The 54122-nt window shown below is 33.5% G+C and overlaps 4 protein-coding genes, 2 long non-coding RNA genes and 4 pseudogenes across 9 annotated transcripts; 4 read left to right on the top strand and 6 right to left on the bottom strand.

Moving 5' to 3' along the window:
* Positions 1 to 10295: 10295 nt before the first annotated feature.
* On the bottom strand, positions 10296 to 11043 carry LOC147930024 (receptor-like serine/threonine-protein kinase SD1-7; annotated as a pseudogene).
* Positions 11044 to 12842: 1799 nt separating this feature from the next.
* Positions 12843 to 14129, bottom strand: LOC104738529 (receptor-like serine/threonine-protein kinase SD1-8 pseudogene; annotated as a pseudogene).
* Positions 14130 to 16216: 2087 nt separating this feature from the next.
* LOC104737640 (conserved oligomeric Golgi complex subunit 4) lies at positions 16217 to 20510 on the bottom strand. Its single transcript, XM_087481872.1, has 2 exons — positions 17264 to 20510; positions 16217 to 16961 (listed from the first exon to the last, which is right to left on the bottom strand). The coding sequence occupies exons 1-2, from the start codon at positions 18860 to 18862 to the stop codon at positions 16332 to 16334; spliced, it is 2229 nt and encodes a 742-aa protein (XP_087337998.1). The 5' UTR covers positions 18863 to 20510; the 3' UTR covers positions 16217 to 16331.
* Positions 18931 to 20459, bottom strand: LOC109125201 (pentatricopeptide repeat-containing protein At4g01400, mitochondrial pseudogene; annotated as a pseudogene). The gene has a single exon (XR_015578318.1). The product of XR_015578318.1 is annotated as a pentatricopeptide repeat-containing protein At4g01400, mitochondrial pseudogene (transcript).
* A 947-nt stretch (positions 20511 to 21457) lies between the features above and the next one.
* LOC104737639 (NDR1/HIN1-like protein 1) lies at positions 21458 to 22683 on the top strand. The gene has a single exon (XM_010457858.3). The coding sequence runs from the start codon at positions 21780 to 21782 to the stop codon at positions 22464 to 22466; it is 687 nt and encodes a 228-aa protein (XP_010456160.1). The 5' UTR covers positions 21458 to 21779; the 3' UTR covers positions 22467 to 22683.
* A 2002-nt stretch (positions 22684 to 24685) lies between these two features.
* Positions 24686 to 27297, bottom strand: LOC104737637 (calcineurin B-like protein 5; annotated as a pseudogene). Its single transcript, XR_015577601.1, has 8 exons — positions 27167 to 27297; positions 26895 to 26977; positions 26721 to 26780; positions 26511 to 26617; positions 26352 to 26404; positions 26134 to 26214; positions 25938 to 26050; positions 24686 to 24855 (listed from the first exon to the last, which is right to left on the bottom strand). The product of XR_015577601.1 is annotated as a calcineurin B-like protein 5 (transcript).
* Positions 27298 to 33202: 5905 nt separating this feature from the next.
* On the bottom strand, positions 33203 to 35220 carry LOC104737635 (uncharacterized). Of its 2 annotated transcripts, none has more exons than XR_015578473.1 (4): positions 34937 to 35220; positions 34643 to 34699; positions 34465 to 34541; positions 33203 to 33484 (listed from the first exon to the last, which is right to left on the bottom strand). It is a non-coding gene; the product is annotated as an uncharacterized LOC104737635 (long non-coding RNA). The 2 variants fall into 2 exon arrangements; XR_015578474.1 differs by having other exon boundaries at positions 34643 to 34682; positions 34937 to 35183.
* Positions 33924 to 34404, top strand: LOC109128479 (uncharacterized). The gene is made up of 2 exons (XR_002034901.2): positions 33924 to 34097; positions 34167 to 34404. It is a non-coding gene; the product is annotated as an uncharacterized LOC109128479 (long non-coding RNA).
* A 1079-nt stretch (positions 35221 to 36299) lies between the features above and the next one.
* Positions 36300 to 39218, top strand: LOC104737636 (WAT1-related protein At4g01430-like). Its single transcript, XM_010457856.3, has 6 exons — positions 36300 to 36697; positions 37372 to 37434; positions 37617 to 37733; positions 37855 to 38275; positions 38448 to 38599; positions 38712 to 39218. The coding sequence occupies exons 1-6, from the start codon at positions 36513 to 36515 to the stop codon at positions 38875 to 38877; spliced, it is 1104 nt and encodes a 367-aa protein (XP_010456158.1). The 5' UTR covers positions 36300 to 36512; the 3' UTR covers positions 38878 to 39218.
* Positions 39219 to 41296: 2078 nt separating this feature from the next.
* Positions 41297 to 43509, top strand: LOC104737634 (WAT1-related protein At4g01440-like). The gene is made up of 6 exons (XM_010457854.2): positions 41297 to 41701; positions 41883 to 41945; positions 42348 to 42464; positions 42550 to 42946; positions 43025 to 43176; positions 43255 to 43509. Exons 1-6 carry the CDS (start codon positions 41517 to 41519, stop codon positions 43427 to 43429), a joined length of 1089 nt encoding a protein of 362 aa, XP_010456156.2. The 5' UTR covers positions 41297 to 41516; the 3' UTR covers positions 43430 to 43509.
* The last annotated feature ends 10613 nt before the right edge of the window (positions 43510 to 54122 follow it).

Here is a 54122-nt window from a genome sequence, read left to right as displayed (position 1 = left end):
CAATGCATAAGATAATTGTAATCATATTATATTAAAAAAAACTTTGTTAATCCTAAAAAAGATTGTAAATACACTCATCTATATAAGCAAAGAGATGATGACATATTTTTCACCAAACAAAATAATTTCGACTAGCTTTGTTTTTCTTGGTAAATTTTTTTTCTTTATTTTTTTATTAACCTTTTGTTTGACATATCATTGTTTTTGAACAAGTCTTGAAGGCAATTTGTTTATTGTCTAATCAAAGCAGCTATATAATAAGATTCCTAGATATTACCACGTGTTTTCGTCGTCGTTTCTTAGAATTTTGTTTTGTTTCTCAATTTCATAATGCATACTACGCAATCTTTGACTTTGAAGTGTTGACAAAGTTTCTTATGTATAATAACTAAGGTTTTTGGGATTAACAAATTTCTCACGGTTTTATTATTATTTCTGTTTATTTGCAGGACATGTAGCATTAAAAAAAAAATGATGAATACACAAATGCATTTTGTTAAAAAATATTGCTTTCAACTTTGTCCTATTTGTCAAACATTTTTAATGGTCTATTGGTCAAACATTTTTCATGGGAAGACAAATTTTCCTTATTTTTTAAAACCAAAATATACTCATACTTTCTACTTTTTCAATTTGGAATAGGTAAGATTATCTTCCCAAGGAAGGAAAGTGTGGGAGGTTGGACGCAAAGTTATCTCTCCATGGGAAGAAGGCGGAGAGAATGTTCTTTCTATGGTGAAGGAGGTTGGACGCAAGGTTCTCGGCATAAGGGAAGAAGGCAGAACCAAGATTCTCTCTATTAGTCATACACTATTGTGATGTAATTTATTTTTTATTCAAAATATTGAGCCAACAATTTTAGTGATTAAAGAAACTATGCAAAAGTGAAAGTAAAGAAACATATAATAGTTGACTTAATTTGTTCATATAGACATTTCTAGCTGATGGTAAACAATATATTTGTAACATACAATATACATAGGTGTAAAAAATACATTTTTAATGGTAACATACATAAAAGATTTGCATATGGATATAAATCAGTGTATTATAGCAAAAAAATATTTTTATAAATAATGTACAATAACTTTTAATCTATTTTTTTTTTAAATTATTTTATTTACAAAACTATAAATTCGTACATCGGGCGGGTCCTTATCTAGTAATTTAATAAGAGCTTGTTAAGATTTTAAGACATTATTAGACATTCAGTACATTTACTATTCCCAATTAAAGAATTAGTACGTTTAACTTTATATATTTTAGATACGGTGAAAGATAAGATAAAAGGAGGTGAGTGACTGAAAGAAAGAAAGGTGGATGAATAAGAGATAGAGTGGAAAGGTGGGGTCAGCATCAACTTTTTATTTTCTCTCTTTTCTTCTTCCATCTACATATCTTTTACTTTTTTTTTTCATTTGTCTATTACACTAGATTTTCACCCGCGGTGTACGTGCGGTTTTCATTTGTCAGTTACATTAATTTATAATCTTTTAGTAAATTATAAATTAATGTATTTTAAATAATAATGTTTAATTTATTTAGTTTTCAAATTCTCAATTAATTAATTTTATCTAATTAATTTATAATTTTGTTTAGAATGTTTTTTCTTCTTCCTACGTTTTATACAGTTTATAACCTAATTACATTCAATTTGTTATTAGATAGAATATAAAATGTTAAAACACTTAGTTTTGTTTTCTATAATTAAACAGAGGTATATGCCTATATGGTATGTTAGTGTATATTTTTATGTGTATACAATTTTTTTTTTTTGGAATATTAAGAATGTGTTGTAGTATGTGTAATATTTTGTAGTTCATATACTAAATAATTTATAAGTTAATTTTCCAAACTATGACTACAAATCTGTAGTATATGAAATTAACTGATAGTTTTAGTGTTGGTTCTATAGTCCAAACCCGCCATGCTAGGCGGATCACGCAACATGTTCAAATATTTTTAATCCGTAAAAACTCATCATACGAAACTCGCGAAAGTAAAATATAGTATGTGAGACTAAAAGTCACTTTTTATCAAATCAGTTTTTCAAATTTTTAAATAACAATACTTTTTCACTTACCTCTTTATAAAATAAGGAAATAAAATCTGTATACATTTACAATTATGTTCATTACCTTTTAAAACACTTAGTTTCTATAAAAAAAAAAGAATTTGTTAGAAATGCCCTTTTTGGCATACCCCTTTTAAAAAATGTACCTTTTTGAACATTTTTGTTTTTGCCCTCTTTTACACAATTATCTTATGTTAAATTAATTTTTAGAGTTTGTTTTTTTAGGTTTGGGTTCCCAATTTACATTTAGGGTATATTTTTTAAGGGATAGGGTTTAGTATTTGGGATCAACACCCCCAAACTTACTTTAAAACTTAGTCTTCATTCCAACATCAACAACGGTGGAATAGAGGGAACCATAGCAAATAAGAAAGAAACCTCATTCCACTAGAGAATTCAAATAAGAAGCCTCTCCTAAGGCTTAAAAACAAAAGAGAAAAGGGTATTTGAGAAGAGATAAAGATAAAGGGTAGAGCTAGGACAATTTGGGATTAGAATGATAGGATAAATAATTTGGGTACCTTTGGGTAGACAAAGTTTTGTTCTTGTATGTGTCTAAGTGTTCTTACCTTTAGCCTTCTTCTAAAGCTCAATCCATTTTTATGAGAGAACCCTGATATTGATAAGCCAAACTCTAAAGAGAGACCATCATTGTCTCTAAGCCTTTATTACCAAGCCAAATGAGTTTAAAGCATTGCATAAGTTGATTCATGTTCTTGTTTAATGAATGTTAAAGGAAATGGTTGATTTGAATGCATGTGGATATCTAAGGCTTAAATCAGTAAAGGTTGTGATAGGCTTGTCTAAAAATCTTTAAGTATAGCTCATTCAACTTGCATCATAGTACTAGTAACTTGGACATTGATTCTAGCTAGTTTATTGTCAAGCTTTAGGAGCTAAGATCCCACTTTTAAACCTCACTTCTCTAATTATGTCTTGTTTATTTGCTTGAGGGCAAGCAAAGACTAAGTTTGGGGGTGTTAATGTTCATATATTTCACCTTATTTTACCTTATTATATTCACATCTTTTGCATGATTTACTATCTAGTTTGGCCATCATTGAGTAGCTTTAGGACTGTTTATGCATTAGAGTAGATTTGCATTGCATTTGCATAGTTTCTTGCATAAATAGGTGATCTTGGATCCTAAGGAGCATGGAAGGATGTTCAGAAGGATTTGAGCTATCAAGTGAAGAAGATCAAGGAGTTAGAGCAGAAGGAACCAAGTCCGGAAGTCCACTCGACCACAACACTCGACCAGACACTCGACCGTGTGCGGAAAGGGACTCGATCGGCTGGAAGAAACAGAAGAAGAGGTAACTGGACCAAGCACTCGACCGAGCACCTGGTCGAGTTGACCGAGCCGCCATCCCTATTTTGTCTTCTAGCTATTTTAGGGCTTCCTCCCCCTCTCTCCTATATAAAGCCTTATACCTCATGGCCGCAAAGAGAACAACTTTTTAGAGAAATAATATCTAGACCTAGTATTTACCCTTTTGAGAATTATCTACTTTTTGTTTTTCTTTTCCTTAGATCATTAGCCACTTTTGTATTGTCTCAAGAAATCTTTGATACTTGTTGGTTCCATAACTTTCTAAGTATTGAGAATTTGAGTTTGATTTCTTCTTCAATATTATAGATCTTGATCTCATCTTTCTAATCATGCAAGTTTCATTGATTTATGGGTTTATGATTTTGTTCATCATGTTTAGTGATTGTGAGTAGTGTGTAAAGATCTTAAGGATGGATTAGGCTGGATAAGGGTTATGGTTGTTTAGATTGGTCAAGCTTGATTGTTTTATATGTCTCTTCTAGATTAGATATGCTCTATGATGTTCTTATATTGAGAGGGTAAGGATAGATCTTAAGCTTCTTAGCATCACACCAATGTCTAAGTTGTTAGATAAGGCTAATGCTAGAGATTATCATGAAGCATGCTAAGAGATTAGATGTTTAAAGTGATTTTTGACATTGATGATTTGGTTGTTTAATGCCTGCTTTTATATGTAATAGCTAGTGAGAACTAGGTCTGAGAGTATCTAAGCTTGATTGTTATTGTTATGAGAATGGATTAACAAGTATTAGAAGATCATTGTCTAGAGATAGCTCATTGTTGATTGAGGTTTGTTGACCATTTTAGATAAACTTAGCTTGAGTCCATCCCATGAATCCATCCTTAGGACCTTTCTTTGTCTATTGATTTCCCTGTTTAAATCATGTTAATCGCTTGCTGTTTGATTTGCTTTCGTTTTGCTCTGTTTTAATTATTGACTCTGTTTCTGTTCTTCGTATTTGTCCACTCGACCCAGTACTCGATCGAGCATCCGATCGAATGCTTGCTCGAGCTCGTTCCAGAGTTTCCTGTTTATGTTCTGCAACTTTCTGTTTCATTACATGTTTCATTACCTGTTTCATTCCTGTTGCATTCATTTCATTTCTGTTTGATCTTGTTTCATTACTTGTCTTGCATTAGTTTAGTTCATGTTCTTGTTTAGTATCATTACTGCTTTGTTTTCACTGTTTACATTGCATTTAGTATCTTGTCTTAGTAGCTTTACATTCTGCATTTCATATTTGTCATTAGGTTGTTAGAAACAAATCAACTTGATATTTGGCTTAACTTGAATGCATTGATCATGTCTTGACTGCTTACATATCACACTCTTTATGGATTGACATCTTTTATGCTACAACTACATAAGGGTATTGAAACACCTTGCATACATCATAATCATCCATACTTATGTATGTTTGTTTGATTGCATATACCTGTTCATTCATAAGTAAACCTTGAAAAAGACATGTTTCAATCAGTGAGTCGCGTGTATATATATCTAGAGAGATCATATAAACTTGGAAGTTATGGAAGCAGATAAACTTGGAAGAGATACCATTTATGGCAACTCTACAAAATATCTTTGTGATAGAATTGATGAGAATAAGAACACAAAGGTGTTTAGGAGGAATTAATATTAGACTCTCATAATTTCAATGAGACAATCTGCATTCTCTTATATAGAGATTTAATTTCCTATTCTAAGATATATATAAATGTAAATAATACATTAGATAAATATAAACATTCCTAAACTAGAAATATTTTAGATCTTCATGTATTCCATATTCTTGGACAATCATAATTGTCGATCTTTCGGTTTGATCTCCGGTTCTCACCCAATACCCCCCCCCCCCGGCAAGCTCATATGTGGTAACACGTGTGAGATTGGACAAATCTTCAAAATAACGGCTTTATACCCGGCCGTTGGATCATCATCGACGTTTAAACCCAGTCGTAGGGTTCAATGCGGCTACAATACCCAGCCGTTAGGTCATCGACGTTTATACCCAGTCGTAGGGTCATCAACATCGTTTATACTCGGCCGTAGAGTCATCTTCGTGGCGTTTATACTTGGCCATAGAGTCATCTTTGTGGCATTTATACTCAGCCATAGAGTCAATTCCTTGGGTTATGTTTGATTAAGAAATAAACCATAATTAGGATAAACTTGGTGAAACATCATGGGACAGTTGCATTTTGTATACCTTTATTTGGCCTTGAATGCAATGGTAGACCCCATACTCGATATTTGAGAAACATAACCACTAAGGGTACTGAAATTACAGTTGACTCCCTTACGACCAAACAAAAAACACAAGCCCAAATGACAGATGTAACCCGGAGGAAGTCTGGAATAGATTTATTTAAGGTCGATTACAAATTAACGTCAACTAGAAGACATAACAATTGGTATACTCCTTAATTATAGTTTAAATTTTAATTAAAAATTATATAAAAACAATTTGATAAACCTATTGACCAAATAATAACCACATAGACTTCCTGCATTGGAATAAAATAAATTTCCTATAAACGAGTCAAATTAAGGGAAGAAAGGCTGATTAGGTTAAAATTATATGATTTAGAGTTTTGCTTATGTGGACTTCTCTGTGGACTATTTGTGGTTGACTTTGTTATGCCATCAACTATTAATATTATATTAATACCTATAATTTAACCAAACCGATAGCTGAACCTAACCGAATGTGTACTGATTCCTTGATTTTCACCTAACCGGATAATTTAACCATATATATACTTCTCTCTGTAAGTCAACCCTAATTTTTATGTGATCTCTCTCTCTCAAAAATTTCAATATTGTTGCTCTAGAAAATTCAGCCACATATACCCACAAAATATTTCGTGGCTTACAAAGATAAATATGAAAACCCTAGATTCTCTTTTATTTTATTTGCCTTTCTCTCAAATATATCTTGGCTCTCCAAAAAATAAAAAATAAAATAAAGTATATCTAAAAACAGATGTGTCTCAACTCCAATCTATCATCTTTTTCTCTTTATTTTTTCATTGAAGAAGTTCTGCAAATCTGACTCTACGAATCTCCCTCCAGCTTTGTCCTTCATTCATATTCAAATCTAATCCCAAAGGTTTTGTTTTCATATCTACCTACCTAATCTAGGTTTTTAGTTTTATGTTGGTTAAATTTGGGTTCTATATGAGTTTTCTTATTTGGATATGAGAATTGTTATTGGGTAGTCTGTTGGAAAAGTTTAGTTCTTTCTTTTTTGAGTTTGATTTTAACTTTTATTTGGATTTTTATGATTTAATTGCTTAAAGTCAGTTTTTTTATCAAAGCTTGTTCTTGTCTTTAATTTTACAGGCGGAAGAGAAGATTAAACAGTAGGTGGTGGAGGCCGAGGTGGAAGCGATGGAGTGGCAATGGAGAAGAATGAAGAAGAGACGAAGAAGAAGCTGATTTTGTGTGCATAGTCGTTAGGATAGGTGATAGGTGATAAATACGGTTTAGTTTCCCAGGAAGAAGTCTTCTTGATAAGTCTTCCTGATAAGACTTCAGCATAATCATTAAAAATATTAAATTGATTTGATTGATTTGCAGTTTAAAGTACGGTTTAGTTTCCGAGGAAGAAGTCTTCCTGATAAGTCTTCAGCATAGTCATTAAAAATATTAAATTGATTTGATTGATTTGCAGTTTAAAGTACGGTTTAGTTTCCGAGGAAGAAGTCTTCTTGATAAGTCTTCAGCATAATCATTACAAATATTAAACCAACCAATAATCGGTTCAGTTTCCCGTGCAGAAGTCTGCCAGAGAAGTCGTCGGCATAATAATTACAAGGTTTAAATTGATTTAATTGATTTGACGTTAGTTGGTAAAGAAGTCTGCAAGAGAAGTCGGTTTCTTTATATTTTTCTGGCACTGTTTCAAATAAACCGGAATTGGTTTTCTAAAACCGGGATTATTATAATTATTATAATTTTACTCAACTTAAAAACCACGATAACAACTATAATTATCTCTAATTCCGTCTTGCTCATATTCTTGTCATCAATCTATTCCTCTTACCTCTTCCACTTATCTCATCCGCTTATCAATAATGATTGATTTTCCCATTTCTTTTAGTGTTAAACTTAAATCTCCATCTTTCGGATTGTCTCAATTGCAGAGGTGACAATTTCCCTTTGATAATAACCAGAGAGTACATAGAAGAAACATGTTTTGGGGGTCAGAGCAGAGACAACTTAATTACAGTTTTTAGTTTTTATTCTTCAGTCTCTTAGTTTCCTTGTACTTAATTACAATTTTTAGTTTTTAGTTCCTTGTACTTAATGCTATGTAAAAGTAGTGCTTAGCCACTTGCTAAACGTATTTAATGAAAGTATATTGACTATTATTGTTCAGGTCGGTCAACAGTGCCTTACCCTATCTTCACCTTCTTCCCACAAAATGTGTTAAAAAGTTTCTTTCTTTTTCACTTTTCCAAATACAAACAAATCCAAACAAACCAACCAATAATCGCTTCTTGTAGAGTTGAAAAATAGATAAGAACGCATAAAGAAAAGAAAAAAAATGACAATTAAAGACTTTTTCAATTATACAAACTTCACACAGAAGTCCAACACGTTGACTTCCAAAATAAGTCTAAGTTAATGACCTAATTGCCTAAGAAAATCAAAAACTTGATTTCTCCATATGTATAATATATAATCATGTTAAAAAAATATAGAAGCAAGTACATAACATATATCAAAGAATACAACAAGAAAATCTTAAAAATTATTCACCAATTTGCAATGAATTGATTTTCAAATTATGACGACTTCATGTTGATGTCAACATTCTAGACATAAATTAGCCTCTATGAAGATACTTCCTTTGAAGTCTATTTTGTGTGGTCTATTTTTGCAATTACAATTTAATAAAGTAGACACCGTATGAAGTCTACTAGGATAGTTGACTTCTTTTGTTGTCTTCCTCTGTTAATTTTTTTATCAGTTTTGCAATTAAAAGCATATAAAAGAGTAGACTTCTTGGAAAGTTTCAACAAGTTAACTTCGATTACAGTCTACTCTGGTTATTTTGCAATTGACCAAATCATTGACTTTGTAGTAGACTTCTATCTAACAAGTAGACTTCATTTATCTGTCAACAAGAAAAAGTTAACTTCGTTGTGGTTAGTTTTGCAATTGACCAAGTTTGACTTTCGCCAATTTGACTACGTTCGAAGTCTCCACCAATGTTGACTTCGTTTGCAGTCTGCCGTGGTCATTTTTGGGGTTGACCAACATTATAATTTTTTAACTAGTAGACTTCTTTTGTAGTCAACTAATTAATTTTATATCAATAATATTACGGTCAATGCTTTTATATTTTGGTCAACTTTAAAAATAACCACTATAGAAGTCTACTATTTTCTTATCCTGCAAAGACTTCATCTGACAGTCTTAACTAAAAAGTCAAGAATTTGGTCAATTGCAAAAATACACCTTAGTAGACTGCAAACGAAGTATCCGTTAGAAATATTATAATGCAGTCTAAACCATATTTTTTTATTTTCAAATGAAATTAAGGAGACTGAAAATTTAGTCTACTGGCTCGAAATTCGATAAATTTTAAATTGCAAAACTGATCACATAATAGACTTTACATGATATTATGACGGTTGGACTAACAAATGAAGTCTAATTTCGACAAAAACACAAGAAAAATCACAAAATCTACCGGAAAATAACCTTACGGTGGTTGTTCGCAATGTCAAACACCGAGGACGTCGTCTTAAGTCACCACGGAAGAAACCCAGCGCCAATTTAATCACGATCCAAGAATCATGACATATAACAAGATAAATGCACTTGCAAATTTTTTTGGATTAAAATGGAGAGGAGATGGGAGAAAATGAAGTTCTTATAGCATTGGGTGTTATTTAGCGTACAAATTCAGGTTGTTGAAGTTTTAAGAGCTTCAAATTTGGTTGTTCATGGTTGTTGGAAAATTGATGGTGGTGGCACAACCGTAAATAAAAGAAGAAGATGATGATATGAATGTAATAAACATTTTTGCAAGAAATTCAAATAAATCAGAAATAATGGCAATTTTGTGAATACAATGAATAGACACGGATTTAATAGGTAGAAAGTGGCAAATGTTGGAGAGAGAAAAAGAGGGGTCTAACATTGCAATTGACTCAAGTTATGGGTCTAATTTTGCAAGTCTCCCAAACATCATCACCAGTAGTGTTTTTTTTTTCAATAAAAATCAGAAGAAGCTTGCATAAGAAACAAGCGACAAGAGGTCAAAGAAATTCGAATTTTTTTTTTTAAGAAGAAACAATGGAAATAGATAGATAGAACATCATAGAAGCGAAAGCAAACAAAACTCTAATCTATAGGGATAAAAATCCACAAGATCGACCATTCTGATACCATGATAGAATTGATGAGAATAAGAACACAAAGGTGTTTAGAAAGAATTAATATTAGACACTCATAATTTCAATGATACAATCCCCATTGTCTTATATAGTGATTTAGTTTCCTATTCTAAGATATATATAAATGTAAATAATACATTAGATAAATATAAACATTCATAAACTATATATATTCTAGATCTTATGTATTCCATATTCTTGGACAATCATAACCGTCGATCTCTCGGTTTAATTTCCGGTTCTAAATCTCCCAATACGTTGGCTATTATTGGGAGATAATTTGTACAACCAAGAGTAACTATATTAATTATGTCATTATTAAGTTGATTCCGCAACAAGAAAAAAAAAACAATTCGTCCAATAATATTACAAGTCACAGTCGGATTTAAACGCTGACAAACAAGCATATATCACATAGTCGATCCTAAGAAAAAGCAAACCATAATAAAGAAGACGCTATAAGATGATTATTCATCACCGCGCACTCATCCGTGACATAGTGGCATAGTTCACGCTGGATTGTCCGCCTAAAGAAGATGAAGGGGGCTCACCGCGGAGGATCCTACCATAGAAGTAGTCGGGAACTTTTGGTTTGGGGATTTCGGTTTGTGGGCTTTGGAGCATCAATACGACGGACTTTGTGCTCGGTCTGTCGTCTACAAGTGGTTGAACACACAGGAGACCAACCTGTATCGATCTCAGAACCTCTTCTTCCACTAGGGATGAATCCAGGTAATTAATTATAGTCCACGAGACCAAGAGAGTTCCCTTCGTTCCAATATCTCCATGCCTGTTACAAAAATTTTTTAAGCATTTTATCATAAGTTTGTAACTCGTTTCTGAATATCATTAAATATATATATATATATATATATATATATATTAATGTTTGTTACCTTATCCATAAGACTGTCTCCCTTGTGGGTATTGCAATAATCCAGGTTTCTTTCCCCTGTTACAATCTCGAGTAAGGTGACCCCAAAGCTGAAGATATCTGATTTTTCAGAGAAATTCATACGCAATGCATATTCTTCTGACATTTATCCCTTGTGTAAATAGGGAAAGAAAATTACTTTAGTCTAGTTATTTTTCACAAGTTAATAAATTCGATGTTCTTTTAGTTGCTTACATACCGAGTTCCCACAGCTTTTTCCGTTCGAGGTTCTCTACCGTCACTATTTAGTATTTTGGCCATTCCAAAATCAGAGATTTTTGGGATCATGTTTTGACCAAGTAAAATGGTACTTGGTTTCAAATCGCTGTGTATTACAGGAGGGTTTGTGTAATTGTAAAGATACAACAACCCCTCCGCAATACCCTTGATAATTTTATGCCTCTTATCCCAATTCAATAATTGGCTACGAGTTTCGTCTGTAACAAAAAAAAAAAAAAAAAAATTATATATATATATATTATTAGATGGAAATAATTTTATAAAGTTGATAGAAGGAGAAAAAAGAGTGGATAAATTAAACACTAACCGAAAATATAGTGATTTAAGCTTGCGTTTTCCAAATACTCATAGATCAAAATGATCTCTTCTCCTTCGCAGCAGCAACCTAACAACCGTACAAGGTTCAGGTGCAGGACATTTAAAATGGTTTCGATTTCATTCTTGAATTCTGTCATCCCTTGGGATGAGGTGTTCGCCAGTCGTTTTACGGCGACTTCACTACCATCGGGTAGTATTCCCTGCGAACACATATATTCATTGCAATTAAAACTTTAATTTTTCATAACATAGCTTAATGCTTAAAGTAACTATATATAACGATTATTATATACATATATATATATATATCATTACAGACCTTGTATACTGTACCGAAACCTCCTTGTCCGAGTTTGTTTCTATCAGAGAAACCATTGGTTGCTTGGGCAACAACTCGAAATTCAAGAAATTGGAATCTATCTACGGCCGGCCCGACTATTTCGGTCATGAGGATCTCTCTTTGGGTTGGTTCTGAAACATTAAAAATATAATTATGAAGAAACGAGTAACAAAACAAGAAAAAAACAAATTAGTTTTTGTTTTGTTTTTACCATGTGTTCTTCTTCCTTTACGTTTCTTCCAATAACAGAAGCCGACGAAGCCTATAACAAGAAGTCCGATGATGATTGCTCCCACGATGAGTCGATAACCCAAGGTTCCATGCCTTTGCTTTTTCCATCATTTTTTGGCTGATCCTCTACGTACACACCAACAAGAAAGTGAAAACTAACTTTTGATATCATATTCTTAATCAGCTCATTAAAGAGTGTTCGTTTGGTATCTTAATTATTCCTTTAAGTGGGTTGATATGAGAGTTATAATTTCTCCACATCTTCGCGTAAATTCATTCTCTTTAGTGGAGCTACCCAGCCCCAGCCTACCCTAATCATATATTTTTGATAACTATACGTAGATTGATTTTTCTCATATATCATACCGTGATACCCACATCGATCTCTCTCATATGTATATATATATATATATATACTAACAAGGTTTTTGTGGCAAAACATTTTACTTTCTCTATTATAATTCATTATTACTCTCTCTACCTTTTCTATATTAATAATAATATGATTAATAAAATGTCATACCGAATAAAATAAAATAAAATAATAGGAGTTCCTTTTTTTTCTTTTTCATTATCAAATTATTTCCATAATAATAATTTGTCATATACATAAAAAAATGTAGTTATTATAAATATACATCATCTATCATATGTGTTGTTGTTAGGAAAGCCAATGGTTTCGTTAAAGCAAAACTATTTTTTTGTTTTTTATCCAATCAGATTTTGACACACACAATCCGGATCCTAAAAACTCTAAAATAAGGATTGATTTTCTACAATCTTACCTTCTTTTGTTGATTTTAATTATTTTAATTGCTCGAATGTATCAAGGGATTTTTTTTAAGATCATTCTTAGACATGCCCTTATATATGTATAGGTTGTTTTTACTATTTTCGTTTACGTGGTAGAGGGGATTTGATTAACCTAAATTAATTAACCAAAAAAATTAAGCTTAGACTAACCGTGATCATTAGCCGCCAGGCCCGCCACTCTGACATATAGGTCTTGACCGCCGGTGGTGTAGTTTCGCATATCGTGGAGCTCTCCTTTCCAATTCAAACAACTGCGCTCTCCTTTCCGGTTTTCCACAAGCGCATAAGCGGTACAGTTACAACCCACAAGGCATGACTCCTTGCATTTCTCCAGATTTAGACGCGAATCTGAGGTAACCATAGGCGCGGTTCCCGGCAACTTCATTTTTGCTAGCTTCACAAATTCACCACCTCCGCAGTGTATAGCAGTACTCCTCACACAATCGTGAGACCACGTAAGACGTTCCAACTTCGGATAGAACCCTCTAATGCAGTGACACTGCTGCTGCGACGTATCGTTTTTGGAACAGTAACTGTAAGACCCACATGGTTTTTCTAAGCCTTTCAAATAGCAAGAGTCTTCCCCTATGGACCATGACATTTTCCATTCCTTGGCTTCGGAATTCCATGAGTATAACTCATAAAGTACGCCCTGCCGTATTGTCCGTATTGTCAACCTCGAGTAGCTGCTGCTGCTTTCGAGGGTCTTCATTACTAACCAACCTTCCTTTAGCTCGAACACTGGGGGCATGTCCCCAAATTGGTACCCGTTCCATGTATCCATTTGGTTTCCCCCAACAAAAATTGCAATTATGTTTAAATCTTTCCGAATTTGGAAGGATGAATACATATCCGTGGGTGAGGGGTCTCCTGGACTAGACCAGGAATGGAGGGTTTGTCGCGGATCATCTTCACTATCAAAGAAATCAAAGATTTTGAATTTCATCTCCGGTAGTAAAGTATCCGTTGGAGAATCGAAGCTCTGCCATAAATAACCTTCCGGGTCGCTGGAGTCCTTCACCACGAAGTTGCCATTATCGAAAAGTTCAGCCACCATCCTAGACCTCACACCTCCTCCGGTCAGATTGGTCTTCCACACAGCTGGGATGTTATCTTGTTCGAACAGGAAGAGGGTGTTGTTGAAGAATTTGAGGGTTCCGACAGGTTTGGTGAGAGGTTTAACTCTGTTGGCTACCCATAAACTAGTTCTCTTTGGGTCTTCCTTGTACCATATCCCAAGATACCAACGAGAAATGGACTCATTGGGTTTGAAGAGACCTAACTCGAAGACATTTCCAGGAGACACAAGGGTTTGGTTGCTTGAGACTGTAAGACTTTCTCGAGAGTAAAGTACTGACTTAGAAGAAGAGAGCTCATATAAAAAGCAGAAGAGGAAGAAGAATACGGAGGTGACACAAAGTGGAGCTCTCATCTTAACCCAAATTTGAGCGCTAAGTGTTTTCTAGGAAAGACTTGTTTGATTAGATCGCCAAGAAAAACAATCTCGATGATGAAAACAGAGAGAAACGAAGATGACTATATGGTACAAAAAAAAAACAATGTTAGACACTTATCTTAAAATCCCCATAAAGCAATAAGTTCTAACAACTTAAAAAGTCTCGTCCTCAACCATATCTAGAGTATGGAGTAAAATTGATGTTAAGCTGTTACCACACAAAGGGGGAAAAAAAACTACTCATAATAAAGAGCCATTGAGAGTTGAGACGACGAAGTGTGATCTAGTGGTTGTGAAAATGCAACTAGCTAGTTAACATTATTTGTTGTGATGCAGTCCCCCATTAACAAAACATGATTGGTTCCGTTCCACATTGACATGTAAATTAGCTGTCTAATAATTAGTTAAGAGACAGAAGAGTAAATTTTGAAAGATTTTTCCTACACTCTGGTTATTTTTCCATCTCAGTTAGAAGTTTTTTAACTATCAATCGATTATTGCATCATTTTCTTATACGTAAGCAAAAGAACAACAGTTGTTAATTAGCTAGACACTTTAGACCCCTTAAACCCCATAAGCAAATAAGTCTCTCATCCTTTCCTCAAGTACTACATCGATCCAACAATTCCCATTTTTCTCCCAAGCTTGCTCTCTATTCAATTTAAGGCATCATCTTTTTTTCTTCTCTATGAATTTATTCGACGCTAGGCCGTCAGCTATGACATATCTTTCTTTATCGTTGTTGTTGAGTTGTGAAGCATAGTCAGGTTGTATTATCATCTAATCTAATTGTTAAAGGCAAACAGATATAAGCTTACAAAAACGATGCAATGGATTGGACACAAAACTCTGCGGTTATTCTCTAGTGTATTACAATATAACACTCAAATTTCTTTTATTAAGTCAACCATTTAAGATCATATTTAATTAGTGTGTAACATTTTTGTAATAATTTTTTTTATAAAATTATATAATAGTTGAATTTTCTCATTTTTTGTTGTCAAATTAATATTCTTATGAACCAACGGCGATGCAATGGATATGACAACATGCTCGGTTATTCTATATTATATTGCAGTTTAACACTTAAATTTCTTTTATTAATCTGACAATCTAAAATCAAGCATATGAGTTAAAGTATCAATCAATAATTGCGTGCATGTTATAGTTATGTTGGTTTTCATGAACTGCACAAATATTAAGAGAAAAGAGGCAATAAGTTTAGTCTTGGATTTTGCTAAGAATAAGTTGTTTGCTATTCTACGAAAAGATTTTGAATAATTAGTCAGTGGAACAAAGTAAGGAAACGGACGAAGAAGAGGAAGAAGAAGGTTATAACAAAAAAGCGGACGGTAGAAGTAAACGATGACAACTACCATACAAAATTGATAATGAAGATAACGAGAAATAATATGAAGAGTAAGTGAAAAAAAAAACACAAAGATATAAGTGGTGACGTTCAATTGAATATGAGAAAATAATAATTGATTCATGATTCTTTTGATTAGATTTGATTCTTAAGCAAAACTGATTTTTATAATTTTTATGCTTGTGTATTTGAAATGAATTTTTGCCTTAATCGTAATTAACCTTATAAATGATAATTTTATAATTATTAAGAGAGAAAATACTTGTTGAACCAAACTGATTTTTATAATTATTTACCAACGTTATTAAACAAGTGATTTTTAATTAAGAATTATTTAAAAGTCTAATATTAAAATTATATTTTCACCCTTACTAAAAAATTTAGACAATTGTAATAAGATCAATAGCATGACAATGTATATTTTTACAAGTTTTATATTTGTGCTTTTCAATCAATATAGTAAACTTTATAATTGAAGCAAATATATATGACTTAACATCAATTATATTAACTGATGTTATAATTAACTAGTATAATATGCGATGAATTGATGATGATGATGGAGATATTTATAATCCCTGCTTCTCCCTCCCAAAGAGATTTTGTAACTAAAACTCTAATTTCCTAGCGTCCATTCTTGTAGCTGATCGTTTTTAATGGAGATATGTTCGTTTTCACTAAATTGAAAATCCGATTTTGTTTTTACAAAAAAGTTTTCAATCATTTTAAATACTTGTTGAACCAATCAGATTATATAAAAGTTTTTGGTTTTTAAGTAATTGTAGATGAAATAAACAAAAGAAGTAACATCACAACTTGAGAGCAGCAATTGATTCGGGTTTAAACTCGACCCGGAGACCCAAAACCCGTCTAACCTCAGCTGGTGTGAGTCTCCAAGTCATGGGTCCTGAGTTCTCTCCCCAAAAGTCCAAAATCTCTGATACCTTTTCCAAGTTCAGTATCGTCGCCATCTGAGTTAATCGAGCAAACTTATCTCTCACTGTTCTCTGAGTCATGCCCGAGAAATGACTAACCAAAGCCCTTGTGTCTCTGTCAAGCTGAAGCCCGCCAAGTTGGCTAAACCGTTTTTGCATCATTATGACTTCGAGTCTCTTGACTATGAAATCGATTATGAGATGCAGAAACGAGTCGTAGTTGTTGGATGTCATCAGTGGTTGGAGCCAAGCGGCGTTTGTTTCGACCGAGTGGAGAAGTCTTTGCACCCACGGGTCATTCACCTCGTTCTCTGCGTACTCAGTTTCTGTTAACTCGTAGCTTATGGTAGCTACGGTGTCTAGAACCGGACGGATTCTTGGTGTTACGGTTGCTACGAGCTGTTCCATGCCTGAGTTGAGTAATTGCTTGAACGAGTTGCTTAACTCGCCAAACTCAGATAGACATGATTTAATCCTCTCTCGATCTGTTGGTGCAGGAAACACCTGTGATTAGGACACGAGAGAAAGAAAGTGAGACACATATGCCTAACATCAAGAGTGCAAGTTAAACAAAATTCACGGAACTGGTTTAGCAGGTCAAATGCTTATTAACATGTTTTCATGGGATTAACAGAGCCTAAATTACCTCTAAGCAAGCAACTTATCTTTTCCAAAATCATTATCTACGTTACATAGAGTGAAGAGATATCCATATATATATAGTCAGGCAAAGTAAGCAAGATCATTCTAGTCTATGAGATCCTTTAATTTCCTAATTGACTAAATCACCAAGTATGAGTACTAACCTCAGTACATTGCTCCTCAATTTCATGTTTTAGTTTGAGAATGTATTCGAAGCTCACGTCCATATTGTTCAAAGCAGTTGCAATCTCAGTTCCGGTGTTTTCCACACCGATACCACCCAAGAACAACCTAGCACCAAGGTTAGGCTCTCTAATTTTCTGTTGTAAAGCTTCATGGTAATCATTTCCTAACAGGCTACCGGCATTGCTCAACACAGCAACCACAGAACTGATGTTTGACGTTGAAATAGATCTCCTCAGGCAACTCTGCAAAACATAGAACACATCGTCCACCATTGAAGTGGTAAGGCTGTCGGGTACATGCTCATCGATCCTTATAGCTTTCCTCACGTTCTCAACCATAAAGAACCCTTCTAGTACCACATAGTATTCTGTCACATCCCGGATCACTTTGCTAAAATTTCCATTTCTAAATGCCTTTGTAGCCCTTGGCAACAACTCAGGATCTACTGACGTCAAAGACTTGATTTTTGACACCATGAACTCGGTATAATCCTCACCCAACTGCATCAGGGACAGTATCTCGTCCACATAGAGCTCAACTTCCCTCGGGTCTGGTCCTTCAGACGCACCACCAGCGAGAAGATTCAGATTGGGAGAATTGTTAATATCAGACGCTAATCCAGCTAAATTTCTAAAGTCCATGTACTTCTTCAAGATGGACGAACCTCTTGAATCACATTCCTCTTGCAATTCACAGATGGCATAAACAACACCATCTTCTCCACAAAGACCCCTCAAGATCTCATCGTTTTCTGCTATAGCCATGACAATGTCCTTAAACAAATTGGTTAAGCAACCAACGAAATTAACCTGTCCAACGAGTCCTCCTTCTTGCTCCATGAGCTCCACCACATTTTCGTATTCCATCCTCCCTCTCATCGCAATGACATCTTTCAAGTAACGAACGTAAATCGGTAGACCTTCTTCCTCCATTCCCAGTGGAGAGTACAGTCTCACGAATCTCAAAATTGTAGGATGATCTCTCTGGTTAATCGCCGCTGAGAGCTTCTTATTCACAATACCTTCAAGCTGCTTCTTCGAAGCAAGAAGCTGCTCTCTCTGATCAGAACCAGAAGAATCCTTGTACTGCGAATCGATCTGGAGAAACCTCTGTACGAACTTCGCAGCGGACTCGTAATCCTCCGATTCCAAAGCCGTCTTCACGCCTTCGATGCAATTCCCTCGCTCGACAATCGCGTCTATGCGGGAAAGAGTAACATTCACACGAGACTGGGCGAGATCGAGCTCTCGCACCTTCCCACTGACCTGATCCGCGAGATCACAAGTCGATCGAACATTTCCCAACATGTGATCCGCATCCGCTTTCACGATATCAAGAATCTCCGCGGATCTCTGTAGCTGAACGAGACTCCGATCCAGCTCCGTACGCTGCGATAGAAGCGTGTCGAGATCTGAGTCTAGGCTTCGCTGGTAAGCGATACATTCGTGAAGAAGTCGCGTCATCGCTCCAACGTCAGTCAGTGATCGTACATACTTCAACGCTTCCGGTGTTCCGAATTTAACGGTGGACGAATCCACCGTCTCCGCCGCCGCATCGTCTTGTTCGATCTCCGGCATTTTAAGCGAAACTCAGATCTGATCCCTAGTCGCCACCCTCACTTCCTATAATTAATCAGAATCTGATATGAAGCAAAATGGACTTAAACTCATGTTAAAGCCCAAGTTAGGCCCAATAACGAAGACCACGAGACTTTCTTAAGAAAGTTTTGAGATTTCAACGTTTCTCTCTTCTTTCTACATCAGCTCAGGGACCTATTGATAAAAATGTATGTCTCTTCCTCTCTCTCTAACATTTTTGCGTTTCATTTGTAGCTTACTAGAGAGGTAAGATCCTAATCCGACACCCGCATCGACGATTCTGGTATCACCGCCTATCTCTTCTTTAGTAGCATCTTCAAGAAAGCGTTTGATCTTCTCCGACTCATCTTCTTTACAGATTAATGGAATTATCATCTCCCAAGTGTCTGAATGCAATGTTTCTCCGTTCCTAATCACATGCTTCTTCGACTTTCCCGGAGCTGCAAAACCCTTTTACCAAACTATTCGAAATCGAAAAATGAGGAGAAAACCCTTTCGATATCATCTGTATGAGATACTTCTTCCCTTCATCATACATCCCTTGATCACAGAGTCCTCCAATCAATGTCCTACACGAGATCAGATTAGCCGCGCAGCCGTTACCCGACATATCATCAAGAACTTTCCTAGCATCCATAGCGCCACCTTCTCTACAAAAGCCGAGAATCATCGTGTTGTAATGAACAATATCCGGATTGCAACCTTTTAACTTCATCCTACATAGAAGCTTATAAGCCTCTCTGAGCTGCGTCTTCCTACACAAACTGTTCAACAATGTTGTGTAACTCAACCTATCAGGCACGAAACCTTTATTCAGCATATCTTCCAGTAATTCCATAGCACCATTCACTTGTCCTTTCCTAGAAAACCCTTGTATCAGAATCTTATAAGACTCCACATCAGGGACAACATCTCTCTCAAGCATTTTACCAAACAGTAGGTATGCAATACTCAAATCATCATTCAAACAAAAAGCGTGCATCAAAATGTTGTAACTTCTCGTGTTAGGCATCACTCCGTGAAGACGCGAACTCTTGAATAGATCAAACGCTTTCCGAAGATAACCCCTATGGCTTACGAGAACCTCTAGGATCCGATTCAGATGTCTTGGCTGCGGCGTGAAATTGAACTCCAACATTTTGTAAAACGTACTTAAAACTTTCTCCGGTAACTTCGCTTCTGCGTAGACTTTGATCAGACATGTGAAGAGTTCTCCGGTCACTGGGTATCCACTCGATCTGTGCTTGGCGAGAACATCGTCGATGAGACTGAAGTATCGAGAACGGCCGAGTTTGAGGATGAGGATGCGATGAGAAGATTGAGAATGGCGAAAATTAGGCTGCTGTGAAGCGTAATCGAAAATCTCTTTGGCGAGGAGAGGATCCGATTGCGAAGCTATGAGCTTTTGTACCCGAGTCGGAGATCCGATTGGAGATTTAGGGTTCCGATTCGATATCATCGGCTCTCGAGCTTCGTGTTCAGATGAAGAAGATAATAGAAAACGTGAAAACGTCAACAACGGAGGAGTCAGGTAGCGAACAGCGGCGGAGCAGTCGTAGACCGGCCGGCGAAGCATTTGGTCGGGGTTTTTAATAAATCGGCCGTTAGAAATGAGAGATGATGATTCAGTCTAGCAGAAATCGAATATTTAGGCTAAAATTATGCAAGCCCAATTAATAATGGGCTTTAACATTTATTAATGGGAGTATTAATATAGGCCCAATAAGGAAAGAGAAGGTAGTAGCAGCAGCAGACTCTATGACTTATCTCTGTCGGTGACTACAGTGTCGGTGCGGTGCCTCGGTTAGTGTCTTTTAAATAACAGGTTCTTTTTATATGTGATAATTATGTAATTTGGATGTTTACTAAAAAAACTATATACTATACATTTTTATGTACCGTATTTTGTTTTAAATTATATGGAATTTTGTTCAGGAATATTGTTGGAGATGTGGACATAAGAAAAAAAAAAAAAGGCTGTTGTACTTTTCTAAACCTAGCTATGAAATAATTTTGCAAATCTTGTGGTACCCAATTCATTTATTGTACCTTCGATAGATGTATGTAGTTAATGGCTTTATTCTAAACTACAGTTGATAAAAATAATTGTGAGGTATGGTAGCTTCATTGGGAAAATTACTTAGCGCCAATAACATACTAAACTCATAGCCACAACCGAACAAAAATACAAATAATATGGCACGCAATGCAACATTACATACCATGCCTTTCACAAACCGCAACCTTTTTTTTTTTTTTCCAAAAAACCGCAACCTTTTGTAGTATAGTTTTTTACATTCTGATTAACACACGGACAAAAAAGTTATAGTTATCACATTGCACAAATACCATAGTAGTCACCAAAAAAGTCAATCGTATAAATAGTATGTACTGTGTAGTAGCCAATAGATTCACATTTAAATATATAAAAATTGATTATCATTATAGTCATCAGATCCGTCACGTGAACGGTTGCACCGAGATTTGGATTCTTTCGAAAGTACTTCTTTCTAGTTTCTAGCTGTATCAATATATTATAAAAACCTTAATGTAAACAGTAAACCAAATCCCATAAATCTTACTTAACCCATATCAAATTTTACGGCTTCTTTACAAAAAAAAAAAGATTAGCATCTCAAAAGTAAGACGAACACATAATTACGACTCCAAGCTTTCTAAGTTATAAACAATTAATAAAATGTACTCTAGAAGAGTGTTTAAGGCTCTTTAGTATTAACTTACAAAAAAAAAACAAATCAAGACAAAATCTTACATCTACTACTTTATCTTTCTTCTCTTCCTCCTACTTAGTGAAGTTCACTCTTCACCAAACTCTAAATCCTCTTATTCTCATATATATACACACACATACCTATACAAACACATATATATAGCTATGGGCGAAGGAGAAGCAAAAGCAGAGCAAGCAGCAGCCAAAGCAGAACACAAGAATGCTCCCTCCGCTTCTTCCACGCCGGAATCTTCCTCAAAAGAAGGCGGAGGTGGCGGCGGAGACGCTCGCCGTGCAATCTGCGGTGCGATCTTCACCATCCTCGTCTTACTAGGTATCATCGCTTTGATCCTCTGGCTCGTCTACCGTCCACACAAACCACGTCTCACCGTCGTCGGAGCCGCTATCTACGACCTCAACTTCACGGCGCCGCCGTTGATCACAACCTCTGTTCAGTTCAGCGTTTTGGCGAGAAACCCTAACCGGAGAGTCTCCATTTACTACGACAAGCTCTCCATGTACGTGACGTACAAAAATCAAATCATAACGCCGCCGCTTCCGCTTCCTCCGTTGCGTTTGGGACATAAATCTACGGTGGTGATAGCTCCGGTGATGGGTGGTAACGGTGTACCGGTTTCGCCGGAGGTGGCTAACGGTTTGAAGAGTGATGAAGCTTACGGTGTCGTTTTGATGAGGGTGGTGGTTTTAGGGAGGCTACGTTGGAAAGCTGGTGCGATTAAGACTGGACGGTATGGATTTTATGCCACGTGTGATGTGTGGTTGAGATTTACTCGATCTTCTAACGGACAAGTTCCTCTTCTCGCTCCTTCAACTTGTAAAGTTGATGTCTAAGTTTAGTTTTGTCTTATAAATGTGTTTTATTTCTATTAATCTTTGTGTTTTTTTTTTAAAGTTTGAAATGTTATTAAGAGAAATTAGAATTGTGTAATCTTTTTTTTCTTTTTCTTCTAAAATGTTAGTGTTTGAGTCTCGTCGTCGTCTCGACTAAACTGTTGAGTCTGGTGTAATAATAATAAAATCAATAGGCATAAGCGAGAAATTATAAGTACAGTATTTATAATTTACAACTACTTATGATATTTACTTTTTTTATTGGATCTGTGGATATTAATTAATGACATTTGACTATACAAAATGTTTTGTCGGTAATAACGTGTCTTGGCATATGGTGAGTTCATCGACAACAGCTCATCGTGTTGGTCAGACATATGGCGTCTTCATGCAGTATCTCACTCATTTGGTTTTATCATTTTAGTCATATATATATATATATATAATAAAATATAAGAATTCGTCTTATGTTTTGCAATCTTCCGATTCAATGATATTTTTGATTTTAATTTTGTTACGAGTCTTCTGAAAATTAAATAAGTTTAAACTTTTTAATATTGTGCTTCACAATCTCAATGTTTTCGAATGAGCGTTCGTTTTAAACGAGTGACTAGTATTTTTCTTTCTTCGATGTTTTTTCGAAGTAACCGTAACTTAAATGTAGAAATCTCATATGAAAGCGTAAAATCGAAACCATATTTTTAGTTCACTCATCTTTAACTCACTGTGCTTTTCAAGCCCATCTTACAGTCATCGTGAATTTGATGAATTAATATTAGATATTATTCAAAAGTTATATTGTTAATTGTTATGTCACGTCCATTTTTTTTCTTTCTTTTTGGCAACTTATTATGACAGGTTCAAATCTCTGCGTTCCCATTTTCCTCGAGTGTCCACAAGTTTGTTCTTTTTATTTACTCTTTTCCTTTTTTTTTCAAAACTCCTTTTGTGTTCACGACCCGATCTCTGCTTTTTACCTTTCCATATCACATCTTTAGTTTTGTAGTTAAAAAAACAATGACCCTTTTTTTATCCTTAGTTTATGATATTAGAGGTTAGACGATTTTTTTAAGTTTAACATGCTTATACGATATAACCTTCTTTTTCCATTTTTTTTCTTCTAAATAACCTATGTGATTATTGAATTAAAAATATTTCTTAATTAAATATATATATTTTTTTTTGGCTTCTCAACCGAACATTTTGATTATGAAGATAAGTTTGCAAAAATGCAGTCAGGAAAGGTAAATGAGAACAATAACACAAATTGATCGCGAATGTATCATTACCAATAAAATGGGTATTGATAAACTCAATTTCTAGGGCAACAAATATTAGTTGGTCAGTTCACAGTTGCATATATTACAAAGAACAAATCACCAAACTCTTAATTAAAGAATTTATAACGCGTTGAACAAAGCTAAATCTTTTTTTTTTTTTGAACAACCAACAAATCTAAGTTATTCAACTTTGGATTTTAATGGAGTTGGGTGTATTTCAAAATTCAGCGTTATTCAATTAGATATTTTAAAAAGTACAATAAAATCTACTCTTATTAGATTTAACATTTGTTAGATGATTTTAAAGCACTCGTAAAATCGATGTTATTCTATTTCCAATGGAGTTTGTTTCACTTTAGATTTTAACGTATTTTACATCCAAAACATAAACAAACACAATTCTAACAATTTTTGAGTATTTCATCTCTCTTCTCATAAGTATCTCTCCCAATAAAATCAATTTGTCATTGTCATCGTCGTCATCTTCATCGTCATTATCATTATCATCATCATCGTCCTCATCATCGTCATCATCATCGTCATCATCATCGTCATCGTTGTCGTCATCGTCGTCGTCCTCTTCTCCAGCCACGATAACTGTCCCGTCATTAAAGCTTTAGTAAGCAATCAATTTGCTGCCTTCGGCATGGGAGTATATGGTAACGAGATGGATGATGAATCCTCTCAAAGGACCCAGGGAGAAAGGACAATCAAGTTTACTCAAAGAGCCCAAGAATTGCAATGGACTACGGTAGGTGGGCGTAATGTAATTTAACAGTTGCATTACCAACTAAGGTAATGTAACGTAATTAAACAGTTGCATTAGTTTAATTATTTGGTTTTAATTCACAACATAATTTATGGATAAGTTATAATTTTTTTTTTTACTTTCAAAAATAAAATAAAAAGTCCACTAGTAAATGACTTTCAAAACCATGAGTAAAGCTTTTCAAATCCACTAATGACATCCAAATCCACATTCAAAGCATTTACAAAACCATTGGACTCTGAAATCCACTAATATTTTAAATCAATTAAAAACCTTTGTTGAATAACACCCCCTAAATCTTATTTACCGAAAAAAGGTTGGGAAATTCTTTGGTATGTCCCTGAAAAAGAAAAGGAAAAAAGTATGAATAAATATCTTAGATTTCAAATAAACTAGATATTCTGCTTATAGAATTAATTCATATTGTTTTGTAAAATTGGAAATTTCATAAAATTAATTATAAATTAATACTTATGTTAAAGGGAGTAATTCCTATTGTTTTGGAAATTTATTAGGATGGGAAATCTTGTTTTCCAAAATCAAAACTTAATACTCCCTTCATATCAAAATATAAGATGTTTTAGAGAAGTTTTTTTGTTTCATAATATATGATGTTTTCAAGTTTCTATGCAACTTTTAGGAGGTGTATTCAACTTGACATTTTTAGTGATTTGTGTAAAAGTTACAAATCCTATGTTATTCAATCATGGATTTTAAAAAGTCTCATGAAATCCACTGTTATTCAACTGATGATTTAAAAATCTACTTTGAAATCCACTGTTATTCAAAACAGTTTGTGGATTTGGATTTTAATAAGTTTTAGGGATTCGGGAGGATTTTAGAGGATTTGTTTAGTTAAAAATACAGAAATATAAATCTCATGGTTTTAGGTGGGATTTGAAAGAATTTTACCATAAATCATATCAACTCCCCTAAAATCTATCAAAATTCCAAATTTTCTAAATCCCATCAAATCCTCTAAAATCATTGTTTCAATACACCCCTTTAGATTAGTTTAGTATTTTATATTATGCAGTATTGTTTCTCATTGGTTGAACTTGTTAAAAGTAAATATTTCTTAATATACATGATTTAGTTAAAACATCCTATATTTTAAAACGGATGAAGTATTAATTATTTAAATAAAAAATAAATTAATAATTAATGTCAATGATATGCTTGAAAATAGGTATGAACTTCAGGATAAATGTTTCAAAAAATGTATATATAGATTACCTTAAACAAAAACAAACAAACAAAGAAAATACTGGAAAATATATAAGATTATATATGCAATTTATGAACACACACACGTGGTAGCTGGTTCTTGAAAGATGCATTCCAAATATTGTGAAAAGGGTTCATCTTTTCTTAAACTATATTTTTGTTGCATATTCAGGAAAAACCAAGCAAATGCATTACTTCAAGAAAGGGATGGTCATGTTCTTGAGCGTCAAAGGATAGGCGGCCACAAAAGTCTCCCATTCTTCCAAGTCTATTTTCCCATCTTTTTTCCAATCCGCCTCTACAAATGTCTTCCTTTGCCATAATATAAGTCAAGTAAAATAACTAAAAATGTTAAATCGGCACACACAAACCTACGCGTTACATTACCTACCTTTGACACGATGGAGTCAATGATACTCTCCGATAGCATAAGTTCTGATTCTTCTAGAACGTCTGTTATCATCTCTTTCACCTATAATTTCCCCAAGTCGAAGAAAAACGTCAAATATTTTATCATGACTTAATCAAATTACTTTTTTTTTTTTTATCAACAATCAAATTACCTTATACTTGTTCTTTTTTTTTTTTTTTGAAACGAATATTGCTTACCTCTTCCGGTTCGATGAATCCAGTCTGACGAGTATCGTACAATCGAAATGCAACTGTTTATGTGATCAGATTATTTAATTCTATGGTTGTAATTAATATATAACAATGAACTTAAAAAAAAAAACAAATTATAATATGGAATATATGAATAAAACATACATATGGCTTTATCTCTGTGGGATGTGTTTGGATGAAAAATGTTGAGAGTGTACAAACTCTCCAAAATCTATAGTCCCATCGTTTCTCATATCGAATAATCCGAATATCTGCATATTTCATATTAGATTTTTAGAATGAAATTGAATACTTTTACGTATGAACAAGGTCTTAAGTTTATATTAGTATATAATATCTCATTAGAAAATTTACTCGCTCTGCTGAAAGACTGCGCCTCTTGGTATCATTGATCAAGATATATTGAAATTTTTCCTGAAAAAGCCAACCAAATCGACATTACACGAGCACACCTTTTCTGTAATAGTATAAAAATCTAGATGATATAATCTTCACGTTGTGGAAATAATATTTAGTTTGGATTCAAACTTTTGTCAAAAGATTGTCGTTGCTGAGACACGAAGTTAGTTTCTTGAACATTTCATGCAAAACTTCAACCTCAGCCTCGCTAACTGCAAACCCGAAACAGTTAAGATGTTATTATACTCTCTACAAACTCATGCAACAGTATTATCGTTCCATGCAATATAATTCGCACTATATATATATAGTAACTACACATATGTCGTATGTATATATATATAAGTGTATATATAGAGTCGAGAGTGGTAGATAATTGAGTAGACATTACTTAGACTTACAAAAGGTTTGAGAAGCAAGAAGGGAAATATCTTCATGCCTTGTTCCTCCTAATTGCTTGCTGCAAACACATCCCATTTTACTATATCAATATAAATCTCCAACATACGGCTCTATTGATTTGTGTGTCCTATATATATGAGCATGTAAGCTGCGAAATTGTGGAATATTATTCTATTCCTGACCGAACAAATTCGAAAGTGGAAGGGTTCATACCTTCCAGGCTTAGGAAGCTGGAGACAAATGGTATTATTTGTATAAGAATTTGATACTAATTCTTTCTCTACGTACGTGATACTATATATTATATTCTTTTTCTATGGTTTATATTTTTTTGCTGTTTTCAATTTTTTTTTTGTTACTGAGTATTGTTGTTTCAATTAATGACCAACCATATAGAACCAGAACCAAAAAAAAGTTGATTAGTAATAAGTTATACTCTTTTACAAAAAAAAAAAAAAAAAAAAAAAAAAAACGTTAACAATACAGTATTTTTTGGGTGATGATTCATAATTTCATATTATTATTATTATTACTATTTTTTTAAAATATCTCTTTTCATTAGATAGTGGAAGTAGGGCTGGGCATTCGGGTTCAGGTATTACTCATTCGGGTTCGGGTAAACGGGTTTAGAAAAATAGAACTCATTGGGTATTTTTAGATATATGGAATCGTTTCGGTTTAGGTACTATCGGGTTCGGGTCGATTTGGGTTACAAATTTTAGAACCCGATTAGTACCCGAACTACCGGGTACCCGAAAAAATATAATTAAATTTAAATAAATTTAGTTAAATTTTGACTTACATAACAAAATATTTTAGATATTTTGATTATTTTTTGATATTTAGGTATAAAACTAAATGAAATATTCAAAATTATAATCATAATTTTGGGGTAATTGCATTATATTAATGATAAATATTATAAATATGTTTATATGTTCGGGTTTAATGGGTACCCAAACGGGTACCGGATATTACCCGACCCTAACCCGAACCCACGGGTATTAGAAAATAGAACCCAATAGGGTTTTATAGGCAAACCCGTATCCAACTTGAACCCGGTTTTTCGGGTCGGGTTCCGGATTGGATATTTGGATACGGTTTTTATGCCCAGACCTAACCAGAAGTTTACAAAAAGGGAAGATAACGAAAAAAACAACACAGAGTAAAGCAAGTGAGTAAGCTTAAATTTTTAGCTGAGAGCTCTAGGGGGATTGGAAGTGAGTGAACCATAAGCAGAGGTAAGCTTCCTGTTGTGGTTTAGTTGAGGTAGTGTTACCCATTGTAGTACGATCTAGCCACAGCAATCTGCGACGCAATGACAGTTGTATTTCCCTTTGCAGTTGGGTCTCTAATCGGAAGGATGGAGTGTGTAGGCGACTGTTTCTCTCTTTCCATATTAAATAAACTAGAGCTTGAAAGACTAGTTTGCAAATTGAATTAAGTCTCCGATTTGTGGTGGGAGACTTAATCCAATTTACAAATCTTTGAAAGTCGGTATCCGGGTGAGGTACAAATTGAGCATATAGGCTGGTGTGGAGATTCCTGGAGTAGTTACAGTCAAAGAATAAGTGGTCTCTAGTTTCCATACCTGTTTGACATAGTAGACATGTCGGCGGGACAGGGAGATTCCATCGAATAAGCCTATCTCTTATAGTCAATTTATCTTGTACCGTTAACCATGTCATAAAAGCCATCTTGGGTATGTTCTCTTTGAACCATACTTGGGAGGACCATGGAACAGACGGACCAGCCGGGTGTAGATATCTCCATGTCTTCATTGATGAGAACGCCCCTTGTGCTTGATCTGGAGTAAGCTTCCATTGAAAGGTGTCAGGCCCCAATTCAGGAGTAGGCACTTGTTGAGAATGAAGACATGCTCTAAGCAATTGTACCAACGGATGTCTTCCCCTAGGTATAGACCATGAATCATTAGTGATTGCTTGGTTTACCAATGCCAGGTTCCTGATTCATGTAACCCTTGGACCCATCTCGCCAAGGATGTGAGAGAGAGGTCCAAGTCCAGTCCAATTATCATGCCAAAAGAGAGCTTGATTTCCTGAAGCAACAGTACAATAGACGAATGGCCTTGCTAATAGCCGAAGCTTTGACAGACGACGCCATATCCAACTTCCTGTGGTTGTAAAGTCAGCTTCCCAGAAGCTTTTATCCTTGATTAAGTGAGTGCGAACCCAGGATACCCAGAGTGAACCCGCTTGTGAGAATAAGAGCCAAATGAGCTTGAGACCGAAAATCTTGTTCCAATCAACCAAACTCTTAAGTCCTAGTCCCCCCGAAGCTTTTGGTGAACAGACAACCTCCCAGGAAACCTTGGCTTCCCGAGCAGTAAAAGCAACGCCATTCCACAAAAATGCGTTACAAATCTGTTCTAATTTTTCCGTACACTTGGTTGGTAACAAGAAGATAGAAGCCCATAAATTTATTGTGCTATTGATAACCGAGTGGAGCAACTGCAATCTGCCAGCAAAGGAAAGGTGTCGATTTGTCCATGAAGAGATGCGACCTTTAACCTTGTCTATTAGAGGTTGATAGTCTGATGCTGATAACTTATGTGAGAGTAAGGGAACTCCTAAGTAACGGAATGGTAGGGACCCATGAGTGAGATTGTGGTTAGCTGCTAGTTGACTTATAGTGTCTGCATTGTTGCCATCAAGGTAGATGCAGGTTTTTTGCAAATTTATTCCCAGCCCAGATGCCTTCTTAAATTGGTTTAGCACCTCTAATATCTCAACAATAGAATCTTCATTTCCATCAAAGAAAATGAGGATGTCATCTGCAAAGCTTAGATGAGTGATGAGCGGATTGGCACATTTTGGATGTGGTCGGATCTTGTTATTTATAGCTGCATTGTCCAACTGCTTAGATAGTATATTCATATTATTTCATTATCAAACTGTACCAGATCTCCAACTTATATCCCAGTTTCCAAGTATTTTCTTATAACAAAACATCAGATCACTCCTCATGAAACAGATTCAAACCATATCCCCGACCCTTGTCATGATGATTGATCACTTTTCTAAAAAGTAGTCGATTGACCATGCTCTCAGACTTATTCCGACTAGGATCGTCGAACATTATCCCAGAACATTGTTGACCGACCACAAAAATGCACTAATACAAAGGAAGATGACTATCCCAACTATGAATAGAAACTTAAAAGAAAAATTGTTGAAGCGATAGATTATACTCGAACGGTTTTAGCTCGACCGCATGCCGTACCGTTTAGATCCGTAAATGGTCCAGTGCAGCCACTGTACTTGCGAGCGAGTAATGTCAGCGACCCACTAGCTAGTCTGCTCTTCTTTTGTTTAGTCTTTTTTATTTTCTTACGTTGTTACGTTTAATTTTCTTGGTTACTGACTTACACAACTTTGTGGTGATTCGTCACTCTCATAATGAGAGTCTCATTACACTATTTTTGTTTATATCTTCGGGCATAACCGTATTAATTAATGCTTACTAAAAGAAAATTATTAGGGTTTTACCTAGATATGGTGGGATGAAAGCATTATTAGAATTTAGGTGTCCCGAGTTAACCAACTTCTCTCTCTCATCAATTACCAATATCTATTTTCAGTATTTCCTCCAATAATTTTAATCGTAGCGTAGTGTTCATATTTTATCTTTATTTTCATCATAGACACGATGCAATCATGCAACCGACGTAGAGTAAACACTATAAGTATGAAACAATTTCTCCATGGACCCAGATTTTAAAATGTGAAAATATTAATTGAACTTTTCCGATTGTTAGTTCCATTTATTCACTCTTCATAACAGAATGAATATATGTTCTCCAATGTAGTTAGCGTGTTGCAAATTGAATGTTACGTTGTCTATTTGGGACTCAATTTGTCTCTTATATCTAGTGTAAAATGTATGCCGGCATATTAGTATAAAACTTCAATATCGCAAACATATATATATATATATATATATAGCTATTGGAAACGTACGTAGATCAAATGCTTTGTTATTGCTGTTCTTGTACCGAATGTTTCTTTAATTTATATTAAATTTTGTCATGATTTATGGAAAAAAAATTATCAAAGGATGTCTTTTTATAAGACATTAGTGGAAAATGTAAAGAAATATATCAACTGGTTAGATAAGTCTGATTATATATATGATTCAGAAGGTAAACCAGTTTAGATATGATTTTACCATTGGTTTACAACTTTTTACATATATTCAATAGGAACATTAGTAGTTTACTACAATTAAACTTTATAAATCTAATATATTTTAAATTTGAAACTGACGAAATAGCTAAGAAATCTTCTATAACACATTATTGCCATGGACTTTACACCAGTTTGGAAACTGGAATCAATGTGACAAATGATTTGAATCGAAAGTAGTAGCATGTCTTTTATCCGTTGAATGACAAATGATTTGTACATAATCATTTTAATCCTTTTTCCAACAGGTTCAGACGTATTATATTAGTGTAACTTTTGCCTAGTTTTTTGGTCTTGTTGTAGACACATCAGTATCAAATAACTCATCAAAAACGAAAATGGAAATAGCAATATAAACTTGCCGTAGTGGAATTTTCAACCTTTACATATATCTTTTTGATCACACTTTATGATACCTCTTTCCATGTTAAATAAAGCTTGACTTAAACCCAACAAAATAAATATGAAGCTTGACACGCAATATATAACATGACATGTTAACATAAAATTCGCCAATGGACGACATGGAACATGGATACTGTAATGATAAATAACAGAACGTTAGGTTCTAAAAAAAATAATAATAAGTGAATAAATAGTCCAATAGTTTGTTGACGTTATTAATTATCAAAACCAAATTCGGTCTGTTATCGCGATGAGCTAATTAGGAGTAACTAGAGGTTTTGGTTTAGTGTACAATTATATTATTTTATTTTATTAGAAGTCTAACATTATTTGTTGATTAGCTGATCAAAAATAACTTGTGCAATTTAAAAAAGAAAAGAAAAGTGGATTAAGGTAAGTAAAGAAAATGTGAAGTAGATGACACGAACATATGTGAGAAGCAAAGTGCGTGTCTCGCATTACGGAAAATGCTAAAATTTGTTTTTCACCAAATAATCGTTTATTACCCCATACGGAATTTAGATAAACATAAGAAGCAAACAATATTTGTGTATGGAGTATATCGATTAGCAAATAAACTATGATTTAACTCGCGGTGTACGCGGTACACCGCGAGATTATATTTTTAAAATTTTAAATATTTAAAATACGTATATTATATTTTTTTGTTATTTTGTTGTTGTTTTATTAATTTTTAAATTATATATCTATAACTATTTATTGAATTTACGGGATGATTTTAATGTTCATATATAATTTTAAATAAAATGGTTAAGTTTTTTTTTTGTTTTTTAATATAAATTTTACTATGTTATCTAAGTTTCGACCCGCGGTACACCTCTTGATTGTGTTTTTTTTTATGTAGAATCATATAGAGATATGTGAGAAGTACTAGTTATTTTCTGTGTTTAATGTATATAAATATTAATTATTTTATTTTTAATTTATCAATTAAAATTCATTGTTATACAAGTAAACAGATCATGTTACTATGTTACTATGCAGTGCATCTATATATATATATATATATGGTGTTTAAAAGAGAATAACAATTAATTTAGCCGAGATAAAATTTAGAGAAACTATATTATCACCTTCAATAAATGTAGAAAATATTATATGGAAACTATTAAATAAGCCGAAATAATTTAGGAAACTAACATATATTTTCTCTAAAGATCTATTAAAATAGGTTTGAAGATTTTTATGGGATTAAAAATTAATGTGTAGATTTGTTTTTGGAAAAATCGAAATGTATAGATGTTGTCCAGCTGTTTACGGCAATAAACATATCAAATTAGGTAGATTTAAATAGTTCTATTAATTGAATTTCTACGAAATGTTATTTTAGGAAAATTGTTAGGGGGTAATGTTGTAAATAAAACATATTAAATAAGCAAAACTTGAAGGGCATAAACCAAAATGTACTTCAAAAATAATAATATAGATACTTAACTTTTTTGTTTTTCTTTTTAAAAAACGTACAACTACATTGATTAAGTCCTATCAAATCTCTATATAAATAAAAGAGAAGTACAAAATCTACAATGGATCGGGTCAATTAAGTGAAAATAACCCGAAATTAAGTAAACGGATACGGGTGTGAAAAAATCCGAAAAATAGAGTTGGATATAGAAATGGATCACCCGTTTACAAGCCAAGATTTTAAACTGAAGAACATATCTCACCAACCTTCTGCGGGAATCGCTGAAACCATTAAAGAAAAAAAATTATGAGCATATATGTAACAAATCTTCATCGGTTGTTAGACATTCCAAAAACTCATCCAATATTTACTAACCAAATAATTATATTTCCTATAATTTAGGCAACTATTCAGCTTTATCATATTCTTAATTCTAATATCTTATTCTAATGAGTCATAATTAGTTTTAAATGTATCATATCTTCATCAAATATATTCTCTCCAATTTCATCTTAATTGTTAGTCTACTAAATATTACGAATCAAGTAACCGCAATAAACACTATCCTAAACTAACAAAATCTCCAAAGGTTACTTTCATTATTTGGATATCGTGTTAGGATATGAGAATAATTACCAGAATATTCTCTAAACTTCAACCTCGATGACTGAATTGTAAACGTCTACCTATAAATACACATTTGACATCTGCTTTCGATTCATCAAACATAATACCTTTCAAAATGGCAGCAAACTTTCCAATAACTAATCTAGCTCCACTCAGCTGAAGCAAGAGAACTCACGTTTGAGGATATACCTCAGTTCTTTACTTGGAATCCGGAAGAAAAATGTTGGATCAGAAGGAGGGTAATATCGAATACGTCTTATATTCCAAGTAAGTTTAATGTTTATGTTCATTTGCAACTTCTTTTCCGTTTTCTGAAAGGACCAAGATGTGATGTAGATTTGATGACATTTAAGGGTGTGGTCTGTGACTCTTACAAGGAAGCCCCTTTGACTAAAGGATTACTAGAAAAATGATTTTTTAATATGTTTGAAGATTTTATAAAATATTTCTTTCAGTTTGTTGCTTATCTACGTTTTCAATTTTAAGTATTTTTATTTATCTACCATGATTTCTATATATATACAATTTCAAGTATTTATCAATTAATTTGATTTATAAATTTATAAAAATAAAATAACATCAACATTATATTCCACAGAAATATAATTCCTAAAGCGTTTAGGAGAACACTAACCATTATTTTGTCTCCTCAAGCACTTTTGCTGCTTATAAGTTTTGTAAATGGCTCCTCCGGGATCCATGTCAATGGAGCTCATATATTCAACACAGAACAAAATTGTAAGTTAAAAAGTTTATTGGAGTTGAGGAAAAAAAATGGCGAAAACGAATTGTAACCTTACATATATAATTACCTCTTCTTTTTAGATGTCTTCTTCTCCGTTATATGATCCTCTTTTAACAATCGGATGCTTAAAATCATAAACATGTAATATTGTAAAAAATAATACAGATCAATATTCACTTATCATCATATCCAATGATTAAATTTTGACTAATCTGCCTAAAATTGGGAATTATTTCAAACAAAGTTAAGGTAGAGCAACAGTTACTGTTTTTAAAAACAATATTCTAATTCGAATCTCGAGAAACTTTCGTATGCTAACTGTATTATCAAGGGATTATTGACAGAATCATAACCAGCTTACCCGATTAATGGAATTGGCAAGGAGGTCGTTCGTCGTATGAACCAAAAACTAGGATCAGATCCATTCTTCAGTGAATCTATTTTATTAAGACATCTTTTGCTTCAATCATCGAAGAATTGCAAAATTGGGGGTTTTGCAATATAGAATTCAACTGGGTCTAACGGATCTGAATACGACAAAAAAAAACAGATTGTTCAGAGAAAATAAAATAGGGATTTTGTTTAGAAGATGACACAAAATTATGTATGACCCTTCGATAATCCTAATAATTAAACGTTGTAAATGAACGAAACAAATTAGTAACATCTCGGCCCATTTAAGCCCAGAAATTTACCTAATTATTTAATTTCCTAACTGAATATGATTACTTTAATATAACTCATTTGTGTAACTCTAATTGATAGACATGTCTAAATCAATCATTTAAACAAAAACACTGTTAATTTCACTTATAATTGGTTCTTACCAAACCATATTGTTTATATGTTTTACAGCCAGTAATATCCATAGTTGTAATTATCTACATGCAGATTTATATTTCTACTACTAAAATGATCAAATTGAATTATATATCCTTTTGTCGAAATTCATTTCACAAATATCTGATTTTACGTGGTATTATTTTATATAATTTTCCGTAATATTATTTTATAATAATTTTATATCTAATAATTATATTTCAATTTATTAAAATTGATAATATATTAACGATTAACTATTAACTTGTTTTTAGACACAACAACCATTAACTTGTTTAATAGAAATAATCGAAATGAAGCTACATTCTTACATTTCAATTGTTTTTAGTTTTTTATAGAAGTCTCTTAATTGCACTTTTTTTTTAGAAATACCTTAAAATAATACTAAAACAATTTTTTTGGACAAGTATCATACACTCCATAAATTTCCAAAAACAACACTATTTAACACATTACAATATTTAAAATTAGTTTAGATTTTATTTTTTGTTTTGAGTTTTTAATTTCATATTTAGAGTATAGTTTTGAGGGATAAGATTTAATATTTTAAATTTAAATTTTAATTTTGAAAGATTAATTTTAATGAATTTATAGCAACTTAATGCGTTTATAGCAATTTAATATTTTCTCCAAGTCTTCTCGTTCTGAGGGAAAATGATTATTTTCTAAATCAATTTTGGGACGTTAGGCTCAGACTTACTTAGCTGTCTTAACTTTGTATGTTTCTTTAAAAGTACAACTTACTCACTTTTTGGGTTTCTTAGCTACATTGCATTCTGTGTACAACTGAGAGCTTGAATCCGGATTTAATTGAAAGTTTCCTTTGAAAATGATCTACCACCACCAAACTATAATATCTTCGACATAATTTAAAAATCAAATTTATACTTTCAAATAATATTGATATTGAACTAAGGTTAACAAGAAAAAGATATCCAATGTGGCAACCACCTCTACAAACTTTATTATAAATATAAGTAGATGTAAAGGCGTGTTGTTGCCAAACGCAAAGAAAAACATTCGACATTACAGAAAACAAAACTTACAAAAATCTTTAAAAAAAAAAAAAAAAAAATTGAGAGAGAGAGAGAGAGAGAATGGTGATGAAGGAAGAACAATGGGCACCAGTAATAGTAATGTTAATATCAAGTGTTGCAATGGGATCAGTGAATGCTCTCGTTAAGAAAGCACTCGATGTTGGTGTTAACCATATGATCTTTGGTGCTTATAGAATGGCTATTTCTGCTCTAATCTTGGTTCCGTTTTCTTGTATCTGGGAGAGGTAAGAACATTTTGATTCTTGTTCGGCTTCAAAACTCAGATCTGAAACTATCTTTAAAAGCAAATTTCTCTGGCTATGTATTTTTTTATTTAAAAAATATATGTATATGATTCAATTTCAGACGTAAGTCGAAATGTTAACTAACTTTAAAATATTATATTTAGTTACCATTACAACATAAAACTTATGTTCTCGTATGTGTTAACATTAGATGTTAAATTCTGAACAATCTTAATTCTTCTTAATCTCCATATATGATTTCTTTTACGCGTCAATATTTAAGTAAACAACCCATGAATTTAAACTTGTCGTCAATCTTACAGTACTAAACTAGTAATACGACATCTTTGTCATGTGCCATGAATTCGTCTGTTTAAGTCCGAACTAATCCAAATTAAGTTTGTAATGTTGGTATATCCGTTGATTTATATATCACCACTTTTTTGTTTTTGAGACATGGTGATACTAAGCTGTAATATTATTGATATATAACCTCTCATGTATGTATGTATATATGTATATTTATTTGTGTATATTAGTATATATCTATATACTGTGTGTGTATGCGCATGCATGCATGTATATATGTATGTATGTATATAATAGTTATAAGTTCTTATTATGTTGTATATATGTAAGTAATGAAGCTTGCTCTTTAAATGAGTTTGTTATAGGAAAACAAGACCAAAGCTAACCTTCATGCTTTTGTGCGAACACTTCTTCAGCGGATTACTTGGGTTTGTCCTTTTCACTACTTGTTAAACTTATATTACGCAATTCCCTCTGTTTTGATGATTTTATTCACTTTTAGAAAGGGGAGAAAAGGATAAAAGAGTTTTCTAACACGTAGTCTCTTATTATTACAAGCTCTTTGTTTCGTTTATTTATGTTTTTTTTTTTTGCCTTAAAAATAACCCAGGGCAAGTTTGATGCAATTTTTCTTTTTGCTTGGACTATCGTACACGTCAGCAACTGTTTCGATGGCTCTAGTTAGCATGTTACCTGCTATCACCTTTGCGTTAGCCCTTGTTTTCAGGTAACGCAAGTATGCAACTAATTTAATTACATTATTTACTCATAAAGACTCAAAAAAAAAAACAAAAAAAAAAAAGACAAAATTTGTGTCGTATTTTTTTTTTATATAAAAATATATGCAGGATAGAGAATACCCAAAACCTAAAGAGCAAATCAGGTGTGCTGAAAGTAATGGGAACCCTAATTTGCATAATGGGAGCAATGTTCTTGACATTTTACAAAGGCCCGGAGATATCAAACCATCATTCTCATCCAGGAGTTCTTCAAAAGAACAAGAACACGTTACATAACAATGGTCACGACCAAACAAAAAACTGGTTTCTAGGCTGTCTATATCTGATCATTGGAACAGTGTTGTTATCTCTATGGATGTTGTTTCAAGGGAAATTAAGCTTAAAATATCCTGGCAATAAATACTCAAGCACTTGTCTCATGTCAGTCTTCGCAGCATTTCAATGTGCCATTTTGAGTCTTTATAAGAGTAGAGAGGTCGAAGATTGGATCATCGAAGATAAATTTGTCATTTTCATCATCCTTTACGCTGTAAGTCCTTTATTCTTTTTCTTTTAATTAGGAACATAAGCATAAAAGCCGAAAAATATTATGGAGAGTCTATAAGGTAAGCTTGTAAAATACTGATGAAATGCTCGGTTAGGTTATAATGTTAAAAAAAAAAACACGATCGAGGAGTTGATGAATTGATGAAAATAAACAGGGAATAGTGGGACAAGCGATGTCGACAGTTGTAACGTCATGGTCAATAAAAATGACAGGAGCAGTTTTCGTGTCAACATTCGCCCCCGTCAGTCTGGTTGCCGCTACGTTATTCGATTTCCTCATCTTACGCTCTCCTTTATACCTCGGCAGGTTTATTATTCTCAAATCATATCATATAACTATTATATAACCAAAGGTTGGTCCATGCATATGCACTGATATCCTTATATTTACTTATTTATGGTGAAACAAAAATATGCAGCATACTTGGATCCGTAGTGACTATAACGGGTCTCTACGTGTTTCTTTGGGGGAAGAAGAGTGAGATAGATCAGTCTGTTTCGAATACATTGACCACTTCCAATGAGAACATTGAAAGCGAAGACCATAGGATAACAAATGCTAAGGATACTAAATTGCCCGTTTGATGTGTGATGGGGATTTGCTATCACAATCGTGATAAGTGTCATTGATCAGCTCTGAATTATAAGACTTTATTCACTCAAGGGTGACTCCAAGAAATTAAAGATAAACTCATTGTAACGGCTCGTTGGATTGACACGTTTGTTCGGATAAGAAAGAAGTTTAGCTCGAAATAGTTTATGTCATTATGTTACTTTTCTAAAGTGCCCATATGTACTAGCTAGCTAGCTACAGTTTTAAGTTAAATCTTAATGTGTGGCACATTTTACTTAAATTATGTAACCAAAGAAAAAAAAGAGTAAAAGCAGTAGAGATGCAACAAACGTAGCACTTTACAAATTTTTAATTTTTGTTTCTAATTTTTATATAGAAAATCTCTTGGATATATAACTTAAGAATAATAGCTAAAGAATACCATTGTCTATTTGGGCATTGTTGGATCCCATATCTAACAATTTATTTTTTTCAAAATTTAAAATTTAAAGACAAGAGAAAATATGCATATGAATCTGTAGTGGCATATTAATTGATTTACTTTTTGAAAATTTTAAATTATTAACATTAACTCTAAATCATAAGAGAGGGAACATGCAATATCGTAACATTAAAATGATCGTCGTCTATATTAATTAGTAATTATACTCCCTCCGTTTATTTTTACTTGTCATTCTAGAGATAATTTTTTGTTTTTTATTACTTGTCGTTTTGTATTTACGATGCAATTTTATGTATTAAATTTTCAATTTTACACCTAAATTTTAGATTATTAATTACTTATATCAAATGAAATAGTGTATTAATAAAGGGTAAAATAAAAAATTTAATTGTTTTCTTAATATGTGTGAAATTGTCTAGAATGACAAGTAATATAAAACGGAGAGAGTACAATTTATACTTTTTGGTATTTTGAGGAATCTTACCGTCGTTAACATATAAATATAAAATAATAATTATAATGCCAATCAATAATTTACCACAAATTTCAAACACTATAAATAAAGCTTCCCTCCTTAACCGAACTGAACGGCCTGAAAATGTTGGGCCAGGGCTAGGCTGATGATTAAGTACGTCCATTGCTCAATGCTCATAGTTATGAATAAACCTTGTTCAAAATAGTAGATATGATCTAGCTAGCCTTAACGCTTATCAATTTTTTTGTCTGGCCATTCTCATTTACAGAGCCTTAACCACAGTCACACACTTACATGGTCGCACGACATTGATATGATCGCCGCCCACGCCGTAGTATATATTTTGAATTTTGGTTTGTCGGCTTTGATCTGCAGTCTGATTCATAACCTTTCAATCTCAATCGATTTCAGTTTCTTTGTGTTCTCATTATCTTTTGATAAAAAGTCCCTTATCTTTGGAAGAAAACAAATTGGCGGACTAGGTATAGATCCTGATAGAAATAAAAGCTTTATCTCACTTTATCTTTCCTTATTGCTTTCGAAAAAGAAGATTAAAGCCAACGTACATATATCAATCAATGGGAAATTAAAAGAAACACATGCACATGTATAAAGATTAAAGAACAAAAAAACTGAACATGAAAAGCAAGAAAAAACAATTAGAATTTATAAAGACAAACCAATAAACTAAAAATAACAAAAGCAAATTTGAGTCTAATTAACCAACTGTAATATTCAATTACTATACATATCTAGCTACTTCTGTATATATTGATGAGTAATATATATATATATATATATTTTTTAAAATAAAATGTTAGTTTTTAAACCTACTTAAAAAAACGCTTTGAAATTCTTTAATGAATATGCGTTGGAAAAAATCAATTTTAGAGCAATCAAGATCAGTTTTTTTTCAAACCAATTGAGTAAGTAAATCCTTTTGCCCAAAATAAAAATGAAAAACAAAAAGCTAAAGTTTTTAATAGTTTCAAACGTGTACAATCACTAACAGAAAAACAGTGTCAATGTCAATGACAATGATAAATTTAGGACCTCGACCACCAGTATATATATAGAGTGAAGTCTATACCACTTCACCACTATGGTTTAACAAGAAAATAAAATGTTATAATATTGTTCTTAAAATAACTAACACTCTTTTAAATAAGTTTTATGAATTTCCTAGTCAAATTTTGTATGTTTTTTATACACTAATTTATTGAAAATTTTAGTTGTATAGATTTATAAGCAGAGTAATTAAACTTAAGGGCGAACAAAGTCAGAAAATACGTACACCATTATAGTTTGTTACTTTGTTCTGTTCCTATAGCAAATAGAATGGATTTAATACCGTTCCATTTTAGTAAAAATAATAACGTACTGCGTAAAGCATATAGGCCAGCGGAAACAATTAAGAGAAATATTTTTAAAATTCAATTATAATTAATGGTGGCCATCGTCTACGTCAATGTCATATGTCTAATTCAGTGAAATTTGTGTGGCAATCTAAAGAGAAACATAAGATGGATTCACGTTTTCAATCTTACTTTAATTATAATCATTTAAATTATAAATTCGTAATATGATTTGTGAACAAAACCTCTATATATACCAGTTTCTTCCTTCAATCATTCATACACCTTAGAGAAAAACGAAAGAGGTGAGGAACAACAAAAAAAGAAAAAAAAAAGAGGAGATCAGTTCTGAACGTAGCAGTCCATTTATAATTGATAATGGGTTACTGCGATGGCAAATGGACGCCAGTGATTATTATGGTTATCATTAATTCGGCGCTGGGTTTATGTAATGCTTTGGTTAAAAAGGTACTCGATGGTGGTGTTAACCATATGGTTGTCGCAACATATCGTCTCGCTATCTCCACCTTATTTTTGGCACCATACGCATTTTTTTGGGAACGGTTAGTCTATTATATTCATTTGCTTATTTCTCTATACACGGTTGTCCAAAAAAAAAAAAAATTCTCTATACACTATTATTTTATTTTTGTTAAAAGTATAAATTTTTTCTTTATATGTACAGTATACTGTTTTGTATATGATTAATTAATGATAAAAATTATTCGTTGTGTGTGTTTTTAGGAGAACAAGACCGAAACTTACGCTCAACATCTTGGCTCAGCTTTTCTTCAGTGCTCTTGTTGGGTTCGTTCTTTCTTTAATTTACGCTGAGAACTCTTATGAGAGTTGCAGTATAACAAGGGGATATATAGTCTAAATGAAGAAATAGGTTGATCATTTCAAAGTTAAGAAAATAAACTAACCACTTTATGTAGAGTTTTTGGGATTATTAGGAAATAAATTATATATGATTTAAGTTTTTTTTTGTTTTATGAGTTAGTTTTTATGAAACGTTGGAGTTTAATTTAGACTTTACATATACACTATTTAATTCATTTTGAAAAATATGGATTATTTCTTAATTTCATAAATAATTAGGATAGTTTTATAGTACTGTAGTTGTAGTATCCTAATTATTTTTGTTCTAATCATCAAGATATTTTTTTTAATATTGAGCTAATTAAATATTATTTTAATATATTTTAGGGCAAGTTTGACTCAGTATTTCTTCCTACTGGGGCTATCATACACGTCGGCTACGTTAGCATGTGCTTTTATTAGCATGACACCCGCGATTACATTCGTTATGGCTCTAATATTCAGGTAAACTAAATGTCTAATATTTTTCAAGTAATAACTTAACAAATTAAATTTAATATTTTCCATTTTTTTTTGGGTATATATATAGGGTAGAGAATCTAAACATGAAAAGTAAAGCAGTTATGGGGATGGTGATGGGCACTTTGATATGCGTAGGAGGAGCTTTATTACTCACAACGTACAAAGGTGTTCCCTTGACAAAAAATGGAAAACTAGAAACTCATCAGTTGATGAACAATAAACCCGCAATGAAACCCGAAAATTGGTTAGTCGGATGCTTACTTCTCTTTGCGGGTAGTAGCTGTTTCGGGTTGTGGATGCTGATACAGTCCAAAGTGAATGAAAAGTACCCATGTCAATACTCGAGTACTGCCGTATTATCTTTTTCCACCATCCAATGCGCCCTTCTAAGCCTCATCAAATCTCGAGATATCGGGGCTTGGATCCTCACAGATAAACTCGACATTATCACCGTTGTTTACGCAGTAAGATTTGTATTATTATTATAACATAAGATGGTCTTTTTTTTCCATAAGTACTATGAACGGTGTTACGTGTTATAGGGAGCGGTAGCACAAGGAATATGTACGGTGGGAACGTCTTGGTGCATCAGAAAGAGAGGGCCAATCTTTACTTCTGTTTTTACTCCCGTGGGGCTTATATTCGCTACACTATTTGATTTCTCGATTCTTCATCGTCAAATTTGCCTTGGAAGGTACGTCAAAACAATATATATTAATAGAACATATGAATTTTTGAATGTGAATGTGAATGTTCTTCTTGATATGTGTAGTGTTATCGGATCTGGGGTTGTAATCTTTGGACTATACATATTCTTGTTGGGAAAAGTCAGGCAAATGAAGGAAGAGTGTGCAAAGAGTTCACCTTCTCATTTAAATGAAGACGGAGGAGAAGATGATGAACAATACAAAAAGGGTCATCTTAGTGTTGTTCCAATGACTCCTTGATTTGATTATAGATTTCTTTCTTTCTTCACTTCATACATTATTTTATTATAATAACAATATTGACCGATAATTTACATGAACTAGTCCAACGGATCAGTAAAGTAGTCCACATATTGCTTCTTTTCCTTAATTTTCTCGCACAAGTTGCTTATTATTGTGTATCTTCTTCGGCACCGTAGTAGTATCTGAGTAAACCGTTTTCGTAGTAGACTAGTTAGATCGTCCACCTGATCAGCTATTTCCTGACCATGATCTCAACCACTCCAACGAGACCAACCGCACTTGGAACAAAAATGTAGAAGTCACTGCTGAGCAGTCCGTAGCTAAGGTACTAATGATGACATTCTTACATTTCCCTTTTGTGGAGCATGTCTTAGTTTTTAATAGTTAACATAGATTATTTCTTTTTAACTAAAAAAAAAACACTGATCATTCCTCTGGTGTTCAGTATCTTTTAATACAAATTATACGAATGTGTATGTTATATAACGGATTAACTTTTTATTTTTGTTGCAGTAATCGGATCTATGGTGGTCGTGACGGTTTACTTTATACAGATGATAGTAAAATAGTAAAGTTACCTTTAAATATATGGGCCCTATAAATGTTACAAAGGCCATCGCTGTTGGTTATATGGACTCCTTAATCTACTTCCTCGAAAGTCGAAACCTCTTGCCAACCAGAAAGATATGTGCTAACTTCTTTTTTTTGGCAACCAATTATGTGCTAACTAATTATCAATAAACAAGATAAATTAATGATCTTATAGTTGTTTGCAGTGAAGAGATTTCTAGCAAAGATAGATTCTAGCGCAAATGAGCTTTACTTAGTTAAAATAAAAGAGAAATAACGAAAATTAATTTACAATCACTAAGAAGTAAGAACACTCCAATTGTTTTCTTATAAGATGAAATTAAAGGGAGATATAGAGGTTTCACTTTCGGCAACTCTAGATACTATATGTTCATGACACTCATATATATATGAATCTCTTGCTAGAAACCTGGTTATATGGGCTTATATCTTGGACTTGTTTGTCTCATAATGTTGGGCTTGAGATGTTTGGTTAATATGCAATGCTAGATTTTACTTTTGAAAGGCTTCATTTGGATATAGTACTGTATATATATACATTTAGGGATGAAAATGACGGAACTTTTCCTTTGAATTCTGCCAGAATTGTCATCATGTATGTTGTGTTTGGAGTAGCAAAGTTAATTTGAAGATCTTATCAAAGTATCAGATCTTAATTTGCGGAGTTGTCATCCGATCCTCTTGTTCCAAAAACTGAAGCTACGCGAGATAGAGATAATTAACCTTAGTGTAGACCAGATTATACAAAAAACCACAATTAGCGAACTTGTAGGGGTCACGAAATTATACCATAAGCTTGCTAACATGCCATTCGCCCCATTACATATTTTGCGACACATCAAAATTTAGTGGTCTCTTCGCTGACTTAGGCTATATTGGAGAACGCTCGGCTATAATATTGAAAAGACGGCTAGGATGCATAGACAAGATAGTTGCCCATAAACTAGCTTATGGTATACAAGATAGTTTTCCAAATCCGAGAATATATTTATCCTCCTTAGTAGCCCATAAACTAGCTTATGCTAGTACATTTCAAAAGAAGAAAAGGTTTGAAAGATGGGTGAAAATAGTTGCATAGTTAAAGAGATTGAAGCAGTTGAAAAAAATTATACAATTAATTTTCACTATTTGCATTGAAAATTTTGAAAAGGTTAAAAATAACTAGTTTAACCCATTCAATTTAAAAATTAAATTGAAAAATAAACTATTGAAAAAACTCGACGAACGCCTTTCACCGACCGAATCACTAGGGTTCGGGTTGTGTGGTCATTAATTACTATTATGGTGTAGGATTAGAAATATGGTCGCAGCTTGCAAGCTGACATTACTACGCTTGTGAAACTACCGATAAGTCGTCGTTGGTCACTGTTGTTTTCGTCAAAACTAAATAACTATATTTCAACATATGTGATATGTTATATGTATATGCTGAAGTAATTCAGTTTTCCGACTTCTCTTTGACAATCATAACATACAGTTATTGAATACTCAAACTGGTTATTCATTTTTTGTTTGAAAGTTATTTTAAACGTTGTTAATGGTTTCCTACATTTTTTTGTCGGGGCAAACCCAGACTTTTTAGTCCATATTTCTTTTAGATACAGTATTTCAATATAAATACCTAAACTTTCATACAAAAAAATATGTTAAACCAATACACAAAAAAAAAAAATCAACCTCTTGTACTACCATTAAATCACCACCTCTCCAATTATTTTTACGTGTTACCAATCGTCTACATGCTTAATTTCCTGAGATCTTTGGAAAAAAAAAATCAAAAAGAAAATTTCTTTGAAAGCAAGGTAGGCAACTTAGGCTGCAAGCCTCACTCCATATACACTTTATTTTCTATATTTTCGTATTGTATGTATGCTTTATTAAAAGATTTATTTAATTATAGTAGCCAAAAGAAGGTTGTTATTTGGCTTTTTCTTTATAATACTGATGAGTGCTGAGGGATGGCACACGAACCGAGTGATGAAAACACTTCAAATATATTTTAGATCCAAACCTGTTAACAAAGCTATATAGCTAGAAAACATAACTAATATATATATATATATATATATATATATATGATTCAGACTCTCGTGGTGGTAGTAGAATTAATGTCGTATCGTTCACTACAAAAGTCTATACCAAGTGACAAAAAAGGCTATTTATAAAGCACGGTCTTCTCTAATCTCTTCTATGCATATATAGTTAATTTATTATAATTCAGAAATAGTTTGTTAATTCTTTTTTGGCAAAACATGATGTCATGGTTATTGAGAGAAGTTGTAAAAATCGCACCACTATTTACAAAAGAAATACCCACGACCACTCTTTGGATTGTGTAATCACGACTAGCTTCTTTCCACCACATTAAAATCACGAATAATCCATATTTTGTTACTTTTCTTTTAATCTTGGTTATTTTCAGATTATCTGTTTTGAAGAGATTTTTAATGCAATTATGGTTTCCATGTCACCATCACCATGTGTAATCAAATATCTATAGCTTCTTTCTTTCAGATTTCATAGATAACTGTTGACAAAAAAAAAAAGAAGATTATACAGATAATTACGAAAACACGTGGTGACAAACCAAATATATGTTTCATAAAATTAATTAAATATATCGTTATATGTAATATAAAATATTATTAAATAAAATATATTTCTTCTTTTTCATTTTAATTTTTAGGTAATAGAACAGATAAAGTATAAGCCTTTTAACCCTTTGTCATCCTTCTCTATGAAAATAGACTACTGTTTATTGCGTGTCAAGTGTGAGATTGGCAGGAATTAGGTATGAAGTCTATCTGAGACTATCTAGTACGATCTAGTATTTGCAAGGTTTTTATAGAATTTTTATAGCAAGTCAGTCTAGGTAAGTTGTCAGTTGATATTGCTCCTAAGACCTTCATAGTTTCCTGTTTCGTTTATGCATTTTTTTTTAAGGTTTCTACACACATAGATTAAAATTTCTATCTGTTTATTTTTATATTTTATACTAAATATAATCTATTATCTATTTAAAAATAGTTTGATCGATAAAAAACAGCCATTAGTGGATTTTCTTAATTTTCCTTAAATTCACTAGCTATAAATGTATTGGTTTTGAAGAATCATAGGAATAATTAATAAGCCTAACTTACTTCGTATGTACGTTTTTTTGCTAAATTTAATCGTGTTTCTGCATGGCTAATTAACCCCACTAAAATTTCCTTTTTATTTATTTTATTTTATCTCTTATCTTTTTAGCAATAAAGCCAATGATATAGCATCTTTACTAAAAAAAAATAACAAAAAATCACATAGTAAATGCATACTAATATTTATAATTATAAAGATCACAAAAGTGATTGTCCACATACATATAATATAATATATATGCATTATGAATATAAAGGAGAGAAAAAGGGGTGGTAGCTACTAGCTAGTTATACGTTGACTGATCTTTATTGACTAGCGACCTACTCTTACGTGACTAAATCGAAATAATATTTTTTTTTCTGAACAGTTAATGAAATATAAATTTGTTAAAACCAAACTAATAACTAAATGAATCATAAAAAGCTCATGTATTTTTTTTTGTAAAAATGTAATATGAATTTTACTTTTGTAAAAATTTAATAACATGAATGATCATGTATTTTTTTTTTGGTTTTAATGTTAAGAGAGCTCATACATTTTTAAAATCCTTTCTTTTTTATTATGATTTTTTAAAATCCTTTCTTTTTATTATGATTTTTTGTTTCTTTTTTAGCCACATCAATATATATATATATATATGTGTATATGTATATGGATTTAATTATTGATTAATGTTAGCAAATTTAATCACTATTTAGGAGAATGAAATCGAAACTTACACTCAAAAATCTTCAGTACTTGGGTAGTTGGGTTCGTTCTTTTTTAATTTAATTTTAAAGAGTTGTATGTTTCATTTTTTCTATTTTAGGGCAAGGTAGTTGGGTTCGTTCTTTTTTAATTTAACAAACACATGTATGTCAGTAGGGGCTATCATACACAACGGCTACGTACTTAATTAGCATATGCTTTTATATATTAACATGACACTTACTTACTGACATACATGTGTTTGTTAAAAAAAAAAAACTTACTGACATACATGCATGCGGTTACCTTTGTTATGGCTATAGGAATCAGTTAATTAAGGTGTCTTGTCTGGTATTTCAATTATAACATTTTTCTTTTTTCCTTTTTTTGAAAAATCATTTAAATTTATAACCTAGAAAATTAAATTTACACTAAAACCAATTTCTTTGGGACTAGATAGATAATCTAAACGTTAGAAAAGCAAACCAGGATTGTGTTGGGGAATTTAATATGCATTGGAAAAACTTTTTACTCAAAGAAATTAAAAAAAATCATCCCTTGATAAAAATATAAAATATAATTAGAATAATAAAAGTGTAACGTAAAATCACATGGCACCCAGACAAGAAAAATCATCTGGGCTTGAGCCAGATTTTGTGTCTCTTAGACCATCTCCATTAGTAAACTTTTTATGGATGTCGTAAATTTTTATTTTTAATTAATTTGAATATAATTTAATTATAGATGTCTTATAAGTGAACATAAGTGTCTTGAAGTAGACATTTAAGACATTTTTATCCACTTTTTAAGACACTTATAATTAAATACTATCAGAATTAATTATAAAAAAATTTGAAGACATCTATATAAAATTACTAATGGAGATAACCTTAGAGCATGATTATCCCGAGGGTCTCTACAAAGATGTAAACAAAAAATAATAATAAACAAATAAAAAGTAGGAAAGAGAAAAGAATTAAGATCTATTGTATGACATTTTGAGACACATAATGAAAAAAAATCAGAGTGTGGCGTGTGGTGGCTCCGGAAAGAGTCAGAGTTTTCTTGTGGCTAGTGGGAAATCAAGCTATCATGACGAATGCAGAAAGGTTTCGACGACATATCTCTGATTCCTCTGTTTGTCAAGTTTGCAAGGGCAGAGATGAAGATATTATGTATATACTACGGGATTGTCCAGCAATGTCAGGGGTTTGGAGGAGGTTAGTACCTGCGCGGAGGCAGACACAGTTTTTTGGAACGTCTTTGTTTGAATGGTTGTATGAGAATTTGAATGGAGATTGGTCTACCTTGTTTGCTATGTCGGTATGGTGGGGATGGAAGTGGAGATGCGGGAATGTTTTTGGTGTTAATGGTAAGTGTCGTGATCGAGTACAATTTTTAAAAGACTTGGCCAAGGAGGTGTCGGTGGCCTCGTTGGAGACTAGCGGGTTCACACACAAACCGACACGAGTGGAGAGGTTGATCGCTTGGAAACCTCCGCGAGAGGGATGGTTAAAGTTGAATACAGATGGTGCTGCTCAAAGCACAACCGGATTGGCCACAACTGCTGGGGTGTTGCGTGATGAGACAGGAGGTTGGATATGTGGTTTCGCGGTGAACATAGAAATATGCTCGGCTACTTTGGCAGAGTTGTGGGGGGGGTATACTATGGTCTTCATACTGTTTGGGGTAAGGGAGTGTCTCGATTGGAGGTGGAGGTTGATTCTGAGGTGGTAGTCGGTTTTCTTCAGACACGGATAAGTGCTGTGCATCCACTGTCGTTCCTGGTACGTTTGTGCCATGGCTTTATATCAAGAGACTGGAGCGTCCGTATTTCACATGTGTATAGAGAAGGTAATCGTCTTGCGGATGGCTTAGCTTCCTATGCTTACTCTTTATGTTTAGGTTTTCATGCTCTGGCGGTAGTTCCAAGTAGTGTTGCTTCGATTTTATCGGATGATGCTCATGGTACTACACGTCCAAGACATATTTGTATTTAATTTTATGTTATGAATAATCATGGGTAACTTTGTCTCCCATCTCACATAAAAATAAAATGAAAAAAATCTACACATGTCCTTTTATTAGTGTCTCAACCGTATTAAAAATTAGAATATAATTGTATAATTAAAATATATATTTTTGTTTTAATGAAATTTTAGTGGATATCACCAATAATCATGCTCTTAGAGCATCTTTATCAATAAAACAGATAGAGAGTGTCTTAATTAGATTAAAATTTTAAATAAAGAAATATAACAGAATTGAAACCAATAGGAAAATGACAGATAAGTTTGAGAAAGTCTTAAGAAATGTCTTCATGTCTTGTACAAGACATTATCTTTTCTTTCTCTCCAAAATGTCTTAAATATATATTTTAAAAGTACTACAAACACCAATAGTATAAGCGATGGAGGTGGTCTTATGATTGTGCAATTTTATGGCACCCCCGGGAAAAAAATATCCTAAGAGTATATATATATATAATAAATATTGCTTCTTAAACCGATAAGAATCTAGATCTAACGCGATGTGTTCGAAAGAACTCTCATTCACTATCACTCGTTTGTAAAGATCGAACAAGAAACAAAACGACACAAGGCAATTTTACGAGTTCGGATCCTTAGGTAGGATCCTACGTCTCGCCGGAGAGATCTCCGGAATCCACTAGAAGAGTTGCTCTAAACCGAGCTTTCTCACTCTATAAACGTTTCAACTCTCTCTCTCTCTCTCCTCTCTCTCTGTAAAACCCTTAACAAACTTTCTAACAACAACAAAAGAATAAGAGAGAAGAATATATATCGAAAGGAAGACTTCATTGACTTCCGTTAATAACACCAAGATCCTCGATCTCTCCATGTGTCTCAACTTTAGCCATTCGATCCCAAACTTAAGTAAACCCTCCTTTTCCACAGAGTCTCTTCATCACTTAAAGAAATACTAAGTATAAAGGTCACATGTCACAAAACCTCCCCTTGACCTTTATATCTCCTGTTACTAGCTTTAATTAGATTCCCTTTCCGGTACCTGAACACACTCATTCACTTTGGTTAAAACTAGGCAAACTCACCTGACTTCATATCTCCTGAGTAAATCCACTCAGTTGTTGCAGGAGCTTCTGCTCCTCATTAATCTTTGGTAACTCTGAGAAGTTCCAGAGCTTCTTTGGAACTTTCCCACTGGTAGAACCTTTGTGAAGATGTCAGCTGGATTGTATTCAGACACGATTTTCACCACCTTCACCACTCCATTGCTAATCAAGTCTCTGATAAAATGAAACTTCACATCAATGTGCTTCGTTCTATCATGGTAAACCGCATTCTTAACCAAGACAATCGCACTTTCTGAATCACAGAAAATCGGTACTGAGTCTTGACTAAAACCCAATTCATTCATAAGTCCCCTGAGCCACACTGCTTCTTTTACTACCTTTGTTAAAGCCATATACTCAGTATCGGTCGACAAAAGTGAAACTACCTTTTGCAACGACGACCTCCAACTGATGGCATTACCTCCTAAGGTAAACACCATCCCAGTAATTGACCTTCTCCTATCCTTATCTACAGCATAATCAGAATCACAAAATCCTCGTAATACAAACTCTCCTTCCTTTATATAACAAAGCTTCCTCTGTAATGACCCACGAATATATCTAAGTATCCATTTCACAGCTTGCCAATGTTCCTTCAACGGCTTACTCATGAACCTGCACACTAACCCTACAACGTGTGTAAGATCCGGTCGAGTTCCAATCATAGAATACATTAAACTCCCAACTGCACTTTGATAGGGTACCTTCTTCATCTCATCTGCTTTTTCTTGTACCTCCCCATCTGTAGCTGCCTTCAAGTTAAAATGAGCACCTAAAGGAGTCTCTGCAGACTTAGCCTGATCCATTCTGAAGCTTCCCAAAACCTTCAACAGATATCCCTCTTGAGAAACATGTAACGTACCTCTCACCCGATCTCGAGTGATTTTCATCCCGAGAATTTTCCTAGCATCTCCAAGGTCTTTCATTTCAAACTTCAAAACTTAACAAAGCCTTAAGATCCTTCACTTGCTTCTTATCCTTGGATGCTATGAGAATGTCATCCACATATAACAACAAGTAGATGAAATCACCACCAACAATCTCCTTAAAATACACACAACAATCATGCTTGCTCCGAGTATAGCCACTGCTTTGCATGAAGATATCAAACCTATTGTTCCATTGTCTTGGAGACTGCTTTAAGCCGTACAGGGAACTTTTGAGTAAACACACCTTATCCGGATTCTTACTATCGACATAGCCTTCAGGTTGCTCCATGTAGATAGTCTCATCCAAGTACCCATGCAAAAAAGCTGTCTTGACATCCATTTGCTGCAATTCCATGTCAAAGTGAGCCACCATGGAAAGAACAAACCTTATTGAAACATGCTATACAACCGGTGAAAAGATCTCCTGATAGTCAATTCCTTCTTTCTGCGAATAACCTTTCGCAACCAATCTGGCCTTAAACCTCGACCCCTCCACACCAAAAACACCTGCTTTTCGTTTGAACACCCATTTACAGTCTATCGGCTTCTGCGTTCCCACTCTGTCAACCAGTTTCCACATATCATTTTTGACTAACGACTCAATCTCCTCATCAGACGCTTCCAACCACTTATCACTGTCTAGATCAACAACTGCTTCCTAGAAAGATCTTGGTTCTAGAGCTCTACCATCTTATGTTACCATTTAGGCAACACCAGAAAACTCACCAAGCATCTCATCCAACATAGTATCATCCGTTTCATAATCCTGCATCCTCTCGGGTGGCTTTATTTGCCTCTGATCCATGTTCTGTAAATCCCTATTATCACCTCCACAATCAAAACTAGAAATATTGTTAGTAGACAAAATATTTTCTGCACCACGACATCCTTATATATCACGTCCTCTCTAAAAACCAAATTACGACTGATAGTACATTTCTCCTTATCCAGCAACCAAACCCGATAATCCTTTACTCCATCAAGATATCCCACAAAGATGCCTTTCTTAGCTCGAGGATCTAACTTCCCATCAGACAAGTGAACATACACGGTGCATCCAAACCTCTTCAAAGTTGAGAAGCTTGGAACTGACGATGTCCACAATTCTTCTGGTATTTGAAATTCAATGGCCGATGAAGGCGAATGGTTGATCAAATAGACCGCTGTCGACGCCGCTACAGCCCAAAATTTCTTATCTACACTGCTTTCACTAAGCATACTTCGAACCTTGTTCATTATGGTTCTATTAAGTCTCTCTGCTACGCTATTCTGCTGAGGCGTATAAGTACACGTCTTATACCTTAAAACACCCTCGAGTTTACAAAACTCATCAAACTTGCGATTGCAGAATTCCAAACCATTATCAGTCCTAAGTCTTTTCACCTTTCTTTCTGACTGAATGTCCACCATTTTTTTCCACTCAACAAACTTGTTGAACGCCTCATTTTTGGTTCTGAGAAAGTACACCCAAACTTTCCGAGACCAGTCATCGGTGAAACTGACAAAATATTGACAACCACTTAAGCTCTGTGGCACATTAGGGGATCCCAAAAGATCCGAATGAACATAATCCAGTTTCTCTTTAGTAACATGCTGAGCTGCCTCAAAGCTGGTCCTATGAGCCTTTCCTATAATGCAATCTTCACAAAACTTAATATATGATACCTTGTCATTACCGAAACAGCCCTTCATGGCCATTATACTCAGCACCTGCTGACCAACGTGTCCCATCCTGCTGTGCCACAATAACGTCTGGTCTGTACCGTTAGAAACTATTGTCAAAGCTTCAGCCATTTGAGCCTTTCCTTGTAGAATATACCTCTTTCCTCTCATCACAACTGTTGAACCTCTCACAACCTTAAGAACCCCATTTTCGCCGCTGAACTCACAACCTTTCTCTTCAAGACTGCCCATGGATATCAAGTTTCTAGATATATCCAGCATATATCTAACATCGTGCAGAACAAACGCCTTCCCATCTTCATTCTCGAACTTAACATCGCCTATTCCTTACACATCAGCATACAAATTATTATCCATTCTAACCTTACCAGAGTTTACTTTCCTGAAACCTATTAGAAACTCCTTTCTCGGAGTCATGTGAAAGGAGCATCCTGTATCCATGACCCATTCCTCTTGTCCAGAATTATCCTCTCCCACATTTACTTATGCGGCCATCAAACCTACCAAATCTTGAGAATCATCTTTTACCAATGCCGACTCCCCTGACTCACCTAACTGAGCCTGATTCTTG

This window comes from Camelina sativa, chromosome 13 (genome assembly GCF_030686135.1).
Source record: "Camelina sativa cultivar CO46 ecotype springtype chromosome 13, ASM3068613v1".
Classification (NCBI taxonomy): Eukaryota; Viridiplantae; Streptophyta; class Magnoliopsida; order Brassicales; family Brassicaceae; genus Camelina; species Camelina sativa.
Note: the sequence above shows the minus strand (reverse complement) of the source record. Positions and strands in the feature narration are given on the sequence as shown.

Excerpts from the sequence above, each read along its gene's own strand:
- LOC104737640 (XM_087481872.1), bottom strand. The coding sequence starts at position 18,862 with ATGCCGGAGATCGAACAAGACGATGCGGCGGCGGAGACGGTGGATTCG. Across the intron at positions 16,962-17,263 it reads TTGAGGAGCAATGTACTGAG|GTGTTTCCTGCACCAACAGA; the intron begins GTTAGTACTCAT and ends TCCTAATCACAG.
- LOC104737639 (XM_010457858.3), top strand. The coding sequence starts at position 21,780 with ATGGGCGAAGGAGAAGCAAAAGCAGAGCAAGCAGCAGCCAAAGCAGAA.
- LOC104737636 (XM_010457856.3), top strand. The coding sequence starts at position 36,513 with ATGGTGATGAAGGAAGAACAATGGGCACCAGTAATAGTAATGTTAATA. Across the intron at positions 37,734-37,854 it reads GCGTTAGCCCTTGTTTTCAG|GATAGAGAATACCCAAAACC; the intron begins GTAACGCAAGTA and ends AAATATATGCAG. Across the intron at positions 38,276-38,447 it reads TTTTCATCATCCTTTACGCT|GGAATAGTGGGACAAGCGAT; the intron begins GTAAGTCCTTTA and ends GAAAATAAACAG.
- LOC104737634 (XM_010457854.2), top strand. The coding sequence starts at position 41,517 with ATGGGTTACTGCGATGGCAAATGGACGCCAGTGATTATTATGGTTATC. Across the intron at positions 41,946-42,347 it reads TTCTTCAGTGCTCTTGTTGG|GGCAAGTTTGACTCAGTATT; the intron begins GTTCGTTCTTTC and ends AATATATTTTAG. Across the intron at positions 42,947-43,024 it reads TTATCACCGTTGTTTACGCA|GGAGCGGTAGCACAAGGAAT; the intron begins GTAAGATTTGTA and ends TACGTGTTATAG.